The 66,807-nt window shown below is 39.3% G+C and overlaps 1 protein-coding gene across 2 annotated transcripts; it reads left to right on the forward strand.

The window, feature by feature from the left end:
- The first annotated feature begins 659 nt into the window (after positions 1 to 659).
- LOC119878703 (rho GTPase-activating protein 20-like) lies at positions 660 to 30,481 on the forward strand. 2 transcript variants are annotated; one of them, XM_038589290.1, is made up of 17 exons: positions 660 to 912; positions 2,494 to 2,669; positions 3,985 to 4,146; positions 5,989 to 6,098; positions 6,613 to 6,802; positions 8,243 to 8,354; positions 10,218 to 10,393; positions 11,720 to 11,881; positions 13,675 to 13,784; positions 14,592 to 14,781; positions 16,008 to 16,119; positions 19,180 to 19,355; positions 22,638 to 22,747; positions 23,266 to 23,455; positions 24,713 to 24,824; positions 28,682 to 28,855; positions 30,083 to 30,481. In XM_038589290.1, exons 1-16 carry the CDS (start codon positions 675 to 677, stop codon positions 28,825 to 28,827), a joined length of 2,472 nt encoding a protein of 823 aa, XP_038445218.1. In that variant the 5' UTR covers positions 660 to 674; the 3' UTR covers positions 28,828 to 28,855; positions 30,083 to 30,481. The 2 variants fall into 2 exon arrangements, with proteins under 2 accessions (XP_038445218.1, XP_038445219.1); XM_038589291.1 differs by lacking the exons at positions 22,638 to 22,747; positions 23,266 to 23,455; positions 24,713 to 24,824; positions 30,083 to 30,481 and having other exon boundaries at positions 28,682 to 28,854.
- Positions 30,482 to 66,807: the final 36,326 nt, after the last annotated feature.

A 66,807-nucleotide genomic window follows, 5' to 3' on the forward strand; every position in this document is an offset into this window, starting at 1 on the left:
ACTCTGCACACCCTTCCTTCTGATCATCGCCTGGCAGGACACCCATAGAGGGAGGGCAGCAGTGGGAGGGAACCATAAAGCATAAGGGCAACACATCCCACTACTCTCGAGTAGCTCTGGCTGGAGAATTGACAAAAGGAAATGAAAAAAAAATCTGTTCGACTGACATTCTGTTGGAGAGAATAGTGAAGATAGCAATTTATATATATACTCCAAAATTTAAAAATTTATTAACCAAAAAATAAAAATAAAAAATAAATAAAAAATAAAAAATATTAACCACCAATGCTTATTAATATATTCACTCTGATAAGTTTGTGTGTGGACAAGCATTTCAAAGAATGAATGTAAGGCTCGACGGTGTCAAGTAATTTGCCTAAGATGTATAGATCTAGTTAGTGTCAAGGCACAAACTAGAAAACTTAAACATTCTCAGAAACACAGAAAAAGTCAGCATTGTTTAATGCACTCATATATGTATTTCATGTAACATGCTTTAAATTGTTTTCTCTTCTTAAAATCTTTCCCTTGGGCACACGCTTTCTGATAGGTGTTCCCACAAGGGTGCATATGATGCTCACTCAGGAGGCACAGCCTTCTTTATCTAGAAGTCCCAGAAAAATACCAACATATACAAATAGGGTGATGCTTACACTCGTGGTAAGGTAGGTTTGATGACAGCCATCACCATCAGCCTAAATATTCAGGTTTCTTTCCATACAGGACATGAACATCCCTATGGAATTAAAATGAGCCATCTTCCATCTACTAAACTGCTGCCAAAGGAAGCAGAGGACTCCGTCTCTCCTTCCCCTACTCAGGAGTCCCTCCTTCTGGAGCAGAAGATCACAGACATGCAAATCCATTTCATACTGAAGCCCAGGCACCCAGCCCAGAACAAGCAAGGGAGAGGTGAGCCACTTGCCTTTCTTCAAGTGCCTTCCCTTGGCTCATGTCTCCATGCTTAAACACAATTCAGACACACAGTTTATTCTTTCTGGGTGAGCTTATTGTCATCAATGAGGAGGAACAGTATAGGAAAGAATGCAAACACTACCAAAAATCAAGCTTAGAAAAATTCAAAAGTCTGACATCAAGACCCAACTCATTTCTATGAAGGTTGTTTTCTTGTTTTAAATCTTTTGGGAAGACCATTAACTCCTGTCTTTCTCTATATCCCAGAGCACTTTCAAGGCTGCCCTGAGCCATGCCTTGTGCTGAGTAGTATATCATATATTTAGTTTAACGAGTTGTAGGCAGCATCATTTATGTTAAAGTTGAGCAAACTGAAGCTTTAAAATGCTAAGCTTCCTCAGTGGCAGGACCAGGATGCTTCTGGTGCAGGGCTGGCACCCACATGAGTGGAGGTGGTGATGCACTCACTACATCCCAGAAAAGCCAAGTGGCCGAGTGTTCAAGGTTATTTGGTGAAATGTTCCTCATTTGTTTATCCTTCGACAACTTGGCTCATCTGCTGACTCTTAAAGAAATCAGTTATTTAAGCAATGTTAAGGTATCTTCAAAGGGAAACATTCACAGCTGAGCACTAGAAACTTTGAACTCAGCTTCTCACTGCTGGTCACCTTTTCTTTGGAAAGCTCTTCCTTCATAGGGAATGTTGAGTAATTAAAAATCATCTCTGGAAACTGGTGCATATGCATTCATAACCTCTATAAATGCATTCATAACCTCTCATTGTTTTGCTTTTCTATGATTTCTTTCAAGCCTTGTACTTGTGTGTAGGTGTATATTTACATACATGTTTGAGTGTGTGTGTGAGGAAGTGTGTTTCCACACTTCATTGTGGTTTAGTCTCTTTTCAGTAAATGTTCAACCTATTTAACCGAAAACATCATCTCTGGGTGGGTTGGTGGGGTATGACAAGAAAACACAGCCACCAGAGGGCCAGCATGTAATGACAACATCCCAAGGACCCTGACTGCAGCAAGTCATCCTTGAAGATGGCCCAGAGCAGAGGAACATAGAAGTAGGGCTCAGGCAGATTGTGTCCTGAGAAGCAGATCCTTTGGATGGTAGAACTTGAGCACTCAGAAAGCCAAAGAGGAAATCTGAGGCTGAGGGGAGACTGGCTGTGAAAGCAGAGGATTACCACACTCAGCCTGATTTGCATACCAAATCCTTCTAGCTTTTAAAATCAGATCTGACACCTGAACCCACTGTTCACTCCAGTAGAAAACACATCTACAGGTTCAGTGCCTCCTGATGCAGTGTAACCGGCAGTAACTGATGGCACAGGAAATACTGACCTTCAATCTGATCAAGTCCCAAAGTTTAACCATCAGTCTGAAGGATATGGGTAAGAACTTATCAACACCATGAGGATGCTGTTAGCCAACATCAGAACATGGAGAGTTCTACAAATAAATGACTCAGTTTCCCTCTTCTAGCCACTACAATGAACACACTGTATAATGGCAATGGTGAAAATAAGGCTAAGTGAATTAAAATACACTAATCTCCCTTCTTCCTTAGATTCAGGCCAGAAGACCATGAAAAGCACTGTTTTCAGAGACTGGGCCTTTTGGTGGCGCGCTGGCACTTGCCAGAAAAACCACTGCAGAGTTGCACCATCTGCAAAACCACGACAACTCTTTGGGGTTTCCCTCACAGATATCTGTGATAAGGACAACTTGCCCTTCCCAATACTGGTAGGTCTCAGTTTGGTCTTTTATTACCTTCCTGAGGAGAGGGACCTTGGAGAGGCCAAGTGTTCTCATGCAAACCAACCCTTAAATGGAGAAATCATTAGACAGACCCTGGCTTTGGCTGAGAAGTTTTGCTAGTGTCATTTGATTTACCTACTGCAGAGTCATTTGGCCAATACAACAGAACGACGTTTTGTCCATTCCACTTGTTTCCACAGAGACCCATGTAGGCCTGTTCAGATCAGTCAAAATGGACTCTGTGTGCATGAATCATCTTCACATTCTGCTATTGTCTTCCTGAACTCACAGTAGTCGCAGGTCTCCTTCAACTGAGTCTACTTAATCTAACAACTGAAAATATCTTACCTAAGCATAAAGTCTCATCCTGAGGCATATATGAATCTGCTAATTCTAAAAGAGCATGTTAAATGACAGCCACAGCGTTTGGCCTGTGTTATCTCAAATCAGTGCACTGAATTTTCAGTGTGGAAATTTACTGAGTACCCAGTACCTCTGCAACCCTGCACTAGATTTGGGAATGTTATCCTAGGTGTGAAAAAATTTACCATGTTAGTTACATGCTTGCTACTACCCCAGTCCTTGCATCACAGCCATTTTAGGGGGTAGCTGGAACTATTATCCTCCACACTTTACAAATGAATTAGCTTTCAATATAGTTCGCATGTGCCCCAGGTCACACAAATGATCAGAATGATAATAGGTTTCCGATCCCTTGGTCTATCAGACTCCAGCCCTTATTATCTTTCTACACTGCAGGGAGAGAACATGAAGATAGAGCAAAAGACAGTGAAAGACTCATGAAAGAAATGTAATCAGATAATAAGAAGAGAGCATTTGAGGTTTTGTTTTTTTTTTTTTAAAGAGGAAGGGAAATAGAGATAGTAGGAATGGAGGATACAAACACTTAAAGAGGAATCAACGAATGGGAAATGAGTATGGCAAAAAGATTTGAAAACATGGGGAAGGGCATCTATGTAAGAGAATAAGGAGCCAAAACTGGTAAAGTAGGAGACAGGCGAGGATTCCACAAAGGCCTAGAAACACAGAAGTTTGATTTAAAAGGGTAAATTCAATGAAAAAATCTGATTTAAATAAGTGATTACAAAGTTTCAGTGTATGTAAGGTGGATTTTGGGTAAAACTATAGAGAGACATTGACTAAAGAATCTAAATTGACTTTAGTCTTCCAGCTCTAAAACCGTAAACCATCCGATAGCCTAGCTCTTTCAAAAAGGAAGCAAGCTTTTGCTCTGGGCTTGGGATATGAAATGCCATATACTCTTCTTTTTTTCCTACAGGATATGCTTTCCGTGATCAATCAGAAAGGACCACTCCTGGAAGGCATCTTCAGAAAACCAGCCTGTATAAATTCATGCAGAAACCTAAAAGAGAAACTAAATTCTGGGGACAGAGTTAACTGTTACAGCAAATCTGTTCATGTGGTAGCATGTGTTTTAAAGGTGGGGAAAGTTCTAGCTTTACCACACATGGGTAACTGAAGCTGTGATTGGTGTCTTTCATTACGATTGCCCAGGAACCAACATAGGCATAACTGATTAAGAACTTGTCAAACTGGAAAACACTTCATGAAATCAAATTTAAGGAAGCTATTGTAGGAGTTAAAAGCCCCATAAATTAGAAATACTTTCTGTTATCACCATGAACAGCCTACCTGAGGACTCCATGCAAAATACTAATACTAATATGACTACTAGTAATAATAATAAATTTCAAAGTATACACTGACACATACATAATATTTACCAAAGCAAACATCTGCTTTTGATGACATCCTCACCACGCTCCTAATGAAGGCAGTTTCCAAAAGAAAAATCATATGAAAAATTTGAGAATAGGTAGGGAATTTCACAATAGTAAGCAAATGTTTACTTTATGAGGAATACAAAAAGGCTCAGTGAGGTGACCAATCATTCTTAACCATCACTGTCTCCTGTTTCTTGATGTCTTTTACTTTATAACTCATGAAGGAAGGATTTTGCCATTTGTGTCTCCTTTCACCACATCCTCGGCATCCTTTAGTTAATATTTGTGATGTCTAGCCCACCATCCAAGGTTATAATGACATGTTAACCAGCTCTTGCTACATGCCAGTTTGGATAAATCGAACTTTTGGAGTAGGTGCAACAGACAAAAGTAGTTTGGAATTCTGGAAAGTCAAGAGATCGATTCAAGAACTAGATTAATTTGGAAATTATACAGCTACATCACAGATATCCTGTTCTATTGCTAATCCGTAATGGAGAAAGATGTGAGAACTAGAATAGAGAATTTAATCCATCTACCTTGGCACTTGCTAACAGTTATCAACAAAACTAAGTTAAGGCAGTAATGATGACACTCTTAGAATCAAGGTCATATTTGGTCCTTCCTTGTCACATTTGGTCTTTTCTTGTCCCCCATTTCTTTTCTTTTAATTTTTTTTATTATTATTTATGATAGTCACAGAGAGAAAGAGAGAGGCAGAGACATAGGCAGAGCTTGTCCCCCATTTCTGTTCAACTATATGAAAGATACCAATAGTCCCTGACCACTACTACATTGGACTACAGTAAAACACACCAGTAAATATATATATAGGCATCAAGAGACAGGGGAAAGAATGATGATACATTAGGTACTCAAATAGCATGATAAGTGTTGCCCTCTTGAAGGTGCACACATACAATTGATGTTTCTAGCAAGACTTAGTAGGATCCTTTCTCTTTCCGTGTTATAGGCACAGACTAGGAAGATGGTGACCACGTGTGCATAGAGTTCTTAGGCATTTCTGAAGCTTTCCCTACCTAAAGTTGACTAATCTTTGTGGAGAATCAGACTCTGCAACCTTGGCCTGAATAGTATCATGTCAAACTCTCTGGAGAATTGGCCTACACTAGAAATGAATACATCCTCAGGACCATCATGAGTTTGCCATTAGACTCTCTACTTTTGTACAGTACAGGAAAGGAAGAATGAAGCGATTATGAGAGTAGCTTTTGTAATAGTTTGCAGAAAAGCACACAAAAGTGCCATATGATAGAAGGGAGCTTTGTCCTCATTTACACTGAAGCCTAGGCTCTGCTTAGATGCTTTCATTTTTGTTGGAGAAAATCCACACACCTGCTTTTCACGTGCAAGTCAATAGAGAATCAGAGCAGAGTTCCATGTGGGTCACAGTTTGGGTATCTATGACGTAAGTAGAGACTGAACTGAAGTTTGCAACTGTTTTCTCTGTAATATTTCCAATATCTATATTGCATATGTGAGTGTGTCTGTGTGTATTTTTCTTTTATCCACATAAGGATTTTCTTGAAAATATCGAAGGAAGTTTACTTTCATCCAAACTCTATGAAAAATGGCTTGGTGTTCTTAACGAAGTGACTGAGAAGGAAAAAATAAATGCAGCCCAGAGGTAATGATGCAATAATTACTCTACTCTGGTCATGGCTCAGAATACAGCCAATATACTATTAGGAAAATATTGGCTTCCTTCTTGCCACTTTGACCACTAAAATAACATTCAATGCCAAATAGTTTTGATTCTTCTCACCAATGGAGGCCAGTTTCAGAATACAAGCATGCCTTATGGCTATTATTGTACTTCTCCTGAACTTATTAACATTGACTCCTTAGTCACTGTACAACTTCTGAATATATGAAACTGGTACACAAAGTCAGTGGCCTGAGAGATGCCAGTGCATCAACAGCCAGTGGCATAACCTAAAGTTTGTCGAACATTTAACCAGAGAGGGTTAGCTCAGAAATTGAATTTGGTAAAACACTTTTGTGTACGTTCATGCCTGGAACTCTGCTACAGCAGGTTGCATACTAGATCTAGAAAGATGTTCTCTGCTTTCCGTCTCTATACTTCCAACTGCTAAGTGCAATGACTTGCCTTATTCAAAAGTGCATCTTTCTGACTTTAGGCTTCTAACACAGCTGCCAAAAGCGAATGTTGTTCTCTTGCGATACCTTTTCGGTGTGTTATACAACATTGAGCAACAATCCTCATCCAATCAGATGACAGCTTATGATTTATCAGTGTGTATAGCCCCAAGTATTCTTTGTCCACTTAATTCCTGCAGCTTGGAATTGGAAGACAACTTCATTAAAAAGGTAGAGAGATCTCTCATATGTGTCCCCTGGGGTTTAGAATCCATGCTTTGAATCTGAAATGTGTAGTAGTAATTGCGAAGGATCAGTTCTGAAAAGTGCACATCTTCATAGGCTTTCTTGGAATGGCAGAGTTTGCTATCCTTCTCTGGTGGAATATGGGAAGGGGTGTTGTTAAAGTGGGAAACGCAGAGCAGTTGAGTCGCTTCTTTCCCATCCAGGAGATTCAATACTAGACTGACTAAACAAAAGAGAGAGAAGAGTGATATAATATGATAGAAAAGACCTGGGCTCTGGAGTTTGACAAGGCAAGGTTCAACTCTCAGCCTGATCCATGAGGGGGGAGCTTGTAACCTTGGGCAAAGCCATGGTTTCCTCATGACACAATGGTAACAAGACCCAGCTCCTGTGGTCGTTACTGGCACATCCTAGGTGGCTCGGGCACTATGAGCACCCATGGCTCCAAACACATTGGCTTTGCTCTGAAAGTTGTGGCTCATTTAGAAAAATACTTGGATACTCTTTTGCCTCTGCTACATCAGACAGAAACTAGTGAGATATTCCAGAACATCCTAATGAAGCCACAGATGCCTAATAAGATGACAGCTTTTCCCCAAGCTCATGCCGAGAGCCAGCATTAAGCAAAGCAAGACATGAGAAGGGACTGTGGTTAGACAGACAGACATGATTTCCCCCAGCCCTGTGAGTTTTTACTCAAAAAAAAAAAGAAAAGAAAAGAAAAGAAAACATCAAAAAAAAAATCCACAAGAATATCCACTTTCCAAAAACTATTCTTCCCTATTTAAGAAATGGATTTCATAGGACTTTGTCTATGCTTTTTACATTTTTTTTTAAAGATTTTATTTATTTATTCATGATAGTCACAGAGAGAGAGAGAGAGAGGCAGAGACACAGGCAGAGGGAGAAGCAGGCTCCATGCACCGGGAGCCCGATGTGGGACTCGATCCCGGGTCTCCAGGATCGCGCCCTGGGCCAAAGGCAGGCGCCAAACCGCTGCGCCACCCAGGGATCCCGCTTTTTACATTTTAATCAGTTATGATACTAAGTTACAATCCAATATTTTCTGGAAGCAAAATTTTACAAAATACATAAACTTTTAGAAGGTACATTACTTTGAAAACTATCCTAGTTTTAAAGATGTAACCTTTGGTATCACAATGTTAGGTATTAAATTAGGCAACAAATTAGGACTTTAGTCCACTGACTAGTAATATTTTAAAATCTGTACCCAAAGTACAACAAAAAGTATTACTCTTTCTTATTTTATTAGAGAACTTGGGTTTCTATATATTTTTATCAACTCTGAATTTTTCATAGAAGTCTTTCACATTTTTGGTTAGATCCAAGGTCTATAAACAAAATGTGACTTATAACTCTTCCATATGAAAAAGAGCACCCCATTGTGTTCTTTTTGCATTACAGGCTTCTCTTGTACAGTTTTTGATCGAAAATTGCCTCAAGATATTTGGAGAAGACATCACTTCTCTCTTGGGAGAGAATTCAAAGAGTTGTCATAACAATGAGAAGGCTGCAGGTACTGTGAATAGTTTAATAGGCTTAGGGAGACATGGACAGCAAGGTTCCCAAGGGTCATGGCAGATACTTAGCCCTCTTCTGGAGCCCAGAGCATCCCCAGGGCAATGATTCCCAGCTGCTCCTTCTTCTGAAGACTGGCTAGCAGGTCAAGGGAGGTTTCACACTGTTGGAGACCCAAGAAAGCATAGAAACTTCCAGATGTTTCTGGCAGTATTAGGAGATAGCATGGTATGATACAGTGTTTGGGAATTTTTTTTAACACAATTTTAAATGGATCCCACATCTATATTATATGATATATGTAGTTAAACGTATAATGCATAAGTATTAATTTCTACTTATAATATATAAATTTGCTCTGGTTGAAACCAGAGCATGCGACTTTTATTCCTGCTCCATCCTCTTTTTGATCAGTGGCTCTTGAGGCACCACAGGATTCCAGTGCTCTTTAAAATGAGTTGAAAGGAACCAGCATCATTGAGAGAAAAGGACTTGACTTGATGTCAATCATCTCTCCAGAGTACAAACTCCAGTGCCCCCATTTATCAGATATACAACCTTTGGCCAATTACTAGCTTGGTATCACTCTATTCATGCCTAAAATGCTGGATAAAAGTAATGTCTAAATCTTAGAAATGTTGTCAAGATTCAATAAGATAAGGGATGTAAAAACATTTCTAAAAAGCAAATATTAGAACTAGGAGAAGTTCCCCTGAGACTAGTGCGAGTATTATTTGAGCCTAGCTAATCACAGCTCACTGGCAACACCCCATTTTTTGTAAAACAGAGTTTAGATTCAGAACCTGGAGACACACATCATCAATCCCTCCATACTTTTGACATGTCTTCGTTTTACGACATATACCTCATTGTGTTGAGGGAAGCCTTTGGACAATCCGTGTCATCAGGAATTAAGATGAGTCTAGTGCCATGTCTGAGAATATGCTGGTGCAAGACAAGTGTTTGTTTTTCATGTCCTCAGTGACAGAAAAACAAACTGTTGAATCCAAGCCAGTGAGAGTGATAGTGATTTCCAAAAGAGCACAACTGCAGAATGCTACCAAGTCCCCATGTGGTCCATCCACCTACATGTCTACAGTTTAGTAAGTCACTGAAGACTGGAATCTCCATAATGACCCTTGACACTTCCTCTTTATCTGTTTTTCCAATGAATGAGAAATGAACCCCTTCCAAGACCCAGCTATTTCCATTTAAAGTTTTTTCCTTGGTCCCATATATTCATATTGAGGAAATCTTCCCACAAATTATCTCCTCTATCTTCAATGCCTATCATATCCTATGACATACCTTTTGAATTGTATTGTACTGTGTTGTATACTTTTATATGGATAATAAAAATCATTCCATAACTCAGTAGTTTACACAACCATTGCTTTGGTTATGATTCACATAACACTTCAGTGGAGACTCATCTGTGCAGTTCTGGTCTCAGACTGGATGTGAAAGCAGAGGATTTCCAAACTCAGCCTGATTTGGATACCAAATCCTTCTAGCTTTTAAAATCAGATCTGACAGCTGAACCCACTGTTACTCCAGTAGAAAACAAACATCTACAGGTTCAGTGCCTCCTGTTGCATTGCAAAGACAGTAACTGATGGCACAGGAAATACTGACTTTCAATCTGATCAAGTCCCAAGGTTTAACCATCAGTGTGAAGGATATGGGCAAGAACTCAACAATGCCATGAGGATGCTGTTAGCCAACATCAGAACATGGAGAGTTCTACACAACAAATGACTCAGTTTCCCTCTTCTAGCCCTGCAATGAACACACTGTATAATGGTAATGGTGAATATAAGGCTAAGTGAATTAAAACACACTAATCTCCCTTCTTCCTTAGATTCAGTCCAGAACACCTTGAAAAGCACTTCTTTTAGAGACTCGGACTTTTGCCAGCGCATTGGCACTTCCCAGTACAACCAGTGCACAGCTCTACTGTCTGCAAAACCAGGACAGCTCTTTGGAGTTTCCCTTACGGATATCTTTGATAAGGACATCATGCCCTTACCAATACTGGTAGGTCTCAGTTAGGTCTTTTATTGCCTTCCTGAGGAGAGGGACCTCGGAGAGGCCAAGGGTTCTCATGCAAACCAACCCTCAAGTGGAGAAATCATTAGACAGTCCCTGGCTTTGGCTGAGAAGCTTTGCTAGTGTCATTTGATTTACCTACTGGAAAGTCATTTGGCCAATACAACAGAACGACGTTTTGTCCATTCCACTTGTTTCCACAGAGACCCATGTAGGCCTTGTTCAGATCAGTCAAAATGGACTCTGTGTGCATGAATCATCTTCACATTCTGCTATTGTCTTCCTGAACTCACAGTAGTCTCAGGTCTCCTTCAACTGAGTCTACTTAATCTAACAACTGAAAATATCTTACCTAAGCATAAAGACTCATCCTGAGGCATATATGAATCTGCTAATTCTAAAAGAGCACATTAAATGACAGCCACAGAGTTTGGCCTGTGTTATCTCAAATCAGTGTAATGAATTTTCAGTGTGGAAATTTACTGAGTACCCAGTACCTCTGCAACCCTGCACTAGATTTGGGAATGTTATCCTAGGTGTGAAGAAATTAACCACGTTAGTTACATGCTTGCTACTTCCACAGTCCTTGCATCACAGCAATTTTAGGGGAAGCTGGAACTATCATCCTCCACACTTTACAAATGAATTTGAAGCTTTCAGTACAGTTCGCATTTGCCCCAGGTCACACAATAGATCAGAAGCATAATAATAGGTTTCCGATCCCTTGGTCTATCAGACTCCAGCCCTTATTATCTTTCTACACTGCAGGGAGAGAACATGAAGATAGAGCAAAAGACAGTGAAGGACTCATGAAGGAAATGTAATCAGATAATAAGAAGAGAGCATTTGAGCTTTTTTTTTTTTTTTAAAGAGGAAGGGAAGTAGAGATAGTAGGAATGGAGGATACAATCACTTAAAGAGGAATCAACAAATGGGAAATGAGTATGGCAAAAAGATTTCCATACTTGAGGAAGAGCATCTATGTAAGGGAATAAGGAAACAAGACTGGTAAATTAGGAGACAGGCGAGGATTCCACAAAGGCCTTGAAACACGGAAGTTTGATTTAAAAGGGTAAATTCAATGAAAAAAAATCTGATTAAAATAAGTGATTACAATGTTTCAGTGTACGACTCTAAGGTGGATTTTGGGTAGAAACTATAGAGAGACATTGACTAAAGAATCTAAATCGACTTTACTCCTTCCAGCTCTAAAACCGTATACCATCACATAGCCTAGCTCTTTCAAAAAGGTAGCAAGCTTTTACTCTGGGCTTGGGATATGAAATGCCATATACTCTTCTTTTTTTCTTACAGGATATGCTTTCCTTTATCAATGAGAAAGGACCACTCACAGAAGGCATATTCAGAAAACCAGGTAGTATAAAGTCATGCGGAATCCTAAAGAAGAAACTGAATTCTGGAGACAGAGTGAGGCATTACAGCAAATCTGTTCTTGTGGTAGCATTTGTTTTAAAGGTGGGGAAAGTTCTAGCTTTATCCACACATGAGTAAGTCAAGCTGTGATTGGTGTCTTTCATTATGATTGCCCAAGGAGCGACATGGGCAAAACTGATTAAGAGCTTCTCAAACTGGAAAACACTTCATGAATTCAAAATTTAAGGAAGGTACTGTAGGAGTTAAAAGCCCCATACATTAGAAATACTTTCTGTTTTCACCACACACCACCCACCTGAAGACTTCATGCAAAATACTAATACTAATATGACTACTAGTAATAATAAGAAATTTCAAAATATACACTGACACCTACATAATGTTTACCAAAGCAAACATCTGCTTTTGATGACTTCCTCACCACACTCCTAATGAAGGCAGTTTCCAAAAGAAAACTCATATGAAACATTTGAAGATAGGTATAGAAGTTCACAATAGTAAGCACATGTTTACTTTATGAGGAATCTAAAAAAGGCTCAGTGAGGCAACCAATCATTCTTAACCATCATTGTCTCATTGTCTCCTGTTTCTTAGTGCCTTTTATAAGTCATGGAGGAAGGATTTTGCCATTTGTGTCTCCTTTCACCACATCCTAGGCATCCTTTAGTTAATATTTGAGATGTCTATCCCACCATCCAAGGTTATAACGACATGGTAACCACCTCTAGCTACATGCCTCTTTCGATAAATCTATCTTTTGGAGTAGGTGCAACAGACAAAAGTACTTTGGTATTCTGAAAATTCAGTAGATCGACTCAAGAAATAGATTAATTTGGAAATTATACAGCTACATCACAGATGTCCCATTCTATTGCTAAAATGGTAATGGAGAAAGATGTGAGAACTAGAATAGAGAATTTAATCCATCTACCTTGGCACTTGCTAACAGCTCTCAACAAAACTGTGTCAAGGCAGTAATGATGACACTCTTAAAACCAAGGTCATATGTGGTCCTTCCTTGTCACATTTGGTCTTTGCTTGTCCCCCATTACTGTTTAACTATATGAAAGATAGCAATAGTCTCTGACCACTACTACACTGGGCTAGAGTAAAACACGCCAGTAAATATATATATAGGCATCAAGACACAAGGAAAAGAATGATCATCCATTAGGCACTTGAATATCATGATAAGTGTTTCCCTCTTGAAGGTGCACACATACAATTGATGTTTCTTGCAAGACTTAGTAGGGTCTTTTCTATTTCCGTGTTATAGGCACAGACTAGGAAGATGGTGACCACGTGTGCATAGAGTTCTTAGACATTTCTGAAGCTTTCCCTACCTAAAGTTGACTAATCTTTGTGGAGAATCAGACTCTGCAACCTTGGCCTGAATAGTATCATGTCAAACTCTCTGGAGAATTGGTCTACACTAGAAATGAATACATCCTCAGGACCATCATGAGTTTGCCATTAGACTCTCTACTTTTGTATAGTTCAGGAAAGGAAGAATGATGCAATTATGAGAGTAGCTTTTGTAGTAGTTTGCATAAAAGCACACAAAAGAGTAAGTTCCATATGATGGAAGGGAGCTTTGTCTTCCTTTCCAGTGAAGGCTATGCTCTGCTTTGATGCTTTCATTTTTGTCAGAGAAAATCCACAACCTGCTTTTGCATGTACAAGTCAATGGAGAGTCAAGCTGACCCCCATGTGGGTCACAGTTTGGGTATCTATGAAGGAAGTAGGAACTCAACTGAAGTTTTCAACTAAGTGTTTTCTCTGTGATATTTCCAATATATATTTTGTATTATATATGCATATATATGTGTGTGTTTCTGTGTATATTTGTGTGTATTTTTTTTTATCCACATAAGGATTTTCTTGAAAATATCGAAGGAAGTTTACTTTCATCGGACCTCTATGAAAAATGGCTTGGTGTTCTTGACGAAGTGACTCAGAAGGAAAAAATAAATGCTGCCCAGAGGTAATGATGCAATAATTACTCTACTCTGGTCATGGCTCAGAAATACAGCCAATATACCATTACAAAATATTGGTTTCCTTCTTGCCACTTTGACCATTAAAATAACATTCAATGCCAAATGGTTTCTTTTTTTTAATAATAAATTTATTTGTTATTGGTGTTCAATTTACCAACATACAGAGTAACACCCAGTGCTCATTCCGTCAAGTGCCCCCCTCAGTGCCCATCACCTATTCACCCCTACCTCCTGCCCTCATCCCCTTCCATCACCCCTAGTTCATTTCCCAGAGTTAGGAGTCTTTATGTTCTGTCTCCCTTTCTGATATTTCCCACACATTTCTTCTCCCTTCCCTTATATTCCCTTTCACTATTATTTATATTCCCCAAATGAATGAGAACATACAATGCCAAATGATTTCTATTCTTCTCACCCACAGAGGCCAGTTTCAGAATACAGGCATGCCTTATGGCTATTATTGCTCTTCTCCTGACCTTATTAAGTAGACTCCTTAGTCATTGTACAACTTCTGAATATATGAAACTGGTAGACAAGTCAGTGGCTTAAGAGAGATGCCAGAGCATCAACAGCCCATGGTATAACCTTAAGTTTGTCAAATATTTAACCAGAGAGGGTTAGCTCAGAAATTGAATTTGGTAAAACATTTTTGTGTACGTTCATGCCTGGAACTCTGCTACAGCAGGTTGTATACTAGATCTAGAAAGATGTTCTCTGCTTTCCGTCTCTATACTTCCAACTGCTAAGTGCAATGACTTGCCTTATTCAAAAGTGCATCTTTCTGACTTTAGGCTTCTAACACAGCTGCCAAAAGCGAATGTTGTTCTCTTGCGATACCTTTTCGGTGTGTTATACAACATTGAGCAACAATCCTCATCCAATCAGATGACAGCTTATGATTTATCAGTGTGTATAGCCCCAAGTATTCTTTGTCCACCTAATTCCTGCAACTTGGAATTGGAAGACAACTTCATTAAAAAGGTAGAGAGATCTCTCATATGTGTCTCATATGGGGTTTAGAATCCATGCTTTGAATCTGAAATGTGTAGTAGTAATTGCGAAGGATCAGTTCTGAAAAGTGCACATCTTCATTGCCTTCCTTGGAATAGCAGAGATCTTTATCCTACTCTGGTGGAATATGGGAAGGGGTGTTGTTAAATTGCGAAATATAGAGCAGTTGAGTCGCTTCTTTCCCATCCAGGAGATTCAATACTAGACTGACTAAACAAAAGAAAGAGAAGAGTGGCATAATATGATAGAAAAGACCTGGGCTCCGGAGTTTGACAAGCCGAGGTTCAACTCTCAGCCTGATCCATGAGGGGGGAGCTTGTAACTTTGGGCAAAGCCATGGCTTCCTCATGACACAATGGTAACAAGACCCAGCTCCTGTGGTCGTTACTGGCACATCCTAGGTGATTCAGTCACTATGAGCGCCCATGGCTCCAAACACATTGGCCTTGCTCTGCAAGTTGTGGCTCATTTAGAATAATACTTGGCTACTCTTTTGCCTCTGCTACATCAGACAGAAACTAGTTAGATATTCCAGAACATCCTAATGAAGCCACAGATGCCTAATAAGATGACAGCTTTTCCCCAAGCTCATGCCGAGAGCCAGCATTAGGCAAAGCAAGACATGAGAAGGGACTGCGGTTAGACAGACCGACATGTTTTCTCTCCAGACCTGTGATTTTTACTCAAAAACAAAACAAAACATCAAAAAAAAAAATCCACAGGAATATCCTCTTTCCAAAAAACATTCTTTCCTCTTTAAGAAATGGATTTCATAGGATTTTGTCTATGCTTTACACATTTTAATCAGATATTATCCTAAGTTACAACCCAATATTTTCTGGAAGTAAAATTTTACACAATAAGTAAAGTTAAGAAGGTAGGTTGCTTTGAAAACTATTCTAGTTTTAAAGATGTAACCATTGGTATCACAATGTTAGGTATGAAATTAGGTGACAAATTAGGACTTTAGCCCACTGACTAGTAGAATTTTAAAATCTGTACCCAAAGTACAACAGAAAGTATCACACTAAGTTATTTTATTAGAGAACTTGGGTTTCTATATATTATTATCAACTCTGAATTGTTCATAGAAGTCTTTCACATTTTTGGTTAGATCCAAGGTCTATAAACAAAATGTGACTTATAACTCTTCCGTATAAAAAAGAGCACCCCATTGTGTTCTTTTTGCATTACAGGCTTCTCTTATACAGTTTTTGATTGAAAATTGCCTCAAGATATTTGGAGAAGACATCACTTCTCTCTTGGGAGAGAATTCAAAGAGTTGTCATAACAATGAGAAGGCTGCAGGTACTGTGAATAGTTTAATAGGCTTTAGGGAGACACAGACAGCAAGGTTGCCAGGGGTCATGGCAGATACTTAGCCCTGTTCTGGAGCCCAGAGCATCCCCAGGGCAATGATTCCCAGCTGCTCCTTCTCTGAAGGCTGGCTAGCAGGTCAGGGAGGTTTCACACTGTTGGAAACCCAAGAAAGCATAGAAACTTCAAGACATTTCTGGCAGTATTAGGAAATAGCATGGTATGATACAGTGTTTGGGGATTTTTTTAACACAATTTTAAATGGATCTCACATCTATATTATACATGTTGTTAAGCATATAATGCATAATTATTAATTTCTACTTATAATATATAAATGTGCTCTGGTTGAAACCAGAGCAGGGGGGTTTTATTCCTGCTCCATCCTCTTTTTGATCAATGGCTCTTGAGGCACCACAGGATTCCGGTGCTCTTTAAAATGAGTAGAAAAGAACCAGCGTCATTGAGAGAAAAGGACTTGACTTGATGTCAAACCTAGGTATTTGTGTATTGGCGCTGGCTCTCAATTGGTCCCCATGTCTTCAATAAGGTAGCTTCTCCTCCTTTCATATGGTGGAGGAAGAGTTCCCAGAAGCAAGAGGGACTTTTCAAGAGTTAATGTGGGAGAGGACTGTGCAAAGGACCACGCCAAAGGTGGTGGTTTACAAGATGAGGAGGCATTATTTCTTAAGACCACACATCATAAAACTCACAGCAGCACCAGTACACGCATATCCTTTCCTTCACTGGCTTTTCCTCCTCAGTTCTGTACACCAGCATTTCCTAAGGGGTATTCCAAGTAGGGTAGGAAGAATCTTTGAAATACTAACTCATTTATTTTACCTGAGATATTCCTTCCCTCATCCTTCTTCCTGTCTTAAGCTGCCTTAAGAGACAACTCACCTCCTCAGGGAATAGAAGCAAGAGGAGAATATGAGGAAAACAGTGCTCTTTGATGCTTATGAGTCTTAAAGACTTAGCTTTCTAGGAAACAGAAATGATTCATGGCATAGAGTAGAAGATTTACGTGGCAATCTCAAGGGGAAAAAGCCCAAAACCACTAGGTAGGTACATGGGATATCTGCACCATTTCCTGCATGGAAACCAAATGGAAGCAGAAATTCCTCACAGAACAGTGAGCTGACATGTCTAAGAACAATGGGACCCTCTATGTCCATGCAGAGTTTCTTATACCTCAACATGGAACATGTATCTCCATCAGTCCCAGAAGAGTATGGAAGAAAAAGGAAGCCACTGGGTGTGAAAGACATGCCTCAGCAATAGGAGTACAGGCCAATTTCCCAGGACCAGAGAGCAGTCTGGACACTGCAGCGGCTATTTATATACATCAATGACACAGAGCAATCAGATAAGTGCACTTCACCATTTTACAACCTGTCTGGCACCAGAACACTCCAGAACAGACACACTCATGGGGGCAATTAAGAAAACCTAAATCTCTACCAGTCTCGGAACAGAGAACCAAACTGGACAACAAGTGAGCTATTTAGAACTACAGAACTGTACATTTCTGACTTATGCCAGTGTATAGACGGAGATTGCTATCAGTGCATATAGAATATATGATCCATGCATTGTTTTCCCTTTCCCAGAAAGGGTTCTCTCGTCAAATAGGCTTGGGAAATTCATATTTTCCTTTTGGAAGTCAAATGCACCAGTTTTTCCCAGATTTATTTGACATTATTCGACCCTTTTGAAGCGACCCCATTCATTAATGATCCTGGGAATATTTATTGCCTTGTGCCGAGTAGTATCTTATATATTTAGTTTAACTTGGTGTAGGCAGCATCATTTATGTTACAGTTGAGCAAACCAAAGCTTTAAAATGCTGAGCTTCCTAAGTGGCAGAACCAGGATGCTTCTGGTGCAGTGCTGGCCCCACATGAGTGGAGGTGCTGATGGACGTACTATATCCCAAAAAAGCCAAATTGCCCCGTGTTTAAGGTTATTTGGTGAAATGTTCTTCATCTTTTTATCTTTCGACAGCTTGTCTCATCTGTTGACTCTTAAAGCAATCGGTTATTTAAGCAATGTTAAGATATCTTCAAAGGGAAACATTCACAGCTGAGCAGTAGAAATTTGAACTCAGCTTCTCACTGCTGATCTCCTTTTCTTTGGAAAGTTCTTCCTTCAATAGGGAATGTTGAGTAATTAAAAATCATCTCTGGAAACTGGTGGTCTATCAATGCACTCCTAACCTCTTATTGTTTTGCATTTTCTATGTTTTCTTTCAAGCCTTGTACGTTTATGTAGGTGTATATACACATGTATGTTTGAGTGTGTGTGTGAGGAAGTGTGTTTCCACACTTCATTGTGGTTTAGGCTCTTTTCAGTAAATGTTAAACATATTTAACCAAAAACATCATCTCTGGGTGGGTTGGTGGGGTTGACAAGAGAACACAGACACCACCACATAGCCAGCATGTAATGACTACTTCCCAAGGACCCTGACTGCAGAAAGTCATCCTTGAAGATGGCCCAGAGCAGTGGAACCAGAGAAGTAGGGGTCAGGCAGATTGTGTCCTGAGAGGCAATTCCTTTGGATGGTAGAAACTTGAGCACTCAGAAACCCAAGGAGAGAATCTGAGGCTGAGGGGAGCCTCGCTGTGAAAGCACAGGATTAACAAACAGCTTGATTTGCATACCAAAAACTTATAGCTCTTAAAATCAGAAAAAAATAAAAAAATAAAATCAGATCTGATACCTGAACCCACTGATCACACCAGTAGAAAACAAACACCTACAGTTTCAGTGCCTCCAGATCAGTGTAATGGCAGTAACTGATGGCAGAGGAAATAATCACTTTGAGTCTGATCAAGTCCCTAGGTTTAACCGTCAGTCTGAAAGTTATTGGCAAGAACTCATCAATGTCATGAGGATGCTGTTAGCCAACATCAGAACATGGAGAGTTCTACACAACAAATCACTCAGTTTCCCTCTTCTAGCCTCTACAATGAACATGCTGTATAATGGCAATGGTGAAAATAAGTCTACGTGAATTAAAACACACTAATCTCCCTTCTTCCTTAGATTCTGACCAGAACACCAAGGAAAGCAGTGCTTTCACAAACTCGTCCTTTGGCCACTGTGCTGGCACTTGGCAGAACAACCAGTGCACAGCTGCACCGTCTGAAAAATCAGGACAGCTCTTTGGAGTTTCCCTCACGGATATCTTTCATAAGGACAACTTCCCCTTCCCAATACTGGTAGGTCTCAGTTTGGTCTTTTATTGCCTTCCTGAGGAGAGGGACCTCGGAGAGGCCAAGTGTCCTCATGCAAACCTACCCCAAATGGAGAAATCATTAGACAGCACCTGGCTTTGGGTGAGAAACTTGGTAGTGTCATTTGATTTACCTACTGCAGAGTCATGAGGCCAATACACTGAACGACGTTTTGTCCATTCCACTTGTTTCCACAGAGACCCATGTAGGCCTGTTCAGATCAGTCAAAATGGACTCTGTGTGCATGAATCATCTTCACATTCTGCTATTGTCTTCCTGAACTCACAGTAGTCTCAGGTCTCCTTCAACTGAGTCTACTTAATCTAACAACTGAAAACATCTTACCTAAGCATAAAGAATCATCCGGAGGCATATATGAATCTGCTAATTCTAAAAGAGCATGTTAAATGACAGCCACAGAGTTTGGCCTGTGTTATCTCCAATCGGTGTACTGAATTGTCAGTATGGAAATTTGCAGAGTACCCAGGACCTCTGCAACCCTGCACTGGATTTGGGAATGTTATCCTAGTGGTGAAGAAATTAACCACGTTAGTTACATGCTAGCTGCTACCCCAGTCCTTGCATCACAGCAATTTTAGGGGGTAGCTAGAACTATCATCCTCCACACATTATAAATGGATTAGAAAATTTTCAGTACAGTTCGCATGTGCCCCAGGTTACACAATAGATCAGAAGCATAGTAGGTTTCTGAACTTTTGGTCCATCTGACTACAGCCCTTATATCTTTCTACACAGTAGGGAGAGGACATGAAGATAGAGCAAAGGACGTTGAAAGACTCATGAAGGGAATGTAATCAGAGAATAAGAGAGTATTTGAGCTTTTCTTTTAAAGAGGAAGGGAAATAGAGATAGTAGGAATGGAAGATACAATCACTTAAAGAGGAATCAACAAATGGGAAATGAGTATAGAAAAAGATTGCCATATATGGGGAAGAGCATCTATGGAAGGGAATAATGAGAAAAGACTGATAAAGTAGGAGACAGGTGAGGATTCCACAAGGCCTTGAAACATGGAAGTTTGATTTAAAAGGGTAAAGTCAATGAAAAAAATCTGATTTAAATAAGTGATTACAAAGTTTCAGTGTATGTAAGGTGGATTTTGGGTAAAACTATAGAGAGACATTGACTAAAGAATCTAAATTGACTTTACTTCTTGCAGCTCTAAAACTGTATACCATCCGATAGCCTAGCTCTTTCAAAAAGGAAGCAAGCTTTTGCTCTGGGCTTGGGATATGAAATGCCATATACTCTTCTTTTTTTCCTACATTATGTGCTTTCCTTATCAATCAAAAATGACCACTCACGGAAGGCATCTTCAGAAAATCAGCCAGTATAAAATCATGCAGAATCCTAAGAAAGAAACTAAATTCTGGGAACAGAGTGAACTTGGACAGTGAATCTGTTCTTCTGGTAGCATGTGTTTTAAAGGTGGGGAAAATTCTAGCTTTATCCACACATGAGTTACTCAAGCTGTGATGGTGTCTTTCATTATGATTGCCCAAGAACCAACATAGGCATAACTGATTAAGAACTTGTCAAACTGGAAAACACTTCATGAAATCAAAATTTAAGGACGGTACTGTAGAAGGTAAAAGCTCCTTACATTAGAAATACTTTCTGTTTTCACCACACACCTCCCACCTGAGGACTCCATGCAAAAGACTAATACTAATGTGACTACTATAATAATAAGAAATTTCAAAATATACATTGACACATACATAATGTTTACCAAAGAAAACATCCTGTCTCTGATGACTTCCTCACCATGCTCCTAATGAAGGCAGTTTCCAAAAGAAAAATCACATGAAAAATTTCAGAATAGATCTAGAAGTTTACAATAGTAAGCAAATGTTTACTTTATGAGGAATATAAAAAGGCTCAGTGAGGCGACCAATCATTGTTAACCATCATTGTCTCCTGTTTCTTGATGCCTTTTACTTTATAAGTCATGGAGGAAGGATTTTGCCATTTGTGTCTCCTTTCACCAGATCCTAGGTTATCCTTTTGTTAATATTTGTGATGTCTAGCCCACCATCCAAGGTTATAACGACACAGTAACCAGCTCTAGCTACATGCCTCTTTTGATAAATCTAACTTTAGGAGTAGGTGCAATGGACAAAGGTAGTTTGGAATTCTGAAAATTCAATAGATCGTCTCAAGAACTAGATTAATTTGGAAATTATACAGCTACATCACAGATATCCCATTCTATTGCTAAAATGGTAATGGAGAAAGAACTGAAAACTAGAACAAAGAATTTAATCCATCTACCTTGGCACTTGCTAACAGCTCTGAACAAAACTATATTAAGGCAGTTATTATGGCACTCTTAGAACCAAGGTCATATGTGGTCCTTCCTTGTCACATTTGGTCTTTGCTTGTCCCCCATTACTGTTTAACTATATGAAAGATAGCAATAGTCTCTGACCATTACTACACTGAGCTAGAGTAAAACACACCAGTAAATATATATATAGGCATCAAGACACAAGGAAAAGAATGATCATCCATTAGGTACTTGAATACCATGATAAGTGTTTCCCTCTTGAAGGTGCACACATACAATTGATGTTTCTTGCAAGACTTAGTAGGGTCTTTTCTATTTCCGTGTTATAGGCACAGACTAGGAAGATGGTGACCACGTGTGCATAGAGTTCTTAGACATTTCTGAAGCTTTCCCTACCTAAAGTTGACTAATCTTTGTGGAGAATCAGACTCTGCAACCTTGGCCTGAATAGTATCATGTCAAACTCTCTGGAGAATTGGTCTACACTAGAAATGAATACATCCTCAGGAACATCAGGAGTTTGCCATTAGACCATCTACTTTTGTACAGTTAAGGAAAGGAAGAATGAAGCAATGATGAGAGTAGCTTTTGTAGTAGTTTGCAAAAAAGCACACAAAAGAGTAAGTGCCATATGATAGAAGGGAGCTTTGTCTTCCTTTCCACTGAAGCGTAGGCTCTGCTTTGATGCTTTCATTTTTGTCAGAGAAAATCCACAACCTGTTTTTGCACGTGCAATTCAATGGAGAGTATGAGGTGAACTCCGTGTGGGTCACAGTTTGGGTATCTATGAAGAAATTAGGGACTGAACTGAAGTTTTGAACTAAGTGTTTTCTCTGTGATATTTCCAATATATATTTTGTATCATATATACATATATTTGTGTGTGTGTGTGAGTCTCTACATCTGTGTGAGTGTGTCTGTTTGCATGTATTTATTTATTTTTCTAACCACATAAGGATTTTCTTGAAAATATCGAAGGAAGTTTACTTTCATCGGAACTCTATGAAAAATGGCTTGGTGTTCTTGACGAAGTGACTGAGGAGGAGAAAATAAATGCAGCCCAGAGGTAATGATGCAATAATTACTCTACTCTGGTCATGGCTCAGAAATACAGCCAATATACTATTAGGAAAATATTGGCTTCCTTCTTGCCACTTTGACCACTAAAATAACATTCAATGCCAAATAGTTTCAATTCTTCACACCCACGGAGGCCAGTTTCAGAATACAGGCATGCCTTATGGCTATTATTGCTCTTCTCCTGACCTTATTAACGTGGACTCCTTAGCCATTGTACACCTTCTGAATATATGAAAATGGTAGACAAAAGTCAGTGGCCTAAGAGAGATGCCAGAGCATCAACAGCCCATAGTATAGCCTTCAGTTTGTCAAACATTCAACTGGAGTGGGTTAGCTCAGAAATTGAATTCGGTAAAACATATTTGTATACATTCATGCCTGGAACTCTGCTACAGCAGGTTGTATACTAGTTCTAGTAAGGTGTTCTCTGCTCTCCATCTCTATACTTCCAGCTGCTAAGTGCAATGGCTTGCCTTATTCAAAAGTACATCTTTCTGACTTTAGGCTTCTAGCTCAGCTGCCAAATGTGAATGTTGTTGTCTTGCGGTACCTTTTTGGAGTGTTATACAGCATTGAGCAAGAATCCTCACCCAACCAGATAACACCTTATGATTTATCAGTGTGTATAGCCCCAAGCATTCTTTGTCCACCTAATTCTGGCAGCTTGGAATTGGAAGAGAACTTCATAAAAAAGGTAGGGAGAGCTCTCATATGTGTCCCCTGGGGTTTAGAATCCATGCTTTGAATCTGAAATGTGTAGTAGTAAATTGGATGGATCAGTTCTGAAAAGTGCACATCTTCATAGGCTTCCTTGGAATGGCAGAGTTTGCCATCCTTCTCTGGTGGAATATGGGAAGGGGTGTTGTTAAAGTGGGAAACACAGAGCAGTTGAGTCACTTCTTTCCCATCCAAGAGATTCAATACTAGACTGACTAAACAAAAGAGAGAGAAGAGTGATATAATATGGTAGAAAAGACCTGGGCTCTAGAGTTTGACAAGCCAAGGTTCAAATCTCAGCCTGATCCTTGAGGGGGGAACTTGTAAACTTGAGCGAAGGCATGGTTTCCTCATGACACAATGGTAACAAGACCTAGCTCCTGTGGTTGTTACTGGCACATCCTAGGTGTCTTGGGCACTATGAGCACCCATGGATCCAAACACATTGCCTTTGCTCTGCAAGTTGTGGCTCATTTAGAAAAATACTTGGCTACTCTTTTGCCTCTGCTACATCAGACAGAAACTAGTGAGATATTCCAGAACATCCTAATGAAGCCACACATGCCTAATAAGATGGCAGCTTTTCCCCAAGCTCATGCCAAGAGCCAGCGTTAGGCAAAGCAAGACCTGAGAAGGGACTGCAGTTAGACAGACAGACATGTTTTCTCCCCAGCCCTGTGAGTTTTTACTCAAAAAAAAAAAAAAAAGAAAAGAATAGAAAAAGAAAAAGAAAAAGAAAACATAAAAAAAAATATCCACAGGAGTATCCACATTCCAAAAAAATATTCTTCCCTATATAAGAAATGGATTTCATAGGATTTTGTCTATGCTTTATACATTTTAATCAGATATTATCCTAAGTTACAACCCAATATTTTCTGGAAGCAGAAGTTTACAAAATAAGTAAACTTTAAGAAGGTAGGTTACTTTGAAAGCTATCCTAGTTTTAAAGATGTAACCACTGGTATCACAATATTAGTTATTAAATGTCACAAATTAGGACTTTAGCCCACTGACTAGTAGTATTTTAAAATCTGTACTCAAAGTACAACAGAAAGTATCATGCTTTCTTATTTTATTAGAGAACTTGCGTTTCTATATATTTTTATCAACTCTGAATTTTTCATAGAAGTCTTTCACATTTTTGGTTAGATCCAAGGTCTATAAACAAAATGTGACTTCTAACTCTTCCATATGAAAAAGAGCACCCCATTGTGTTCTTTTTGCATTACAGGCTTCTCTTATACAATTTTTGTATGAAAATTGCCTCGGGATATTTGGAGAAGACATCACTTCTCTCTTGGGAGAGAATTCAAAGAGTTGTCATAACAATGAGAAGGCTGCAGGTACTGTGAATAGTTTAATAGGCTTTAGGGAGACACAGACAGCAAGGTTGCCAGGGGTCATGGCAGATACTTAGCCCTCTTCTGGAGCCCAGAGCATCCCCAGGGCAATGATTCCCAGCTGCTCCTTCTCTGAAGGCTGGCTAGCAGGTCAGGGAGGTTTTACACTGTTGGAGACCCAAGAAAGCATAGAAACTTCAAGACATTTCTGGCAGTATTAGGAGATAGCATGGTATGATACAGTGTTTGGGATTTTTTTAACACATTTTTAAATGGATCCCACATCTATATATATGATATATGTAGTTAAACATAAAATGCATAATTATTTATTTCTATTATAATATATAAATTTGCTCTGGTTGAAACCAGAGCACGGGACTTTTATTCCTGCTCCATCCTCTTCTTGATCAGTGGCTCTTGAGGCACCACAGGATTCCAGTGCTCTTTAAAATGAGTCGAAAAAAACCAGCATCATTGAGAGAAAAGGACTTGACTTGATGTCAAACTACCTCTCCAGAGTACAAACTCCAGTGCCCCATTTATCAGCTATACGACCTTTTGCCAATTACTCTAGCTCGGTATCACTTTATTCATGCCTAAAATGTGGATAAAAATAATGTCTAAATCTTAGAAATGTTGTCAAGATTCAATAAGATAAAGGATGTAAAACACATTTCTAGATGGCAATGAATAGAACTAGGAGAAGTTCCCCTGAGACTAGTGCGAGTATTATTGGAGCCTAGCTAATCACAGCTCACTGGCAACACCCCATTTTTTGTAAAACGGAGTTTAGATTCAGAACCTGGAGACACACATCATCAATCCCTCCATACTTTTGACATGTCTTAGTTTTATGACATATACCTCATTGTGTTGAGGGAAGCTTTTGGATAATCCGTGTCATCAGGAATTAAGATGAGTCAGTGCTGGTGTAAGACAAATGTTTGTTTTTCGTGTCATCACTGACAGAAAAACAAACTGTTGAATCCAAGCCTGTGAGAGTGATAGTGATTTCCAAAAGAGCACAACTGCAGAATGCTACCAAGTCCCCATCTGGCATGGGTCCATCCACCCACATGTCTATAGTTTAGTAAGTCACTGAAGACTGGAATCTCCATAATGACCCTTGACACTTCCTCTTTATCTCTTTTTCCAATGAATGAGAAATGAACCCTTTCCAAGACCCAGCTATTTCCATTTAAAGTTTTTTCCTTGGTCCCATATATTCATATTGAGGAAATCTTCCCACAAATTATCTCCTCTTTCTTCAATGCCTATCATATCCTATGACATGGTTTTTGAATTGTATTGTACTGTGTTGTGTTGTATACTTTTATATGGATAATAAAAATCATTCCATAACCTAGTAGGTTAGACAACCATTTCTTTGGTTATGATTCACATAACACATCAGTGGAGGTTCATCTGAGCAGTTCTGGTCTCAGCTGAGGGAACTTGTGCACTTGCAGTTAGCCTGCAGCTCATCTGGAGCTAACCTAGGTGTTTGTGTATTGGCGCTGGCTCTCAATTGGTCCCCATGTCTTCAATAACGTAGGTTCTCCTCCTTTCATATGGTGGAGGAAGAGTTCCCAGAAGCAAGAGGGACTTTTCAAGAGTTAATGTGGGAGAGGACTGTGCAAAAGACCACGCCAAAGGTGGTGGTTTACAAGACGAGGAGGCATTATTTCTTGAGATCATACATCATAAAACTCACAGCAGCACCACTACCGCACATATCCTTTTCTTCACTGGCTTCTCATTCTCAGTTCTGTACACCAGCATTTCCTAAGGGGTATTCCAAGTAGGGTAGGAAGAATCTTTGAAATACTAACTCATTTTTTTACCTCAGGTATTCCTTCCCTCATCCTTCTTCCTGTCTTAAGCTGTCTTAAGAGGCAACTAAATCACCTCCTCGGACATAGAAGCAAGAGGAGAATATGAGGAAAAGGGATCTCCATGTTGCTTATGAGTTTATCAGAGTTGGCTTTCTAGGAAACAAAAATGATTCGTGGCATAGAGTAGAAGATTTAGGTGGCAATCTCATGGGAAAAGCCAAAACCACAGGGTAGGAATATAGGATATCTGCACCTTTCCCTGGATAGAAACCTAAAGGAAGCAATAATTCCTGACAGAATAGCAAGCTGACATGTCCAGGAAAGATGGGGCACTCTATGTCCATGCAGTTTCTTATACCTCAACATGGAACACATCAGTTAGTAAAAGTATCTCCATCAGTCCCAGAATAGTTGGAAGAAATAAAAAACCACTGGGTGTGAGAGACATGCCTCAGCAACAGGAGTACACACCAACTTCCCAGGATCAGAGAGCAATTTGGACACTTCAGCAGCTATTAGTATACACCAATGACACAGAGCAACCAGATAAGTGGCACTTCACCAATTTACAGCCTCCCCGGCACCAGAAGACTCCAGAACATAGACACACTCATGGGGGCAATTAAGAAAACCTAAATCACTACCAGTCTTGGAACAGAGAATCAAACTAGGCATCAAGTGAACTATTTAAAACTACAGAACGGTACATTTCTGACTTATGCCAGTGTATAGATGGAGATTGCTATCAGTGCATATAGAATATATGATCCATGCATTGTTTTATCTTTCCCAGGAAGGTTTCCCTTGTTAAATAGGTCTCGGAAATTCTTACTTTCCTTTTGGAAGTCAAATGCCCCAGTTTTCTTCCACATATATTTGACATTATTCCACCCTTTTGAAGTGACCCCTTTAATTAATCATCCTGGGAACATTTATTGCCTTGTGCAGAGTAGTGGCCAGGTGTTTAAGGTTATTTGGTGAAATGTTGCTCATCTGTTTATCCTTCGACACCTTGGCTCATCTGTTGACTCTTAAAGAATTCAGTTACTTAAGCAATGTTAAGGTATCTTCAAAGGGAAACATTCTTTTGAGCAGTAGAAACTTTGAACTCAGCTTCTCACTGCTGATCAACTTTTCTTTGGAAAGTTCTTGCTTCAGTAGGGAATGTTGAGTAACTAAAAATCATCTCTGGAAACTGGTGGTCAATAAATGCATTCATAACCTCAGGATACCTTGTTTTCCTTATTCTATGTTCCCTTTCAAGCCTTGTGCTTGTGTGTAGGTTTATATATACATGTATGTTTGAGTGTGTGTGTGAGGAAGTGTGTTTCCACACTTCATTGTGGTTTAGGCTCTTTTCAGTAAATGTTCAACCTATTTAACCGAAAACATCATCTCTGGGTGGGTTGGTGTGGTATCACAAGGGAACACAGCCACCACATAGCCAGCATGTAATGACTATTTCCCTTGGACCCTGACTGCAGAAAGTCATCCTTGAAGATGGCCCAGAGCAGAGCAACAGAGAAGTAGGGTCAGGCAGATTGTGTCCTGAGAGGCAGATCCTTTGGATGTTAGAACTTGAGCACTCAGAAAGTCAAAGAGGAAATCAGGCTGAGGGGAGACTGGCTGTGAAAGCAGAGGATTACCACACTCAGTTTGATTTGCATACCAAATCCTTCTAGCCTTTAAAATCAGATCTGACACCTGAACCCACTGATCACTCCAATAGAAAACAAACATCTACAGGTTCAGTGTCTCCTGTTGCATTGCAAAGACAGTAACTGATGGCACAGGAAATACTGACCTTCAATCTGATCGAGTCTCAGATCAGTCTGAAGGATATGAGGAAGAACTCTTCAACACCATAACGATGCTGTTAGCCAACATCAGAACGTGGAGAGTTGTACACAACAAATGACTCCGTTTCCCTCCTCTAGCCACTACAATGAACATGCTGTATAATGGCAATGGTGAAAATAAGGCTAAGTGAATGAAAATACACTAACCTCCCTTCTTCCTTAGATTCAGGCCAGAAGACCACTAAAAGAAGTCTTTTCAGAAGGTTAGCCTTTTGGTGCTGCGGTGGTATTTGCTGGAACAAGTGCACAGCTGAGCCTTCTGCAGAACCCAGAGAGCGCTTTGGAGTTCCCTCTCGCGGATATCTGTAGTAATGACAACTTGCCCTTCCCAATTCTGGTAGGTCTCAGGCTGGTCTTTTATTGCCTTCCTGAGGAGGGGGACCTCAGAGAGGCCAAGTGTTCTCATGCAAACCTACCCCAAATGGGGAAATCAATAGACAGCCCCTGGCTGTGGCTGAGAAGCTTTGGTAGTGTCATTTGATTTAGCTACTGCAGAGTCATGAGGCCAATACAGCAGGACAACTTTTTGTCCATTCCACTTTTTCCCAGAGGCCCGTGTAGGCCTGTTCAGATCAGTCAAAATGGACTCTGTGTGCATGAATCATCTTCATATTTTCCCATTGTCTTCTGAACTCACAGTAGTCTCCGGTCTCTTTCAACTGAGTCTACCTAATCTAACAACTGAAAACATCTTACCTAAGCCTAAAGACTCATCCTGTGCCAAGTATGAATCCATGAATCCTAACAGAATATGTTAAATGACAGTCACAGAGGCATCTTCAAAAAATCAGCCAGTATAAAATCATGCAGAATCCTAAAGCAGAAACTAAATTCTGGGGACAGAGTTAACTTGGATAGTGAATCTGTTCTTGTGGTAGCATCTGTTTTAAAGGTGGAGACTTCTAGCTTTTTCTGCACATGAGTATGTGAAGCTGTGATTGGTGTCTTTCATTATGATTGCCCACGAACTGACATAGGCATAACTGATTAAGAACTTGACACACTGGAAAACACTTCATGAAATCAAAATTTAAGGAAGCTGCTGTAGGAGTTAAAAGCCCCTTACATTAGAAATACTTTCTGTTTTCACCACACACTGCCCACCTGAAGACTCCTTGCAAAATACTAATACTACTATGACTACTAGTAATAATAATAATAATAATATTATTATTATTAATAACAATATAATATCAGTCCATTCATCCCTAAAATGTGGATAAAAATAATGTCTAAATCTTAGAAATGTTCTACAGATTAAATAAAATAATATATGTAAAATACATTTCTGAAAAAGCAGTTAATGGAACTAGGAGAAGTTTCCCTGAGACTAGTGTGAGTATTATTGGAGCCTCGCTAATCGCAGCTCACTGGCAAAACCCAATTTTGTTAAACGGAGTTTAGATTCAGAACCTGGAGACACATATCCTCAATCCCTCCATACTTTTAACATGTGTTCATTTTTTCTTTAGTGTAATCCATATCATTAGGAATTAAGATGAGTCTAGTGTCATGTCTGACAGTATGCTGTTATAAGACAAATGTTTGTTTTTTATTTCATCAGTGACAGAAAAACCACCTGTTGAATCCAAGCCAGTGAGAGAGAGAGAGTGATTTCCAAAAAGGCACAACTGCAGAATGCTACCAAGTCCCCATCTGGCATGGGTCCATCCACCTACATGTCTATAGTTTACTAAGTCATTGAAGACTGGAATCTCCATAATGATACTTGACACTTCCTTTTTCTTTATTCTTCCCATGAGTGAAAAATGAACCCCTTCCACGATCCAGCTATTTCCATTTAAAGGTTTTTCATTGGTCCCATATATTCATATTGAGGAAATCTTCCCACAAATTATTTCCTCTATCTTCAATGCCTACCATATCTATCATATTACATAGTTTTGTATTGTGTTGTGTTGTATGTATTTATATGAATAATAATCATTCCATAACTCAGTAAGCTTGACAACCATTTCCTTTGACTATGATTCACATAACACTTCAGTGGAGGCTCATCTGAGCAGTTCTGGTCTCAGCTGAGGTCACCAGTGCACTTGCAGTTAGCCTCAAGCTCCTCTGGAGCTTACCTAGGTGTCTGTCTATTGGCGCTGTCTCTCAATTGGTCCCCATGTCTTCAATAAGGTAGCTTCTCCTCCTTTCATATGGTGGAGGAAGAGTTCCCAGAAGCAAGAGGGACTTTTCAAGAGTTAATGTGGGAGAGGACTGTGCAAAGGACCACGCCAAAGGTGGTGGTTTACAAGACGAGGAGGCAATATTTCTTGAGACAACACATCATAAAACTCACTGCAGCACCAGTACCACACATATCCTTTCCTTCACTGGCTTTTCATCCTCAGTTCTCCACACCAGCATTTCCTAAGTAGTATTCCAAGCATGGTAGGTAGAATCTTTGAAATACTAACTCATTTTTTTACCTCAGGTGTTCCTTCCCTCATCCTTCTTCCTGTCTTAATCTGCTTACAAGGCAACTAAATCACCTCCTCGGACATAGAAGCAAGAGGAGAATATGAGGAAAATGGAGTTCTTTGCTGCTTATGAGTTTTACAGATTTAGCTTTCTAAGAAACAAAAATGATTTGTGACATAGAGTAGAAGATTTACGTGGCAATCTCATGGGAAAAGCCCAAAACCACTAGGCAGGTACATGGGATATCTGCACCATTCCTGGATGGAAACCAAAAGGAAGCAGAAATTCCTCACAGAATAGTGAGCTGACATGTCTAAGAGAGATGGGGCCCTCTACATCCACGCAGAGTTTCTTATACCTCAACATGGAACAGATCAGTTAGTAAAAGTATCTCCATCAGTCCCAGAATAGTATGGAAGAAATAGAAAGCCACTGGGTCTGAAAGACATGCCTCAGCAACAGGAGTACAGACCAATTTCCCAGGACCAGAGAATCAAACTAGACATCAAGTGAGCTATTTAGTACTACAGAACTGTACATTTCTTACACATGCCTGTGTATAGACTGAGAGTGGTATCAGTGCATATAGAATATATGATCCATGCATTGTTTTCCCTTTCCCAGAAAGGGTTCCCTTGTCAAATAGGTTTGGGAAGTTCATGCTTTCCTCTTGGAAGTCAAATGTGCCAGTTTATTCCACATTTAGTTGACATTATTTGACTCTTTCGAAGTGACCCCATTAATTAATGTTCCTTGGAACATTAATAAACATTTCTCTAAATTTATTTCTTTTTTTTTTAAAGATTTTATTTATTTATGATAGTCACACACACAGAGAGAGAGAGAGGCAGAGACACAGGCAGAGGGAGAAGCAGGCTCCATGCAGGGAGCCCGATGTGGGATTTGATCCCGGGTCTCCAGGATCGCGCCCTGGGCCAAAGGCAGGCGCCAAACCGCTGCGCCACCCAGGGATCCCTCTAAATTTATTTCTTAAGTCATAGTTTAACATTCCACTCCCTGCTTAGAAGCCATCAATGGATTTCAATAAATCTTTGGTGTTTTCCTTTTTTTGTCCAAAAAAAAAAATCTCATCTTTAAAATCCTCCCCAATGCAGCCTGCTCTAGTAATTAGTATTGTCTTCACTCTTTCCCAGTGCAGATCCTTTAGTTTAGCTGGGTCAGACATATCCTTGGTTCCTGAACACAGCACACTCACTTTTCTACTATAATTCTCACCTCTTCTTGGACTCTGCATTGCCACACACTATGTAGGCTAGCCATTTGGGTTCTCCAATCCCAGTAATTTCACAAAGCCTTTCTGATCTCAATTTAATTTTTTCTTTATAAAATATGAGCACCTAACCCTACTAGACAGTGGCTCACATGCTGCTTTGACCATCAGGAATTATGCTGATGTGTTCATACGTTATACAGAAAATCCAAATTCCTGAGGTAAACAACTGTATCTTGTGTTAGTTTTATAGTACTTTTAAAGCCTGGCTAAATGTCTACTCAAAAAAATGTACGAATTAATATGTTCAATTTTCTAAGAGTATAGAGATTTTATAGAGACTGGTAGAAACTGCAAGTTTTAAAACATGAGGTTGAACACAGCACATGAAATTTTAGGGGGCGACAATAAGACATAGGTTTGAGTAATTGTTTTAGATATGACTTCACAGGCTGAGTCACATGTTCTTGGATAGACTATTTTTATTCATTATACAAACAACGTGATATTGGTGTGATATATTTGGGAATAATTGCATGTTTGTATGAAATTTAAATATCAACAATCCAGAATAAAAGGGGCAAAACACATAGCTGGGTAAGGCATCTGTGAGTTTTTAAACCAAGGAAGATATTGGAAAAAAAGGAAAGAAAGAAATTGACAAGAAGAGGAGATAGAAATACAAGGAGGTATAGAAAAGCTGAAACAACTAATTTGTCAATTGTGACTCATAGAAGAGATTTCTGACATAGGGAAATAGTTAATAAATGTTAGTTTTGCCCTCAGGATACTCCAGCATAATATCTCTGAGAACAGCAATTCATTTCTTAATTTTGAAGAAAAGATCCTGAGAACTCTGATAAACTGTAAAAGGATCTAACTGCATAATCTAGAATGAGTGACAGGCAATTAGGTGTTCCCCATTGGCCTTTACCATACCTGGGAGTAAGATGTGTGTAATCATTAGTTAATATGCACTTAGTGATACAGTTAAGGTTAAACATGTCTAAAAGTAAAATAAAGGTACTTAGAATGACTATCTTACTTTATTCCAGAAAGAAAGTTACTCACAGGCTACCAGTATAAGAAAACTATTTCTCAAAATTGGTGGATCAATTACCATGATGAATCTCTCTCTCTCTCTCTCTCTCTCTCTCTCCCTCTCTCTCTCTAATAACACTCAGTTTTTATTCATACGAGGAACATGTAAGAATTTGGTGAATGGAATATATACCAGTAGAAGAAACCAGCTTTTTTTCAGAGAGCACTGAACAATGCCTTTTATATTTTTCTGTAATTCTTTCTATGCTAGTCGAATGGGCCAATAAATACTCTGAAGATTTATAGTGGATGGTGACTATTTTCCAGTTTTGTTTTGTTTTACTTCCCCATAGCATAACTGGTGCTACGAGCAAATTGGTTTCTTCATAGTCTTGGGCCTCAATGTCAGTATTAATTTAGTTGGCTTACTCTTTTAAAGAATGAAGTCATTCCTTTGTCAAATAAAAGAAACAAGTAGAAAAACCAAACTGCCAAAGGAAAATTGTAATTTCTTAAAGTGGATAAAGAGAAACTGCTTTATAAGAATGGGAGGTTTTCCAAAATGTAAAAGTATAAAACTAGTTGGGAAATAAATAAACAAAACAAAGCAACACCATCCTCAGGATAATAATTATCTCTGTGCAAGGAAAGACTAGGATTAGGAGAAAGGGGAAAGAAAGAAACTCCAAGCACACATACATCAATTTAAATTCTTGGAAGATTTAAAAATGCTTACACTTCACCATGTGCTTCATACTTCTGAAGAACATGTTGTAGGTAACTTGATCATATAAATATCTACCACATACCCATGCATACACAAACGCACACATTGAATTGTATATGTAAACATACAGAACACTGTTAAATGAATAAGTAAACAAACGACAGAAATTTTAAGATTTTGTATTTATTCATAAGATACCGATAGAGAGGCAGAGACACAGACAGAGGGAGGAACAGGCTCCTCACAGGGAGCCAGATGCAGGACTCGATCCCCAGACCAGGATCACACCCTGAGCCAAAGGCAGGCAGGTGCTCAATCGCTGAGTCACCCAGAGGTCCCTAAAGTACAGAAATTCTTAGCATTCAGCAATTTTATCTGTGATTCCTCTGTATTGATGATCTGGTTCACTCAGTCCAAGTGGCTGAACAGTAGTACTCCATTATATGATGATACATTTATGTGTGTACACATCTAGTCAAACTTTCTAGAGGCTTACCTAGTTTATTAGCTTTCAAAGAAATTGATTTTTTAAATCATCTCCATAAATGTTTTTCCCAGGCTTATTAATTTGTGTTTTGTTTTTATAATTCTGTTGCTTCAACTTTCTTACTCCTTTGATTTCTTCATCTAGCTTCTTGGATTAAATGCTAGCTAATTGTAGTAAATATATTTAAGACTATTCATAACTTCTAAGTATTGCTTTAGCTATACCTCACAAATTTATTTTTCATATTTTAGTTTGTTGATAAAACCATTACAGTTTATGATTTTCCTTGTGAAGTCTTTTTTAACCTAGTCATTATTTAAGCTTTTGGGTTTTTTTTTTTCAGATTTTCTAACCTGTAGGATTTTAATTACTAGCTGTAATAGTTAATTTCTAATTAAACTGCACTGTAATCAGATAATATGGTTTGAATAACTATGACTCTTTGTGACTGAGAGTGTACAGTTAATTTTATAAATATTTAAAATGTTGCATGCATGCTTTAGGAGAATGTGTATTCTCTGTTGTATTCTCTTTTGAGTGCAGGGATATGGAAACTCACAATTATGTCATACGTGTTACTCAAATTCTCTATATATTCTCCAAATGTGCAGTTTCTGAGAGAGGTGTTAAATTTTGCCATTATGCTTCTGTGAGCTTTTTTAAAAATTTTTATTTATTTGTGATAATCACAGAGAGAGAGAGAGAGAGGCAGAGACATAGGCAGAGGGAGAAGCAGGCTCCATGCACCGGGAGCCCAATGTGGGACTCGATCCCGGGTCTCCAGGATCGCGCCCTGGGCCAAAGGCAGGCGCAAAACCACTGTGCCCCCCAGGGATCCCTCTGTGAGCTTTTCACTTTTATTTTGTAATTCTGAGTTTTCGTAGTTGCTGGCTTTTGGTGTTTTATGGTTTAAGTCTATATTATTAGGCACATACAAATTTATAATTTCTATAGCCTTTTCATGAATTATAAATTATAACTTATTTGCTTTATTCGCATTAATGCTTCAACTTCATACTCGCCTTTGACAGATATTGTTGCACTAGCTTTTTTTTTGGTTCATATATGCTTAGTCTATTTCTTTTTTTTCTTTTTATATTTTCTGTTTTAGGTTGTGTGTGTAGATGTGTCCCCTGTAAGCAGCATATAACTGATTTTTTATATCCACACTGATAATTTCTGATATTTATTAAAGCGATTTAATCTATTACATTTATTGTCATTATAGTGTATTTCGAGTTATACTGACAAACCATATTTTGTATTTTTATTTCATCAAAGATTTCTCCTGGTTCCTTTTTTCTTCTTTCCTAAGTTTTGTTAGATTCATAAATCATATTTTTGTATCCTCTGTGTCAATTTTTATTTATATTAGAATTTCTTAGCTATTATGTCTTTGACCACTTTTTCCAATATTCCTCTATTATCTCTTACTAGAATCCATTAAAATTTTATGAAACAATGATTCTCAAAGAACACTCGATACGAACAACCTTTTCACTTTTCCTCTTTGTACTGCATCCTGGGTAAAATTCTCAGTTCTTTTTTCCAGTTTAATTCCTTAACCTTGGTCATTCTAGAGTCTATTCTCTTACTTTCATATTTTTTCTTTTATTTTTTCTTTTTTCCACACCTATATGTTTTCTGGGATTACTAATCAGATCTTTTTCCTATTCATACAATTTTATATTTTTTCAATAAAGATCATTTCAGGGGCACATGAGTAGCTCAGTCGGTTGAGTATACAATTCTTGATTTCAGCTCAGGTCATGAGATGGAGCCCCCACATGGGGCTCCTCACTGGGCGGGGAGTCTGCTTGAGATACCTTCTCTCCTTCTCTCCTTCCCTGCTCTCTCTCGCTCATGTGCTCTCTCTTCATTAAATAAAAATCTTTAAAAAGATCATTTCATTCATTTTCCCCTCTGATTTTGGTACCAAGAAGTAGGTCTTACTGTGACAAATACCTAAAAATGCCAAAGCAGCTTTAGAACCGGGTAAGGGGGAAGGATGTAGAAGTTTGGAGGGCCACACTGGGAAAAGCCCACATTGCTGTGAAGGAACTATTGGTAGAAATAATAGATGTTGAAGGCGATTCTGGTAAGAGTTCAGAAATAAAAGCAAGAGCTTCAGAGATAGACTCTATCTTCTTAGAGAATACATAACTAATCAGAAACAGATTGTTCGAAATATGGATGTTGAAGATTTTTCTGTGAGATCTCAGATGGAAATAAGGAACGTGTTATTGGAAACCATAAAAAAGGAGAACCTTGTCATGAAATGGCAAAAACTTGTCTTAATGAGTGTTCCAGTATTTTGTGGAAGTTTGAACTTGGAACAATAAAATCGGATATTTATCTGAGTAGATTGCTCAGGAAAGTTTTAAAGGAGCTTGTTTCCTCCTGACTCCTTATACTAAAATGCAAGAAGATAGAAATGAGTTGAAGAAGGTATTAAGCACAGAGAAGTCAGGACTCAAAGATGTGGAAAATTCTCAAGTTTCCTAATTTCTCAGTTTGTCATTTCTGCTCTAGCACTTGTGCTCATGCTCTTGCTACCCCTAGACAGTTCCCTTCTTGTCCTCTTCCCATCCATGTCCGACCTATAGAGTCAGCTTCCCAACAAAGTCTGTCTTGATTTGATCAGCCATGTTGACATTTTCTCTTGTGAATTTCTGTAGCCTTATAATCATTTTCCTGTGATTTTTGTGACATGTAGTCTTTAAGGCACGTTTCATTTTTTAATTTTACATTTTCTGAAATTGAAATTTCAATTTTACTCTTTTGTCTGTGTATATATCTATATCTTTTTCAGCAATTCTCTGTTTACCCATCAAATGCTTTTTATGGATAACACATATGTAATCCACGGGTTCTAGAATATGAGGAAATAGAAAATGTGACTTCTGAATGGTTCTCAGGTGGTTCTCCATGGCACGTACCAGAGCAGGGCTAGAGCAGTGGGAAATTTAAGCAAACCAGTGGAGCCTTGCTCTGGTCACTCCACAGCCTTGAACAAGCAGCTCAACGCTTTTTTTATACTTTTTGCTTTATTATTTTATTTTTGGGTCTGAGCAAAAAGTTTCGTGAACCCAAAAATATTGGTATAAATGTGTAGTATGTTTTAGCTTTGTCTCTCTTAGGAGAACACAGGCTTCTGCACCCAAAGAGACTGGCACAGTTATGTCTAGATAATTGGGTCAGCTTATTCTTGATTGGTTTGTGTGCAAACATGCAGACTACATCCATAGTCATCACTCCTCTTAATCTTTCAAACATCTCTGAGCCAATCTCCTAAATGTTAGTTCCCTTCTAACATTTTCCTTAAAAAAATGGTGCCTCAGGCCTCCCAGAATGAACACAAATTTTATAGCATTAATAGTTCTTTGCAGACAGCAAATTTTAGATTTCTTTCCAAAGCACATGAATGGATTTTAAGAAAATCTGTAAATGGCTATAATTTAAGAAGAAAATATTATCCTTAAGAGAACATTATAAATTGGAGGGAAAAACAACCACAACTCTTATCTAGAAACTTGTTATCTTCTACCTCTGCCCCTTCTCCTGCATGCTCTCAATCAATCAATCAATAAAATCTTTATTTCAAAACAGGAAATGGGCTCACACAATTGTGGAGTCTGGCAAGTCTCAAATCTTTGTGTATTGTGAAAGAGAGTGGTCTAGTTTCATTCTTCTGCATGTGGATGTCCAATTTTCCCAGCACCATTTATTGAAGAGACTGTCTTTCTTCCAATGGATAGTCTTTCCTCCTTTATCGAATATTAGTTGGCCATAAAGTTCAGGGTCCACTTCTGGGTTCTCTATTCTGTTCCATTGAACTATGTATCTGGTTTTTTTTTATGTGTCTGCTTTTGTGCCGATACCACACTGTCTTGATGACCACAGCTTTGTAGTACAACCTGAAATCTGGCATTGTGATGCCCCCAGATATGTTTTTTTTTTAAATTCCCCTGGCTATTCAGGGCCTTTTCTGATTCCACACAAATCATAAAATAATTTGTTTTAACTCTCTGAAAACAATCCATGGTATTTTGATAGGGATTGCATTAAACGTGTAAATTGCCCTGGGTAACATTGACATTTTCACAATCTTAATTCTGCCAATCCATGAGCATGGAATATTTTTCCATCTCTTTGTGTCTTCCTCAATTTCTTTCAGAAGCGTTCTATAGTTTTTAGGGTATAGATCCTTTACCTCTTTGGTTAGGTTTATTCCTAGGTATCTGATGCTTTTGGGTGCAATTGTAAATGGGATTGACTCCTTAATTTCTCTTTCTTCAGTCTCATTGTTAGTGTATAGAAATGCCATTGATTTCTGGGCATTGATTTTGTATCCTGCCACACTACCCAATTGCTGTATGAGATCTAGCAATCTTGGGGCGGAGGCTTTTGGGTTTTCTATGTAGAGTATGATGTCATCGGCAAAGAGGGAGAGTTTGACTTCTTCTTTGCCAATTTGAATGCCTTTAATGTCTTTTTGTTGTCTGATTGCTGAGGCTAGGACTTCCAATACTATGTTGAATAGCAGTGGTGAGAGTGGACATCCCTGTCTGGTTCCGGATCTTAGGGGAAAGGCTCCCAGTGCCTCCCCATGGAGAATGATATTTGCTGTGGGCTTTTCGTAAATGGCTTTTAAGATGTCGAGGAAATTTCCCTCTATCCCTACACTCTGAAGAGTTTTGATCAGGAATGGATGCTGTATTTTGTCAAATGCTTTCTCTGCATCTAATGAGAGGATCCTATGGTTCTTGGTTTTTCTCTTGCTGATATGATGAATCACATTGTTTGTTTTACGAGTGTTGAACCAGCCTTGCGTCCCGGGGATAAATCCTACTTGGTCGTGGTGAATAATTTTCTTAATGTGCTGTTGGATCCTATTGGCTAGCATCTTGTTGAGAATTTTTGCATCCATGTTCATCAGGGATATCGGTCTGTAATTCTCCTTTTTGGTGGGGTCTTTTCTGGATTTGGAATTAAGGTGATGCTGGCCTCATAGAACGAACTTGGAAGTACTCCATCTCTTTCTATCTTTCCAAACAGCTTTAGTAGAATAGGTATGATTTCTTCTTTAAACATTTGATAGAATTCCCCTGGGAAGCCATCTGGCCCTGGACTCTTGTGTCTTGGGAGGTTTTTTTCCATGTCTTTGTGTCTTCCTCAATTTCTTTCAGAAGTGTTCTATAGTTTTTAGGGTATAGATCCTTTACCTCTTTGGGTAGGTTTCTTCCTAGGTATCTTATGCTTTTGGGTGCAATTGTAAATGGGATTGACTCCTTAATTTCTCTTTCTTCAGTCTCATTGTTAGTGTATAGAAATGTCATTGATTTCTGGGCATTGATTTTGTATCCTGTCTCGCTGCCAAATTGCTGTATGAGTTCTAGCAATCTTGGGGTGGAGGCGTGTGGGAAATATCAGAAAGTGAGACAGAACATAAAGACTCCTAACTCTGGGAAACGAACTAGGGGTGGTGGAAGGGGAGGTGGGCAGGGGTTGCTGGTGAATGTGTGATGGGCACTGAGGGGGGCACTTGACGGGATGAGCACTGGCTGTTATTCTGTATGTTGGTAAATTGAACACCAATAAAAAATACATTTATTATAAAAATAAAAAAAATTAAAAAAAAAACTTCTGATGTAAAATAGAGCAAAAATGCTCTGGGAACACAATATGCTCTCTAATCGCTTGTCTATAAAATAGCCACTGTGTTCTCTGTGACATAATCTTATTCTAAAGTTTCTTGGCCTGTCGAGATTGATAGTTTACCTAAGTAAAATAGTTGAGGTATACTTTTTTTTTTCCTGTGAAGAGTACCTGTTTCCTAGGATCAAATCACATGTTTTCTGTGTAACAGAGTTTTCTTTTTATTCTCTTGTCTTTTCTGTTGACTTTTTTCCATGTCAGATTTTTAAAAAAATTTTTTTTTTAATTCTTATTTATTTATGATAGGCACACAGTGAGAGAGAGAGAGGCAGAGACACAGGCAGAGGGAGAAGCAGGCTCCATGCACTGGAAGCCTGACGTGGGATTTGATCCTGGGTCTCCAGGATCGCGCCCTGGGCCAAAGGCAGGCGCTAAACCGCTGCACCACCCAGGGATCCCAGATTTTTTTTTGTAAGATACTTTAAAGATTACTGTCTTTGCCTGAGCCCCTCAGAGAAAGATAGCATATATGTTAGTGATTTGTGATTGTTGTTTTTTATTTATGGACTTAGTTTTTTGCCTAATATAGTGTCCCATTCCTAGGAATCCTATTAAATTGTTTCCTTGCTGTGTGTCTGATTATTAGCTGTTATTAAAACCACCAGAGACCATTTTAGTGGCACCTGGATGGCTCAGTTGGTTAAGCATTTGACTCCTGATTTCACCTCAGGTCATAATCTCATGGATTGTGGGATCCAGCCCTGAGTAGGATTCCACACTCGGCAGGGAATCTGCTTCTCTCCTTCTTGCTCTCCCTCTTCCCCTCCATTTTTTCTCTCTCACAAATAAATAAATAAATCTTTTTTAAAAGGAAAGAAAAGAAACATTTACATTTGTTTGAAACTTCACTTTTTAATACGACCTGATGAATGTGCCATAAATATGAAATTAACTTATTTTGCACAGTTCACTCTTTTGAATACACCTGTCATTTTTCTGCTTCACATAAATATCCTTGATTAAAAGTTGCTTTATTTTTACCAAGGGAATAATTTAAAAAGTATTATTTTGCTTAAGTCATTGTATCAGCCAACTTTTGCCAAGAAGACTGCTCAAACAAATAACCTTAAAGTCTTAGTGGTTTATAGCAACAAAGATTTAGCTCTTGTCCATGCAAGTGTGGGGTACAGGAGGCTGTGCCTCTTTCCAGCATTTGGTTCCACTTGATGTGTAAAGGAACAACACTTACAAGAGACATGCATTTTTCTGGCAGAAGGGAAAGAACAGTCACCCAAACATGACGACTCTTGAAGCATTCTCTTGGACATGATTCACTTTGCTTCCAGGCACATTTCATGTGCCAATACAAGTCACTTGGTCGAGCCTGATATAGTACACACCTCCTACACACACACACACACCACTCTGGGCTAGATCACAACTTGGTACAGTCCCCCCTCCTGGGTTGGGAGTAAATAAATAGGAATGCAATGCTCTGTTACAGTTAGGTCTTTCTTATTTTTTACTAATAAACTTATTTTTTATTGGTGTTCAATTTGCCAACATACAGAATAACATCCAGTGTTCATTTTAAAGATTTTTTCTATTGTTAGGGGAGTATTAATGATATATTTTGTGAATTTTACTGTGGAAATAATTTTTTCCTGATATTTTTCAGCTTTATATTTTGAACTCTGTAGAACTGATGTTAATATACAGGTTGAGGTTGAATTAGGATTTTTGTAAGGAAGAATTAAGTGAAAGGATATTACATATGGAATTCTTACTTCCTACTTCATTATATTTTATATTCTCCACTGTATAACTTGTCTCCTACTTCTATTGATAATTGAGTAGGAGTTCAAACTTTCCTCATCCATACTGCTATAGTTTCAGTTTGTAACTTTAGGAATTTTGAAGATTATTTCCTACTCTATTGATTAGTCATTAGTCAATTTGGCTGGATAATCTGACACTATCTTCTACCGTTTCAATACACTAAATTATGCCTTTGCCAATTTCATAGTCATATGTTTTTTTTTACAGCACCCACATGTGGACAGCATTCTGCCAACAAGTAAAGAGAAACCAAGTTAAGTCACAGACAGGTGCAGCTGAAATACCAAATCACCCATTGCCTTTTCTAGAGTTATATTTACTTGTGCACAGTGGGGACTATATTTCCTTACAAAACAAGAGATAGTTACATTTGCTGTTTTGAAATAGCAGAACTGAACCTCAAATGCATGAGATCATGAAATCTTAGTGGGGTATGGTACTTGAAAAGGGACAGTGGGCAAGTTGTCAGAGAAAGTGGAGATTTGTGAGTGATGCTGGATGTTGGAAGGAGATAGGAAATTTGAAAAGTAGATACATCTAGATATCCAGGAGTAAATGTTTTGTGATAGTGATAGAATCAGAAAGAATTAGACTGGAAGGCATTGTGAGTTTATTTGGTCTTAGCTATTGCCACAATACAGAAGCAGTTCCATTGGTAAAAGCTTATCAAATGGTGGCTTACATGATCCTGTGTAATTTCAGAGAAGTCCCCTCCCCCAATCTTCCAAGATTGTGTATTCCACTTTTTCACTGTCATACCCCACTTAAGTGTTTTTCTTAATTCCATACCAACTGTCCTTTTCATAGGGTGAGGTCTGAGAGGGGCAGCAATGATCACATCATCCTGTATATGCATTTCTCTTTAACTTCATTAAAGCTCTTGGGAAAGATGTTATTTCACCTGTGATTGAATCTACTTCTGAAAGGGATGAGATTATAAAGTCTACCTACACTATTTTACAGATTAAGTGAAAGAGTTTCAAAGATGATGAGACTCACCCAAGGTGAAATGGCCCACATGGGAAATCCAAAGCCAGAAGAACAATCTTGTCTCCTAATTAAGTGTTCTTACTTTGTATATGACATATAAGTGGCTATTTCATGAGTATATTAATATCAGATGTACATAACAGAATATAAGTTTTTTTCCTGCTCATAAGATTGAGGTAGCATAGTAAATAATAGGTGTCTGGCCAAAGAAAGGAAATTATTTTGTGAGTCATTGAAAATTAAGCAGAAGAAATAAAAGAAATATATGAGGACAAATTCCCTTTAGCCCTTAAATGCATTGGGTTGTTTTAGCCTCCTTTAAGAAATGTTTTATCCAGGAAAATTGAAAGCTATATAGATGAACTCATTCTATTTCACTCCTGAGTTCACTATGCCAGTTCTTCTCATGGTTCTAGTTCTAGACTGGCTCTAGGATTTGGTAAGTGTGAGCTTTACAATTGTTTATCATCGCTTAGTCTCAATTCCCCCATCGGTAAAATGTGCACAGCTTGGAGGTATTCTTCTGGGAGATGGACCCAGATTTTTTTGGATTTTTTAATCCAGAATTACTCTTTTAGGTAGGTGCTATTGATCCTATTTTGTAGATAAGGTAATAAATGAAGTTAAGATAACCTTTCCTGAGGATACATTGCTAATAAGTTGTATACCAGAATCCCAAGTCAGGTCTGTCTGATTCCAAGGCAGAGTCTCTCCACCCAGTGTACTTGGAAATGCACTTGACATTTTCATCCATCTCTCAGAAGGTGAAAATCTGATAAAGTACGTGATATTTTTAGAAAATTGCCAAGTGCTATATTGATGTGAGGTATTGTTGTTTCTTTTATGTGTTCTTAGCCACTTATTGGAAAATAGCAGTACGATCCAAGGCATAAATAAGTTTTATATTTTCTGCTTTACGGATGAGGAAATTGAGGCCCATGGGATAAGGAAGGATATCTACATAGGCAGAAAGTAGCAGAGTAGTGTCAGTTCCTAGTCTAGTTCTAAAGCCCATCATCCAGTCTCTCTCCTTATTCCTCTCTAGACCTGAGTTTTTATTCTGGCATAGGGGCTGATTCCATCACTATGTACTGATCCTGTGTTGGAACTTCCCAATCAGCTAAGACACTCTAGCAAGGTAAGAGTAGGTTACTAGTATGGAAAGAGGTAATGACATTGACGATAGTATTTTTTAAAGACTATATGCATACAGGTAATCATTCAAACTTCATGACAGTTGGATATAACACTATATGGTGGCCCTTCCATACTTTATGAATTCAGAAACGGTCATCGTGGTGCATTAGGATTTTGGCAGAGCACCCGCCTCAAGAGAATACTCTGTAGCAGCTCTACCATAAGGCACTATCTCCAATTTTCCTGTTGAATCATTCCAGCCAGGTTACTTACTACATTTTTCTGGGCTTGTTCATCTTCATTTCCTAAGTTTGTTAAAAAAAACCCTAACAATTAGGATATTCAGAGAAGCTCTTGTATGTGTAAATTTGCCTGTAAATCTGAATTCTGTATGAGATGTTACTACCAAAATGATGAATCTAATAAAACTGTAAGCCACCATGATTTTTTTGTGTCATTCAGAGAAACAGATCAACATTCTCCTGTACTTTACTTATTTGAATAGATTATCAGTCCAAAGGAAGAGCTTTGCAAGTAGTTTGTTACTAAAATGATTTATTTTTTGGTTGGGAATTATAAATGACTCTGTGTAGATTTGTTGAAGAATAGTAGTTAATTTTAAAAATGGCTGAATTTGGGTTATCCGGGTGGCTCATTTGGTTAAGCTTCTGCCTTCAACTCAGGTCAAGATCCCAAGGTCCTGGGATCAAACAACACATGAGTTCTCTGCTCAACAGGGAGTCTGCTTCTCCTTCTCCCTCTGCTCACCCCCAGCTCATGCTTGTTCTCTCTTGTTCTTTCCATCTCAAATAAATAAATAAAATCTTTTTTTAAAAATGAGTTGATTAATATTCTTTGGCACATGAGTGAAGGACCACATGAAAATATGTTGAAATATACAGAGAAGATATAGATTCAAAGCAAAAATCTGTAGTTAGTGTTTTATTTTGAACCTTAAGAAGAATTATTATTATTTTTCAACAGGAAATTTTCCTTTCTCTCTTTTTTAAAGATTTTACTTACTTATTCATGAGAGACACACAGAGAGAGGCAGAGACATAGGCAGAGGGAGAAACCGGCTCCATGCAGAGAGCCCAATGCAGGAGTCAATCCCAGGACTCCAGGATCATGCCCTAAGCTAAAGACAGACACTCAACCACTGCTGAGCCACCCAGGCATCCCAAGAATTATCATTAAATAGAGTAACATCTGTGAATGCTTGAGGGAAAACTGTAGTACCCTGGACTCACCCTTAAACCTTTTACTCTCATACTGCATGTACATTCTGTCAGGAAATAGCATCTGCTTTCTCTTCAGATCATACTGATTACTTCTCCCCATCTCCACTATTCCCCTGTCATAATATTCCCAAGTCATCACTATCTGTGACCTGGCTTATTGTAATAGCCTACTACCAAAGTCAAGTAAAGGAAAATATCAGTAAACTTTTATTTATTTATTTATTTATTTATTTATTTATTTATTTATTTAGGAAACTTTTATTAATAAGTGTTTTTCTTCTATAGACACAAGCATTTTAATATGCTTTTTTTACTATTCATTATTTGTCAAATGTTGAGCAACTGTATGAGTACAGCTACTACTGTGGGCAACACATGGTAATTCTTGTTTGTTGCCTTGAGGAAATTATCTTTGGGAAAATGATATAAACACATATTAGAATCTCACTGATCATATGAATTAAATGACAAAAAAACACTGAAATGGATTATAAGTAACCAATAAAATTAAGACATTTTATATAGAAAAACTCCTGGAACCTACATGCATTTAGTAGATTAGATATGGAGAAGGATACAAATGAACTGTGCCTCAGATGATGATGATGAAGCGTTGTAAGAGAGGCCAGGTGGCATCTTTGCAGTTGTACTAAGGCAGGAACGAGTCCAGTGTTTTTGAGACGAAGTATACCAATTGGACTGAAAAATAAGATGTAGGTTCTTTTGAAGGATATTTGAAGATGAGAGGACAAACTGAGTTCAGATTATGGGAGTCTATTTGATAAGCTGTTGAAGCCATATTTGGGTTATGGCTGGTTCTGCCTATTGAGAGTCCTGAGCTGGGACTAGAGATTGGGGGATGCACCCAGTAAATATTATTGGTAGGAAATCATAAGTAGAGTTAAGAATGTGGTTTTGGAGAACATGATGGGTATAATTAGGGTGACCAAAAATTCTGTTTTGCTCAGAACTCTTTTTAGTTTTAACTCTGAAAGCCCCATGATCTGGGAAACTCTTCAGTTGCAGACAAAGCAGATGGCTGGTCACTTTAGATATAGTTCAGACAAGTGGTTGGGATCAGAGGTTCAAACCAGAGTGATGCATTAGTATGTTAACAAGTGAACAGTGCGTGACAACAGAAATCCAAAGCAATTCAGAGCTCTGGGAGGCAGTCGGTGGAATTGAATTATATTTTGGCTGAGATCAATTTGGCCAAATGAAATTTAGTCAAAAGCAGCATTGTCAGAGCAACTTTATTTGACAGTTGGGTTGAAATAAATTTGAAAATAAAATGAATATTTTAACCACAGGCTTTCAAGCTTTACATAATACTAATACTACTACTACTACTACTACTAATAATAATAATAATTAGTAATAATAATAGCGACTACCATTCACAAATGCTCATCATGTGCCAAGCACCTTATTCCTTAAAATCAGTCTATGAGATAAGCACTGTTATTTTCTCCATCTTGCAAATGAAGAAACTGGTGGTTTGAGAGATGAAGCTGTTTGCAGTTACACAGCCAATTAATTAATCATAGAAAGAGACATTGAACCCTAGTCCACCCAAAGCCTGTGCTGTTTAGTCACTAAGTGGTACCACTGCTCGGCATCAAGTTTATTTATTTATCAAGGTCTGTTTATTATTTATTATTTTTTTACTGCAAAAATAACACATGTTAATTCTAGAAAAATTATAACATATGGACTAACAGAAGAACATGGTAAAATATGTACAATTGCTTTTACTTAGAAATAGGCTCTGCTATTTGCAAATGACATATCAGATAAAGGACTAGTATCTAAGATCTATAAATAACTTAGTAAACTCAACACCCAAGAAACAAAAAATCCAATCATGAAATGGGTAGAAGACATGAACAGAAATTTCACCAAAGAAGACATACACATGGCCAAAAAGCACATGAGAAAATGCTCCGCATCATTTGCCATCAGGGAAATACAAATCAAAACCACAATGAAATACCACCTCACACCAGTGAGAATGGTGAAAATCAACAAGGCAAGAAACAACAAATGTTGGAGCGGATGAGGAAAAAGGGGAATCCTCTCTTTTTTTTTAAATTTTATTTATTCATGGGAGATACAGAAAGAGGCAGAGACGTAAGCAGAGGGAGAAATAGGCTCAATGCAGGGAGCCTGATATGAGACTCATCCCAGGACCTTGGGATCATGCCCTGAGCCAAAAGCAGACGCTCAACCACTGACCCACCCAGACATCCCTAAAAGGGGAATCCTCTTACACTGTTGGTGGGAATGCAAGCTGGTACAGCCACTCTGGAAAACAGTGTGGAGGTTCCTCAAAAAGTTAAAAATAGAGCTACCCTATAACCCAACAATTGCACTACTGGGTATTTATCCCAAAAATACAGATGCAGTGAAATGCTGGGACACCTGTACCCCAATGTTTATAGCAGGAATGTCCACAATAGCCAAACTGTGGAAAGAGCCATGGTGTCCTTCGACAGATGAATGGATAAAGAAGATGTATATATAGAGAATGGAATATTACTCTGCCATCAGAAAGGACAAATACCCACCATTTGCTTTGATGTGGATGACACTGGAGGGTATTATGCTGAGTGAAGTAAGTCAATCGGAGGAGGACAACCATTATATGGTTTCACTCATATGGGGAATATCAGAAATAATGAAAGGGATTATAAGAGAAAGGAGGGGACCTGAGTGGGAAAATTTAGAGAGGGGGACAAACCATGAGAGACTCCTAACCCTGGGAAATGAACAAAGTGTTGTGGAAGGGGAGACGGGGAGGAGGCTGGGGTAACTGGGTGATGGGCACTGAGGAGGGCACTTGATGGGATGAGCACTGGGTGTTATACTGTATGTCCGCAAATCGAACTTCAATAAAGCAAACAAGCAAGGTCTGTTAACGTGTTTGATATCTTTTTCTTTTGGGAGCACATTGATAGGTATATATCTATACACACTGAGATATATATGTATATATATAGCACAATGATATACATGACATACATATATATTTTTTCCTCTAAAATTACATTTGAGGCTCTCGGAGGGGGCAGGAGATTCCAGTTACACACCCGCCAGGCTCCCAGCCCCCCACTCTTCTTGGCCATTTTGGGAAAATAAGGCTCAGAGTCGTCTGAGGTCAGAAGAAAGGGGTGCCAGCCTCACCCACAGCAGAGAAGAGAGGACAGAAGGATCTGAGATCCCTCTGAGGGCCAGGCCTGGGGCAACGGGTAGGGGCACCAGTTTTGCTGGGTTTCCAGTTTGAAAGGCAAGGGGCTCACCACCACGCCAGAGCCCGCCTGGAGAAGACAGATATTAGTAGAAGGGTGTGGGCAGGGCGGGGCTGGGGCGCTGGGCAGCAGCCAGTACTCTCAGAGCTGGCTGGCTCGATGTCTCAGCGCAGGCCTTCAGGACCCCTGCATGGCCCCCCTTCAGGTAGCGCCCACTAACCTTGATAGCCACTTTGTTGTAGTCACAGAATTTGAAGAAGTCCACGGGGGTGTCGCTGCTGCTGGCGACCGATGAGTCACTTGCCTGTGGAGTCTTTGATGTTGTAGGCACCATCATTGAACTCCAGCTGGAGGACATCGTAGCTGGAGCGGTTGGCATCCAGGGTGCCCATGACGGCAACCAATGAAGCCATGCTCTCCACGGAACACGATGACGGGATGGTTGATGAGCTTCATGAGGAAAAGCTCCGATCCCCTGCTCTCTCCACCAAGGCAGCCAGCTGCCGTTCTTCTTGGCTGTCACAAACTTGCACGGACACACGCAGTGTGATCCGCCGATCACGCCACTCGATGTCAAAATAGCAGCTGGCATTCTTGGTGGAGGCAGTGGATTGCACGCCTCCCGTGGCTGTCAGCGTCCAGTACATCCCCGTGTGAGAGCCTCTGTCCCCCACTTCCCAGGAACTGTACCATCGGACCCCTCCTGGTGCACCTTCCCTGTGTCTGGCGAAGGCCGCGGGAAGGAGGGGGTGCAGCCAGCAAGTGCCTGCTGCTTGCTCCTGTGCACCAAGCAGGCTCACCCTCCGCACAGCCCGCTCTGGCCTGGGGCTCTGCTCTCTCTCCTTTCATCCAGGCCTGACTGGAATCAGAAAATGACCAAATCAGTATTTTTTTAAACGAAGCATTATTGCTGGAAGCACCCAGGCAAGCCTCGTGGTAGCCGTGAATGATTTTCAAGGGGTCCTGTGGGGGAATCTTGAAGCAGCATCTCCAGGAGTTGGTGCTCTCCTTGTCTGCTAGTTGGGGGGAGGTGCAGGATGTTCCCCTGAATCCAGAACCTGCCCCTACCTCCCCAGGAGGCTTTCGCTGGCCCCCTCCTTCCTGCCTGCCTATGCTTCTGTCCCCATCTGGTGGTGCTGAGCTCCCTCGCCACCTAAGCCAGAACCTCCCGGTGTGATCGGTGCTCCCTGTCCGACCAGACTCCTCGGGTCTCGGGGTGGGATGAAGCTAGGCGTCACCCTCCACCGGGAGCCCCATCGGGAAACCGCAGGCCCCTGGCTCCCAGCCCTGCCCCTGCCAGCCCCCCTACCAGTTCATCTCTGCCATGTATCTCACTCTGGGTGTCTTGGTCTTTTATGTTTTGTGTGATTTGTATAACTAAATGCCCATGATAGTAGCTTCAGACTGGAAAAGCAAAATAAAATAATGCGAGTGTATGCCCCCCCCAAAAATTACATTTGATACTTTTTAAAACCATTTTTTAAGCATTTAATTTATTGCAACTTCTCTTGTTGGACATTTGGACTACTGCAGCTTTTTGATACTCCAAACAGCTTACAGTAAAAAGTAATTAGCTGAAAATGATATACAAATAAAGCAAAATGAATTAAGACTGAAATACAGGGGATCCCTGGGTGGCTCAGCAGTTTAGCGCACCTGACTTTGGCCCAGGGTGCAATCCTGAAGTCCCGGGATCGAGTCTCACGTCAGGCTCCCTGCATGGAACCTGCTTCTCCCTCTGCCTGTGTCTCTGCCTCTCAATGTCTATCGTGAATAAATAAATAAAATCTTTAAAAAAAAGACTGAAAAACAAAAAATTCAGAATGATGGATGATATAATGCAAGAGACAGATAACGTAAAACCACTTGTTCTATGTTGTATTCTGATTACCAACACAATGAAAACCACTGGTTGAAGAATATTTGCTTTTCGGGTGCCTGGGTGGCTCATTCCATAAAGCATGGGACTCTTGGTATTGGCTCAAGTAATGGTCTCAGGGTCGTGAGATTGGCCCCCCCTCCTATGGTGCTGCTAGCTCAGCGGAGAGTCTGCTTGAAGATGCCCTCCCTTCTGCCCTCTACTCCTTCTGACTCCCACTCATGCTCGCTTTCTCTCTCTTCCTCTAAAAGAAATAACTTTTTTAGAAAAAGAATATTTGCTTTTTGAAAGATCATGTCAGCCTTCTTTCAGCTAAGGCATTTTTATTTTTTTTATTTCTTAAAGATTTTATATATTTATTCATGAGAGACACAGAGAGAGAGGCAGAGACACAGGCAGAGGGAGAAGCAGGCTCCATGCAGGGAGCCGGATGTGGAGCTCGATCCTGGAACTCCGGGATCATGCCCTGAGCCAAAGGCAAATGCTCAACCACTGACCACCCAGGCGTCCCAGCTAAGGCACTTTTTAAAAAGACTTTATTTATTTGAGAGAGAGAGATTAAGCAGGGGGAGGAGCAGAATGGGGGAGGGGGTCAGCCTGACTCTGCTGAGCACAGAGCTTGACAGGAGAACCTAATCTCAGGACCCTGCGATTGTAACCTGAGTGCAAACCAAGAGTCTGATGTTCAACTGACTGAGCCACCCTGAGTGCCCCCAGCTCAAGCATTTTCAACAGAATCACCTGGAGCCCATAGCAGGAACCATAAGCAGGACCCCAGACTCCAGGCAGAGTTTAGGAAGGGGTTAACTCCTAAAATGTAAATGTAAAGGGTGACTTTCTCTAATGGAGGGAACTATGTTCGGGAGAATGAGCCACAAACCTGGTGACCAGAAACTGATAGCTAGAATAAGAGAGGTAAATGTCAGGATCAGAATACGAAAGTAGTCACCAGAGCTGGAATACCAGGGCAGAGCCATGCTAATGACAATGGGGAGTTGCTGAGTTCCCAGGAGATTGGGTCAATACCCTTTATTTTTTTCTGAAGATTGATTTATTTATTTATTTATTTATTATTTATTTATTTATTTATTTATTTATTTATTTATTTATTTTAGACACAGAGAAAGAAAGAGAGCAAGGAGAGAGAGAGAGAGAGAGAGAGAGGCAGAGACACAGGCAGAGGGAGAAGCAGGCTTCATGCCAGGAGCCCGATGCGGAACTCGATCCTGGGATCATGCCCTGGGCCAAAGGCAGGTGCCAAACCGCGGAGCCACCCAGGGATCCTCAGGTCAACCCCCTTTAAATTCTTGCCAAAGGGCACAGAATTTGGCCTGGGGGTGAGTCTACACGTGAGGAATATTGCCCCAAGAGCTCAAAAGAGCTCCAGGATTAGGAATCTGGCAGGTTCTGACAATGGGAAATTTTGAAGGAGAACAATATAGTGAAGAGTTATTATGTGATTAAACTAGAGAAGTTTAGGGATATTTCTGAAAACTATTGTGGTAGTGAATGAAGGGGGAGATTTTGGGCAGTGGTAGGAATTATATTTAGAAAGGTACCTAGAGATTTCTATTAAATAAATAGAGTGGAGAAATACCTGTAATGACATTTCTCTTCTTACCATATCTTGGCAAACAGACAAAACATGTGGTTGGACCTTGGTGGCTATAATGCTATTATTACTCTAAGTTCAGGTTTTAACTGGTACATTAAAATTTTCTTTTGTTACGGAGCCCCTAAATAGGCATGCTGTGTCTGTCTTATGATTGCAGTTTAAGTTAATGTTACCATGTTTTTTTTTTTTTAGGTGTTTTTTTTTATTTTTTTTTAATTTATTTATGATAGGCACACAGTGAGAGAGAGAGAGAGAGAGAGAGGCAGAGACACAGGCAGAGGGAGAAGCAGGCTCCATGCACCGGGAGCCCGACGTGGGAATCAATCCTGGGTCTCCAGGATCGCGCCCTGGGCCAAAGGCAGGCGCCAAACCGCTGCGCCACCCAGGGATCCCTGTTACCATGTTTTAAAATTAAAACTTATTATCTTTTCTTGCTGCTATGAAGGCCATCAGGAATCTAATGATTAATATTCTGGAAAGACATTTCAATTGAATTTCTTGGGTATTGATCAGATAAGTATTAAGATTTATGATTGTCTTCTGAAATTTTCATTAGGTGAGTCCTTTGTTGCTTTGGGTAACTCTTAGGAAGTGGTTTCCAAACCCTGGAAATTACCACTTTGAGTTAATTTAGAAAGAGACGTCTCTTTTGCTGAGTGTGTTGTTTTTTGTGTATTTTTTTTGCACAAAAAAGTAACAATTGTATAGAAGTTAATTACCTTCTTAATTACAAATAACTTTATAGTTTCTGGAGGTTTGGAATTAAAACACTTCCAAGGATGTTTAACTATTAGAGGAACATCCGTTAATTAACTGTAGCTGATGGTTAGATTTGCTTCAGTGCTTTGAACTTTTGCATCAAGCCTTTCTTGCCCAGAAATGATGACTATGATCATCATTTCTGTCTCTTCCTGGAATTTTCTAATATATATTGTTTTAAAAATTACAACAATTCTGTTCATTGTAAAAACCAAAACAAAAAACCCTAAAACTGTATTGAATACAGACTACTTTTTCTCCCAGCCTCCAAATGATAACTGTTAACAGTCTGATTCATATTTTTACAACTTTTCACAAGGATTCTGCTTATGTACACACACACACACACACACACACACACACACACACACACTATACATTCCTCTTCCTCCCCTCTCCCTTCTCCCACTCACCTTACCTCTTCCCCCTCCTCTGTCTCCTCCTCCTTCACAGGAGTGTGGAGTGTGGTGATAATGCCAAGGGAGAGAAGGCTTTGTTCTGTGTTCTCTCCCTTATTGAATCTCACTCCTTAGTGGAGCTTACTGTCCTTGTCCTTTCCTCCCCTTGCCTACCACCAAGGTTCAAAAAATTCAGGCTATGCTTTGCTTCTCTTTATCCTCAGCAGCCAGACAAGGAACTCCCAGAACAAATCCTCAACTATGTAAAAGACAGCCGTTCTGGGTGTTTCTCTTGGGGACAGCAAGCTAAGCAGCCCCAGTTCTGGCCTCCCTGGTGATTGGCTGAGGGTCCAGTGGGGTTTTGTGTACCAGTTCATTCCAAGTGTGAAGTTTCTCTGGGGTTTCCTTGGGAAGTAGGTTCTTCTTTGTAACATTTTTCTTGTGTCTGTTATGGGTTGAGATTTCTTCTGCAGTGGTTATCTATCATTTCAACCCTGATTTCTAATCTTCCAGACTTTTCTAAAATTTTTTCATGTGTTGATAATGGAGCTTCTTTTCTGCTCTCCTGTCATTTCTTTTTTTTTAATTTATGATAGTCACAGAGAGAGAGAGAGAGAGAGAGAGAGAGAGGCAGAGACACAGGAAGAGGGAGAAGCAGGCTCCATGCACCGGGAGCGTGATGTGGGATTCGATCCCGGGTCTCCAGGATCGCAACCCTGAGCCAAAGGCAGGCGCAAAACTGCTATGCCATCCAGGGATGCCTCTCCTGTCATTTAAGTGGAATGTAGGTACACATGATGATTCAGTCAATTCCTTGAACCTCTCAGGTGCCTGATCTTTTTTTCTCTTTCTGGACCAGGGTTTTGGAAATTCTTTTAAGGTTTGTTTGTAGTTCCCCTGTCTTATAACATGAAAGTTCTAGCTTAATTTAAATATTCCAGTTTAAACATAATATTAATCATAATTAGATCACCGATACCATATTGTTCTCTAGATGCAGAAATGACACGATTACTTAATAAACTTCTTTTTGCTGCATTTACAGGCCTCCACAAGATGTTATTGCATTGGACAAATTAATGATGTGGAATTCACTCTTAGAAACTTAGATAATTAGCCTTTCCTTTGATATATATGAATGTCACTATTTGTAATATATATTTTATGTATATTTTATGTATATGTATTTTATTTGCCAGGTAACTGAATATTGTCAGTTTCCTTTTCAGTATCTACATCAGTTGGAAAAGTAAAAAAAAAAAAAAAAAAAAAAAACCATAGTAACTTTGAACTGGCACGTGGTACTCAATGTATCTTAAAATGATTTTTTCTTAATCACTATTAGAAACAAATGAATAGGGATCCCTGGGTGGCGCAGCAGTTTGGCGCCTGCCTTTGGCCCAGGGCGCGATCCTGGAGACACGGGATCGAATCCCACATCGGGCTCCTGGTGCATGGAGCCTGCTTCTCCTTCTGCCTGTGTCTCTGCCTCTCTCCCTCTCTCTGTGACTAAAATAAATAAATAAATAAATAAATAAATAAATAAATAAATAAATAAATAAATGAAACAAATGAATAGGGCAACCTGGGTGGCTCAGCAATTTAGCATCTGCCTTTGGATGGGGCCTGATCATGGAGACCCAGGATCAAGTCTCTCATTGGGATCCCTGCATGGAAAGCCATAAACTACCAGAACTGGAACAGGACGAACTAGCAAATCTGAACAGGCCAATAACCAGGGAGGAAATTGAAGCAGTCATCAAAAACCTCCCAAGACACAAAAGTCCAGGGCCAGATGGCTTCCCTGGGGAATTCTATCAAACGTTTAAAGAAGAAACCATACCTATTCTACTAAAGCTGTTTGGAAAGATAGAGATAGAGTACTTCCAAACTCGTTTTATGAGGCCAGCATCACCTTAATTCCAAAACCAGACAAAGACCCCACCAAAAAGGAGAATTATAGACCAATATCCCTGATGAACATGGATGCAACAATTCTCAACAAGATACTAGCCAATAGGATACAACAGTACATTAAGAGGATTATTCACCATGATCAAGTAGGATTTATACCTGGGATGCAAGGCTGGTTCAACACTGATAAAACAATCAATGTGATTCATCATATCAGCAAGTGAAAAAACAAGAACCATAGGATCCTCTCAATAGACGCAGAGAAAGCATGTGACAAAATAGAGCACCCATTCCTGATCAAATCTCTTCAGAGTGTAGGGATAGAGGGAACATTCCTCAACATCTTAAAAGACATCTACGAAAAGCCCACAGCAAATATCATTCTCAATGGGGAAGCACTGGGAGCCTTTCCCCTAACATCAGGAACCAGACAGGGATGTCCACTCTCACCACTGCTATTCAACATAGTACTGGAAGTCCTAGCCTCAGCAATCAGACAACAAAAAGACATTAAAGGCATTCAAATTGGCAAACAAGAAGTCAAACTCTCCCTCCTCACCAATGACATGATATTCTTCATAGAAAACCCAAAAGCCTCCACCCCAAGATTGCTAGCACTCGTACAACAATTTGGCAGTGTGGCAGGATACAAAATCAATGCCCAGAAGTCAGTGGCATTTCTATACACTAACAATGAGACTGAAGAAAGATAAATTAAGGAGTCCATCCCATTTACAATTGCACCCAAAAGCAGAAGATACCTAGGAATAAACCTAACCAAAGAGGTAAAGGATCTATACCCTTAAACCATAGAACACTTCTGAAAGAAATTGAGGAAGACACAAAGAGATGGAAAAATATTCCATGCTCATGGATTGGCAGAATTAAGATTGTGAAAATGTCAATGTTACCCGGGGCAATTTACACGTTTAATGCAATCCCTATCAAAATTCCACGGACTTTCTTCAGAGAGTTAGAACAAATTATTTTATGATTTGTGTGGAATCAGAAAAGACCCCGAATAGCCAGGGGAATTTTAAAAAAGAAAACCATATCTGGGGGCATCACAATGCCAGATTTCAGGTTGTACTACAAAGCTGTGGTCATCAAGACAGTGTGGTACTGGCACAAAAACAGACACATAGTTCAATGGAACAGAATAGAGAACCCAGAAGTGGACCCTGAGCTTTATGGTCGACTAATATTCGATAAAGGAGGAAAGACTATCCATTGGAAGAAAGACAGTCTCTTCAATAAATGGTGCTGGGAAAATTGGACATCCACATGCAGAAGAATGAAACTAGACCACTCTCTTTCACCACAGACAAAGATAAACTCAAAATGGATGAAAGGTCTAAATGTGAGACAAGATTCCATCGAAATCCTAGAGAAGAACACAGGCAACACCCTTTTTGAACTCGGCCACAATAACTTCTTGCAAGATACATCCACGAAGGCAAAAGAAACAAAAGCAAAAATGAACTATTGGGACTTCATCAAGATAAGAAGCTTTTGCACAGCAAAGGATACAGTCAACAAAACTCAAAGACAACCTACAGAATGGGAGAAGATATTTGCAAATGACATATCAGATAAAGGGCTAGTTTCCAAGATCTATAAAGAACTTCTTAAACTCAACACCAAAGAAACAAACAATCCAATCATGAAATGGGCAAAAGACATGAACAGAAATCTCACAGAGGAAGACATAGACATGGCCAACATGCACATGAGAAAATGCTCTGCATCACTTGCCATCAGGGAAATACAAATCAAAACCACCATGAGATCCCACCTCACACCAGTGAGAATGGGGAAAATTAACAAGGCAGGAAACAACAAATGTTGGAGAGGATGCGGAGAAAAGGGAACCCTCTTACACTGTTGATGGGAATGTGAACTGGTGCAGCCACTCTGGAAAACTGTGTGGAGGCTCCTCAAAGAGTTAAAATAGATCTGCTCTATGACCCAGCAATTGCACTGTTGGGGGTTTACCCCAAAGATACCAATGCAATGAAACCCCGGGACACCTGCACCCCGATGTTTCTAGCAGCAATGGCCACGATAGCCAAACTGTGGAAGGAGCCTCGGTGTCCAACGAAAGATGAATGGATAAAGAAGATGTGGTTTATGTATACAATGGAATATTACTCAGCTATTAGAAATGAGAAATACCCACCATTTGCTTCAACGTGGATGGAACTGGAGGGTATTATGCTGAGTGAAGTAAGTCAGTCGGAGAAGGACAAACATTATATGTTCTCATTCATGTGGGGAATATAAATAATAGTGAAAGGGAATATAAGGGAAGGGAGAAGAAATGTGTGGGAAATATCAGAAAGGGAGACATAAGGTAAAGACTGCTAACTCTGGGAAACGAACTAAGGGTGGTAGAAGGGGAGGAGGGCGGGGGGTGGGAGTGATTGGGTGATGGGCACTGGGGGTTATTCTGTATTTTTGTAAATTGAACACCAATAAAAAAATGAAATATATTTTTCTATCTAGCATCTCGCCAAGAAAACTTGTAGGAAATGAAAAATGTAAATAATGGCACCAATAATGAATGACTCACTCTATCAACTATCCTCTTAAAGACTCATATTGTGAATTTATTTACAAGTTTATATTTGGTACCCAGAGTAACAATGTTATATACAATCTTTTCTTTTTCATACAAACCATTTTTAGTCCACCAGTATGAAGGAAAGGGATTTATAGGTTTGTTTTGCTTAATTCATCATTTTTCAATTCTGTAAAATTTTACTCAACTCCTGAAACAAGAGTTCATAGCAGAGATACGTATTTATCTTTCAATTATCACAAACAAGAAACCCCTCTTGGGTATATCTCTAGGTATGATATTTCTATACAGTTTTTTAAAGATTTATCTATTTTAGAGAGAGAATGAGCAGGAGACAGAGAATCTCAAGCAGACTCTACACTTAGTACAGAGCCCAATGTGAGGCTTGATCCCAAGACCCTGAGATCAGGACTTGAGCTAAAACCAAGACTTGGATGCTTAACCAGCTGTGCCAGCCAGGCGACACCTCTACACAGTCTTTAAAGATGTGTCTTAAACATACTAAAATCTGGGCACCTGGGTGGCTCAGGGGTTCAGCATCTGCCTTTGGCTCAGGGCATGACCCCAGGGTAACGGGATCGAGTCCCACATTGGGCTCCCTACATGGAGCCTGCTTCTCCCTCTGCCTGTGTCTCTGCCTGTCTGTCTGGGTCTCTCATGAATAAATAAATAAGATCTTTCTTAAAAATATGAAAATCTTTAAGATTATAAATGTACAGATTATAAATGTATAAATGTATATTCAAATGTACATATGAATACTATGATTATTAAAGTTATTTTTAATCTTTGTTTGAAAAATTTCTAGAACTCGAAATATGCCTTTCAGACATTTTCACATTTAGAGACTATGTCATTTTCCTGTGACGGGCTGTATTGTTGGTTTGCAACCTTGAGGGCTCCCCAGGTGAAATCTGAATGTGGCCCCCACACACAGGGGGCTTGGAGATCCCAGAGAAAGCAACAGAGGATTCCAGATTGGCAGGTGGCTGTTTTAATAACAAGGGAATATGAGGCTTATCCTAAGTGGCCCCAAGACAAGGAGATTCTCACATCCCACCCACGCACTGGGACTTAACAGTTTAGGGGTTCCTGGGTGGCTCAGTCCGTGAAGCATTAGACTCCTGATTTCACGTCAGGTCATGATCTCAGGGTTGTGAGATCGAGCCCCACATCAGGCTCTGTGCATATTTAAAAAAAGTTTATACAGAGGACTTAACTTGGTTTAGTTATTTGCTCTCAACAACATCTTAATTGTCTCAAGAACACCTCACTCTCATCAGACTGCATCCCCAAAAGGGCTGCCGGCATGAGAATAGTAGTTTGCAGGCACATTTCAAGGACAGGGGGAGGGTTTAAGGAGCTTCTTCTCAAGATCTTTGACCTAACATCTGCAAAGATCCTTTCTTCCAAATAAGGGTGACAGACGTGTCCTGTTTCCAGAAATATGACGTGGGCATACCTTCAGGGGGAACACCATTTGACACTCCACAGAAACTACACATTATTATTACATAAAAACTGTGCTCCTGTCTCGGGTAAGAGAAATATTGGCCCCTGAAAGATGCCCACATTGTACCCTTGGAACATATCATATTGCCATGCAAACAGGCTTCTGCAGAAGTGATTCAGTTAAGGATTCTGAGATGGGAAGATTGTCCCGGATTTTCCAGGAAACCCAATATGATCGAGAAGAACCAGTGTAAGAGGGAAGCAGGAAGGTCAGAGTGAAGGAGGATGTGGGCTACACGGCTGAGGACAGGGGGGCAGGTGCACACACCAAGGACGGAGGGCAGCCTCCGGAACCAGGAAAGGCAAGGGACAGAATCTTCCCTACAGCATCCGGATAAAACACAGTCCTTGATTTTAACCTTACAAAACCATTTCAGACTTTTTCTTCTAGAGATGCAACTAATACATCTGTATTGTTTTATAACCACTAAGTTCCAGGTAATTTGTTACAGAGCATTGGAAATGACACAGGATGCAATGTCTTTCACGGCATATTAACAGTTGTGTGTTTAAGGACAGTCTGACTACCATGGTTTTAATTCACTGCTAGGGCTGCCTGATTTGAGAAAGGGAAGTCAATTCTATTCTATTTCTACTCAAGGAATTATTTTATGTTAGTTGGGATGTTAACAGAATGTTAACCTGATGTTAACAAAATCAAGAATTTGAATTCTGTTTTGTTTTGTTTTTCCTTAGCTTCGAGATAAAGACCTGCCATTGACCCTACAAAGAGATTCCTAACAGATGTTTTACGGGGTCACTCTCAGGAGTCCATTCTCTCTCAATATAGCCAGGTTTAAAATTCTTATCCCTGTTTAAAAACTGTGAGATAAGTAGTTACACTTACCCAAAAAATCATCCAAATCGTTAGATAGCTCAAATTTAAAAACAATCTATTATCTACTTCAAAAATAAGATCTATTAACATAAAAAAAGTCAAGACCCCCAGGGCATCGCTACCTTTGTATACCTGGCCTATAGCTTTGATGGCTTGTAGACTTTGGATTTAAATTTCCCTACAAGCAAGAAACCAAGATATTTGGTGGAGAGAAGAGGTGGCAAGAAGTGTAGATATTAATGACCTGGTCTCATCAATTTTAATTTTTGTTTGCTGTTATTTTTCTATTCCTATGTTATTTGAAAAGCATGAAAGTTAAATCCGAGTCGATATTCATTTTATAGCTTTTTTACATACATGCCACGTTAAAATTTTGTTTTATGTCTCACAAACTTAATTTCCATTTAAAGTTAAAAATCGGTCTCGAAGGTTATCAAAGTATTCAAAAGTATTCAAAAATTATATTTACTGTTATTAGAACATTTCATGTTGTTGCATATATTCTTTTAGCTGTTTGATATCATCCACTTGGCCTCATATAATAAAATGAGAGAAGATAGCTATGGAGCAAGTCTACCTTGTAACTGTGGATGATTCCCCACTTCATTTAATTGACTTTGCCCTACTTGCTTTGCTCAGCATCATTTAATACCTTATGCCTAATTCTATTTAGAGTTTACAAATCCATAAAGTGAAAGATTGACTCCAACACTGTTACGACTTTCTAGTTGTGAACAGAACATAAGGTATATTTAATAGGGCACTGTTGCCTCAAATATACTTCTATAAATGTATAATGTTTTAATCTTAGGTACTGATTTTAATTTTTCTCAATATCATATAATAAAGCCTAGAGGAAAAGTGCAAAGGCCGTCAAGTCTATCACTATATCTGCAAGAGCTAAAATACAACATTGAAACTATTCTGTTTCAAGACTTAATACCCATTAATATTCAAAATGGTACTACAGATTTAGAAATTTTTAAAATTTGAAAATGTCCGATTTCTAAATTTGGTACACACTGAGGAAAAAAAAATTCATCCCTGTTCTTGCCATTTTTTTTCATAGAATGTGCACAGATCAAAAGAATAGGTTGGGATTTTCCCTCAGTGGAAGGCAATATTTTCAACCAGTTTTCAATCATGAGAAGTTGTAATCTTCATATCTTTCAGGAGCTTCACTGGAGAGAGGCATTTGTCTTAGCCACTTAATGTTTACCAAGATACTAGGGAGTCATGTCATTGAAAACTGACCAGAAATTCACAGCAATTCAAAAGCCAGGCACACAGGCAATATTTCACAACTTTTTCTCCAACCTAGGCACGTCAAAGTATTTGTTTTCCTATATAAAATGTGTGCATGCATCGTGTGAAATTAAGTCAGGCTGTTTTAATCCACCAGAGACTCCAACGACAATTTTAATGGTATTCTGATGAATAAATACTTGCCAAGGGAATGACTATATGAAAAGAAAATCATTTTCCAGTGTGCAAAACGCTGGTCTAGTTGTCATCCCACTTCCGAATTTATCTATCAATAAGCAAAAAAGAGCAACCATATTTTTTCAATGTCCTATCAGAAAAGTAATTTTTAAATGTGAATTTTTAAAAATTCTCCTGAAGCAACAAACAATATGGATCAAACAGACTTTGTGACCCTCAGCTACTGTCCAATATTTTTCCCTGTAAATCACTGGTTCTCAAATGTGGACCACAAAACTAACAGCACCAGCATCAGGTGGAATATTGTTAGATGAGCAAATCTTTTTTTTTTTAGACTTTTTATGAGGCAGAGAGAGAGAGAGGGATAGAGTCAGAGACCACAGTCAGAGGGATAAGCATGCTCCATGCCGGGAGCCTGACCCGGACTCGATCCCAGGACTCCAGGATGGCGCCCTGGGCCAAAGGCAGGTGCCAAACCGCTGAGCCACCCAGAGATCCCTAGAAGAGCAAATCTTAATAACAACACTCCAGGGAGTTCAGAAACTGAGGTAGTAGGCCCAGGAATTTTCAAGGCCCCATGAGATTGTCATGCAACTGAAGGTTTCAGAACCCTTGTTACTACGACCAACTCTGACTAGAGATGTGCGTGCATGTACTCTAAACATTCAGAATCGCAACCTTGCAAACAGTGCGCACTCATTTGCGGTATGGGTTCCCAAACTACCATTAATAATGGAAAATACCACTGTAAGTCAGCAGTGTAGAAATTTCAAGTAAACAAAGAATTATGCATGTGGAAGTGCATGTATCGATGGGCCAACCACGTCTTCATGTTCGGCAGAACCGGGCTGGCAAGCTGTCACGGAGGGAGGCATCCATCAACTCCGTGTGTTCATAGAAGTAAACATTTTTCCTAAGACTTATTTTTTTTGTGTAGAGAGAGAGCGAGCATGCAGGAGGGCCAGAGGGAGAGCGAGAGAGAATTTCAAGCACACCCCTACCTGAACATGAAGTGACGGGGGCGGATCTCAGGACCATGAGATCACTACCTGAGCCAAGACCAAGAGCTGGATGCTGAACTGGCTACACCACCCAGGCGCCCCAAAATTAAACACTTTTAAACAATAGTAAATTGTCAACAGAGTACAAATCATGTTATATATTGTTTTCACATTTAACGGTAAATCTGCATTTAAAAATTAGAAGTATTCCATTAGTTGTATCACAGGCCTCAAAACTTTTCTGAGGTACCTATATTTGGGGACACTTATATGAATGCAATGAGCAATAGTAATTCATTTTATACCTAACTAATTTAGAGGTAGCAATTTTTAAATATTCTCTCCTTATTCTACAGTCACATTTCCATGTGAGTAGGTGTTGAGTGATGAAAATATTCAACGGATTCAACTTTTATAGATTGTTTTTACTCTTTTGCTAATTTTTGGGAACAAAAGCATAAAACTTTACTACTTCCTGATGTTATCCAGTGCTATATTTGCCAAAATCAGTAAAGCTGCACATGAATTTTAGATAATATCGATTAAACTTTGTTATTCTATAACACTTGCACATTGGAAAGTTCAGTTAGACAACAATGCCAAGGGATCCCTGGGTGGCGCAGCGGTTTAGCGCCTGCCTTTGGCCCAGGGCGCGATCCTGGAGACCCGGGATCGAATCCCACGTCGGGCTCCCTGCATGGAGCCTGCTTCTCCCTCTGCCTATGTCTCTGCCTCTCTCTCTCTCTCTCTCTCTCTCTGTGGGACTATCATAAAAAAAAAGACAACAATGCCAATAAAGGAAATTTTAATATATTAAACTTAGGAAGTGTAGATTTTGTAAGTTCTCTATTATAAGTTTTATATTTCTAATATAAATTTGTAGTTATACTCTTTTTAAGAATATATGCATATATGGGCCTTGGCATCACAACTCGCTCATCCATAAAGTTAACATTTTGATTATATAACAATCCAGCATTATTATTCTGGACTCACATGCCAAAAACTTAATATAAGTTATTTTTATGTATAATGCAGAACTGTCCATAAATGAGTCCCTCACCTCCTTCCTTTTTGTTAGGTGTGTGCTTCTCTGACAGGAAAGGGAGGAAACCTGCGCTCCCTCTAAAACATCTTGAAACAGACACATACATACATATGTATATATTATATATATGCATGCATAAATAAGCTTGGTTAAATATAGAAATTATGAATACTTAGAGTGATATTTTTTCTGAGTGTTTCCCATCCAATGCATCAAGTGAAGAAAAGGACATGAACTAATGGAATATGATATAGTAGATTTGATAATGTTACACTTAGCTTTATATATTTTAAAAATTTTAATATGGAGGATAAAATCTGTCTTAAAACGCATTATGTTCATTTAAAAATGAAAATTAATATTACTTTTATTGATTCATTTTTTATTGAATTTGTTTTTTGTTGTATATGCTACTTAAAATATGAAATGAAATTTTAATTTGGCTTAGTTATCAAATACTGTAGCCTGACCTCATTCTTAGCCATCAGCAACACTTTCAAAAAGGACTCAAATTTAAAAAAAAAATTTATTATATAGGTAAGCCATGGCCATTGTAGTTAATATGTAAAATATAGAAATGGATAGGGATTTGTTTATATATATTATAAAATTTAATTGTTTATATCATATATAAACAATTAAAATATCTACTAAAATATTTTGATTTAAATATTTCAGTCTTTTACACCAGTGTATATTAAAATATGCATGTTTTGATACAAAATAGGTTTAATACATATTTATGTATTCAAATCTGTCCATCTGTTCTGGTGTGAATCTTCTATTATATTTAAGCTAAGGTGATTCTTCATCATGAAATCCAAAATTCAAATTTCACTTTTGCTGTTTTTTTCTCTAGCTCCTTTAGGTGTAAGGTTAGCTTTTTACTTGAGTTCTTTCCAGTTTTTGAATGGATGCTTGTATTGCGATGTATTTCCCCCTTAGGACTGCTTTTGCTGCATCCCATCGATTTGAATGGTTGTACCTTCATTCTCATAGTTTCCATGAATCTTTTTAATTCTTCCTTCATTTCCTGGTTGACCCTTTCATCTTTTAGCAGGATGGTCCTTAACCTCCACGTGTTTGAGGTCCTTCCAAACTTCTTCTTGTGATTTAGTTCTAATTTCAAGGCATTATGGTCTGAGAATATGCAGGGGAAGATCCAAATCTTTTGGTATCGGTTCAGACCCGATTTGTGACCCAGTATGTGGTCTATTCTGGAGAAAGTTCCATGTGCACTTGAGAAGAATGTGTATTCAGTTGAGTTTGGATGTAAAGTTCTGTAGATACCTGAAGTCCATCTGGTCCAGTGTATCATTTAAAGCTCTTGTTTCTTTGCAGATGTTGTGCTTAGAAGACCTATCCAGTGCAGAAAGCCTTAAATCGAAGTCACCAAGTATAAGTGTATTATCATCTAAATATGTCTTAATTTTGGTTATTAATTCATTGATATATTTGTCATCTCCCACATTCAGGTCATATATATTGATAATTGTTAAGTCCTCTTCTTGGATAGATCGTTTAAGTATGATATAGTGTCCCTCTTCATCTCTCACTCAGTCTTTGGGGTAAAGTTCAGTTTATCTGATATAAGGACCGCTACCCCTGCTTTCTTTTGAGGACTTTTTTTTTTTTTTGAGGACCATTTGAATGGTAAATGGTTCTCCAACCTTTTATTTTCAGGCTGTAGGTGTCCTTCTGTCTAAATGAGTCTCTTGTGGACAGCAAATAGATGGGTCCTGCTTTTTTATCCAGTCTGAAACCCTGCGCCTTTTGATGGGGTCATTAAGCCCGTTCACATTCAGAGTTACTATTGACAGATAGGAGTTTGTGTCATCATGATATCCATTCAGTCCTTGTTTGTGGATTGTTCCACTGAACTTCTTCTTAAAGGGTAATTTTAAGTTCCCCCTTAAAATTTCTTGCAGAGCTGTTTGGATGTCACATATTCTTTCAGTTCCTGCCTGCCTGTCTTGGAAGCTCTTTATCTCTCCTTCCATTTTGAATGAGAGCCTTGCTGGATAAAGTATTCTTGGTTACATGGTCTTCTCATTTAGGACCCTGAATATATCCTGCCAGCCCTTTCTGTCCTGCCAGGTCTCTGTGGAGAGGTCTGCTGTTACCCAATACTCCTCCCCATAAAAGTCAGGGATTCTTGTCTCTTGCTGCTTTAAAGATCTTCCCTTTATCTTTGGAATTTGCAAGCTTAACTGTTAGACGTCAAGGTGTTGAAAGGTTTTTATTGATTTTAGGGGGGCTCTTCTATTTCCTTCATCTGAATGCCTGTTTCCCTTCCCAGATTAGGAAAGTTTCAGCTAGGATTTGTTCAAAACATATTCTGGCCCTCTGTCCTTTTCAGCGCCCTCGGGAACCCCAATTAAACGTAGGTTTTTCTTCCTCAGGCTGTCGTTATTTCCCTTAATCTTTCCTCATGGTCTTTTAATTGTTTGTCTCTTTTTCCTCAGTTTCCTCTTTGCCATCAACTTGTCTTCTATGTCACCCACTAGTCTTCCACCTCGATAAACCCTCGTCATGAGGACTTCTAGTTTGGATTGCATCTCATTCTATTGATTTTTAATTTCTCCTGCTGATTAGCTCTAAATTCTGCAGTCATGAAGTCTCTTGAGTCCTTTATGCTTTATTCTAGGGCCACCAGTAGCTGTGTAATAGTGCTTCTGAATTGGCTTTGTGGCATCGAATTGTAATCCAGATTTTGTAACTCTGTGGGAGAGAGGACTGTTTCTGATTCTTTCTTCTGAAGTGAGGTTTTCCTTCTAGTCATTTTGCTCAGTGCAGAGTGGCCAAAAACAAGTTGTATTGGGAAAAGGAAAAAAGAGAGGAGAGAGAAGGGAAGAAAAGAGAAAAAGAAATAAGGAAGAAAAAAAGAGAAGAAAAAGAGAAAGAAAGAAAAAGAAAAAGGGTGGGGAAGCAAACAGAAATCAAAAATAAAAAAAAAACACGGGGGAGTTCTTCTGATTCTGTATACTTTAAGTCCCTTAAATTCCCCTGGAACTTGTCTGTCTAGCTGGTCTTCTGGGGGAGGGGCTGTTGTGATTTTCAGGTGTTAGCACTTGGGGGAGCTGCTCTGCCCCTGCCTGGTGCAGGGCTCAGTGGGGGTTGTTTACCCCGTGAGACCCCAGGAGGAACAACCACAGTGGCAGGGCCAGGTCTGGAGCCCTGGATTCAGCTCCCGCAGTAACTCCGGAGCTCTCGTCTGCTGCAGGGGCCTGGATGCTCGGGGGTGGGTCTGCTGATCTGCTCAGCTCCAGGCA

Source organism: Canis lupus, unplaced genomic scaffold (genome assembly GCF_011100685.1).
Source record: "Canis lupus familiaris isolate Mischka breed German Shepherd unplaced genomic scaffold, alternate assembly UU_Cfam_GSD_1.0 chrUn_S1846H2043, whole genome shotgun sequence".
Classification (NCBI taxonomy): domain Eukaryota; kingdom Metazoa; phylum Chordata; class Mammalia; order Carnivora; family Canidae; genus Canis; species Canis lupus.

Excerpts from the sequence above, each read along its gene's own strand:
- LOC119878703 (XM_038589290.1), top strand. The coding sequence starts at position 675 with ATGACAGCCATCACCATCAGCCTAAATATTCAGGTTTCTTTCCATACA. Across the intron at positions 4,147-5,988 it reads TGGTAGCATGTGTTTTAAAG|GATTTTCTTGAAAATATCGA; the intron begins GTGGGGAAAGTT and ends TATCCACATAAG. Across the intron at positions 8,355-10,217 it reads TAACAATGAGAAGGCTGCAG|ATTCAGTCCAGAACACCTTG; the intron begins GTACTGTGAATA and ends CTTCTTCCTTAG.